The sequence below is a fragment of the Lutjanus erythropterus genome, chromosome 13 (assembly GCF_056507025.1).
Source record: "Lutjanus erythropterus isolate fLutEry1 chromosome 13, fLutEry1.hap2, whole genome shotgun sequence".
Taxonomy (NCBI): domain Eukaryota; kingdom Metazoa; phylum Chordata; class Actinopteri; order Lutjaniformes; family Lutjanidae; genus Lutjanus; species Lutjanus erythropterus.
The window spans coordinates 39,748,963-39,819,746 of record NC_139329.1 but is presented as its reverse complement, the minus strand read 5'-3'; the positions used below and the strand labels follow the sequence as shown (position 1 = coordinate 39,819,746).

The window sequence follows — 70,784 nt, the reverse complement described above, 5'->3', positions numbered from 1 at the left end:
TGCAGATAATCCTGGAGCTGAGGAAAGACGAGGATTACATCATCCCTTTCTGGATTATACTGGGAAGCTCACTGGGAGGCCTGCTGCTGCTGGCCTTACTGGTCCTGGCCCTGTGGAAGGTACGCACACTTCAACTACGAAAATTCATCCTGTCACAATCTTGTCAGTTAAAAAATAGGTCCAAATATGTGAAAACAGGTGGAGCGCATGAACGAACTCCACCTGTTTTCACATTTGAACCTGTTATTTAACCAGTGATCAATCTGGAAATAATTTTTCCACCAGTTAATTAGTTGTTTAGTCCATAAAAAGTGGTGAAAATGTGGAAAATTCTGCTGGGATTGACTCGGTTTTGGAGCCTCAAGTGGCCGTTTGAGGAACTGCAGTTTTTTGCACTTTGACTTTTTTCAGTTCAGGTTTAAAAACACCAGAATTGCTCTTTAAGTTTAATATTAATCAGTCAGTAAAATTTGATTTAAAATCACAGATGTGCATCTTTTTTTCCTGCTCAGCTCGGCTTCTTCAACAGACGGAGGAGACAGGAGGAGGAGGAGCAGCCTGTGGCCAATGGGAAGGCAGCGGAGGAGCTATAATGCGTGGACGCAGACGATGCTGCGTTCTCTCCTCATCAACTCAGACAGTCGTTAAATGAGTTTCCTGTGCGGTTTGATCATGACGAGATGTGAACCAGAGCAGATGACAGAAGTCAGACAGGAAATAGTGCAGAGCATTGTACATTTCTGACTTTATGAGTTGATGAGAATCACCTGAACGCATCACGAGCCTCCACCCATCACTCAGGGACCCTGATGCCCCGCCCCCTCAGCCAATCGCTCAACCAGTTACAGCCACGGTGAGCCAATCAGTCAGTCAGCCACGCCCTTAAACATGTGACCATGGCTGCGTTCAGCCCTGACAAAACCTTTATTTAAACAGAAACGGCGCTGCGTTCAACAAGCTGTCGTGTTCTTAAATGTTCTGCACTGCAGCATAAAGACATCGCTGCTGATTGGATAACTCTCATGACACGCCCACCAAACGAGAAAACATACTATGGCATGCTGTCGTGCAATGGTCCAGTGATGTGAAAATACTCCTTCTTCATACTAATACTACAAAGTTGTGCACTCAAAATCCCGCTTAAGTTACAGTACATGAGTATTTTCTGCTAAATGTACTCAAGTATCAAAAGTAAAAGTGCAGCAAAAATGCAGAAAATGGCCGTGACTGAACATTTTTATATGATAACTTCAGATTGAAGGTAGCTTGTTGTTTATTTACTTTAGATACAGTGGTTCCCAACCTAAGGGACGCCCCCTTTAAAAGGGTCACCAGATAAATCCAAGGGGCCGTGAGATAATTAATGAGGAAATAAGGAAAGAAGTACAGTCAGTCTCCTCCTCTAATGAACCACAGTGGTTCCTCTGCAGCCTCCTGTTAGCTGACCAACAAACAACAACCACAGCACCTCAAAAATCCCATGAAAGCCCTTCTGCCAAAGTGAAACCAGAGTTGCCCAGTTGGCGTCTCATTTTTGCCTCCACTCCCACTCCAGGAAGTCCTCCAGCTGCCTCCAACCCCAGCGTCTGATTGGCTGGTAGTCAACTCATTGCCTCAGTTAGGTTGGCAATTTTTTTATGCGTATGAATTCAGGTTTGCCTTGAAATTTTGGCACAAAAAGTTTGAAAACTGAAAAACTGAAATCTGAAGTCAGACAAAGGCTCTGTTGGTAAAATGGAATTATATTTGAGTGTATTATGACTCAAAGTTTAGGACTTGGGACTCGAATGCAAAGACTTGAGACTTAGAAAACAACAGACCTCATGTAAGAACCAAAGACGTGTTCATATCAGTGATTTAGGACAGTGGTTCCCAGACTTTTCTGGCATGACTCCTTTTAACAACAGTATCCTTTTTATTGTCTTCTTAGCTGCTGTCAGGAGTTTTGGCCGTGTGTCTGCACATGCAGGTTTATGAAGTCTCTGTCCAGGAGAACGTCCTCATTTATTATGTCCTCTGTCTCCGTGATGAAAACTTCCCCTCGATCGTCCCTCGCTGTGGTGTTTCTCAGGTTGACAGTCCAACCTGCTGGTAACACGACAGTAACACCAGTCACTTTTCCTGCTCTTTCCTTGAACAGCTCCTTTAATTCCACTGCTGACGCTTTAAAATGACAGATTCTTCTTTATGGATCTCTGAAAGCAGAGCATCAAACTTATAAAGTTCTTCTTTTTACTCTTTGATACCATTTTCATGAACAAATACTTCCTGACACGTGGCAGGAAGTGCAGCCTTATATGGTTTTAATGGGACATTAATTATGCTAATTTACACGAACACACACAGGTGCTCATTTAGAAAAAAGAGTTACAGGTGTCTGTTGAATCTGACATGTTCGTATGAAAAAACATGCAGGAAGTTTCAGATAAGAAAATGAAAATGTTCTGAGGCCCGATGACGTGACACCACACAACATGTCTGTTAGAATCGTGTTCTGCAGAGGAGAACCGTGTGTTAGAATCACGTTCTGCAGAGGAGAACCGTGTGTTAGCACTGTGTTCTGCAGAGGAGAACCGTGTGTTAGCACTGTGTTCTGCAGAGAAGAACCGTGTGTTAGAATCGTGTTCTGCAGAGGAGAACCGTGTGTTTAAAGTTCTTTAGAAGTGGTTTTAATCGTGTGGGGAACGTGTCTGTGAAGTTCAGCTGCTGAACAGAGAACCTGACTGCAGAGACCAAAACAAAATAAGACCCATCTTAAAACAGAAAATCAAAAATAAAATCAATGATTCAGTTATTTAAATACTGAGAGCAGAAACTACCTAAGATGGCTGATTTTATTTTATTTTCTTTTTTTATACTAATGGACTTTGTAAATGCATCTTATGAACACGTATTATATTTTATATTTCAAAGTTAATATCTGATGCACTTTTGTTGTACGACGTCAAACTTGAACTTTTTGTAAATACACTTGTGTCTGAATGAAAAAGGATAGAGGCATTAATGTTGATGTTGTTTCTGATGTGTGATGTCGCTCCGCCGCCTCTCACACACATCTGATATCTTCACTGTGTGTGTGTGTGCGTGTGCATGTGTGTGTGTGTGTGTTAATAATGCAATAAAGACCAGAAATGTAAACGCTGTGTGTTATGTTGTGCTATTATTTGATTTTTTTTGTGATTGAATGTTATCGTTGACTTTTTTTAGGGAACTTTTCTTTCATCCGTTTCATTTATTTCTGCTTTATTTTCCTTTTTTTTTTTTGATAAATGAGTTGAAATCACAGACGGAGATTCTGGTTTTATTAAAAACAGACTCTGGTAAAAGTAGAGGAACTGATTCAACTTGTCCTCTGAAGGACATTTCTACTGACTGTCTCTGTCCAGAGACAAGTGAAGCTCAGTGTCCCTCTGTCTTTATTGTCTTGTGATTCTGAAGTTGTTTTTCATCTTTTTTGTGATGTTACACCAGTTTTAGTCTTATTACATCTTTTTCATCTCGTTAAGTCTTTATGTTGTTCTTTGTGTCTGTTGTTCTGTTCACTGAGTTTGAAATGTGTCACAAGATTAAAACTCCCTTGATACCAAAAACTATGAGACGACAGAACTCAGTCGTTTTCTGCAGAAGTCGGCTGATAATGTCTTTTTCATGGATTGAGAAAAAGTTTTCATTTTGAACATAAATCTGTTCTTTGTGAACCCAGAATGTCAGAAAATGTCCTAACAGAGGAGAATTGAACCTGAAAGATTGAAACTGAGTTGATCCACTGAGAGAAACTGAGCAGTGAACTTTATATAAGGTGTGATCACCTGCACAGGTGTTTCCTGTTTCGTGTGTGATTAGAATGAGCTCAGGTGGAGGAAATCTGGAGCTGCACGAGGACAAAAACTCACTCAGAGAAAAATAACAGGTGGACGTGGCTTCATTTCCTTTTCTTTTTGTTGGGTTTTAATATTCATCTGTTCTGCTGCTGCACGAGTTTGATGATATGAACTTTAACCTAACTGGGTCAGTTCTGATTTAATTAGGAGGCAGAAACAGTTTTTGGTTTGGGATGATGTTTGTCCACTGATGTGCAGTTTGTCTGTAATCTATTAACTCCACCCTCCTCTCCTCACCACTGTAAACATAAATAACCGATCAATACTTTGTTTATGGGATTAACCAGCTGAACTTGTTACATGTAAAATGAATAAAACATAAAAAGAAAACAACAAAAGAAAATCTGATAAAACCTAAACACTAAACCTGCTTCTCAGGAGCATTTCTGTAAAATCTGCTCAGCTGAGTGAAGAAACAACAGGAGAACGCTGGTGGATGCAGAGAGGAGACTTTTATTTTGACAGCATTCATTCTGCAGGAAGTACACCACAGCTGACATCTTTGAAAGTTCCCCAGTTCTTCACATGAAGAGAATCTTTGGCTTCACTTCAGCCAGCGACCTGCAGAGAACCGGTCAAAGTGTCCACAAACTCCCAAACACACTCCTGCACCGTTAAATAAAAACTCTGAGGAGTTAAAAAATAAAATTAGCACTCTGAATGGCACATCATCTTCATCATCTTCATCATCATCACATCAAACCCTTAGAAACCTGCAGGCAGAAATCCCCTCTGACCACATGGTCCATAAAAAAAAACAGAACAAAACTAAACACTGAGGTCTGGAGGACAGACGCTGCGTTTGCATGATATCAGAAAAGTCAATCAGTTTCAGTGTTGTGTTCAAATGCCACGTTTGTTAGGAAAATCAAACCCTTAAAACAAATGCTGCATCTTTTGTTATTTCATTCAGACTTTTCCTCCAAACACAAAACCTGCTGCAGCAAAACTGAGGTGAGAAAAAACCCGACATCATCGTTCACTTTGTATCTCCAGCAAACAGATTAAAAATGTGTTTTTAAAGAAAACTGAACTCAATTCTGACTTTGCAAGACTCAAACATCCTGCAGCTTAAAAAATACAAATCCCCTCTGAGGATCTGACTGACTGGGACAAAACACACAACTTTACTCTGTAAAAAGGTTCATTCTGAGCTTCAACCTACTGCTAACGGCCCAAAGTCCATCAATATTTCATTTACAATCATATAGAGTGGAGAGAAGTGGCAAAACATCACAATTTTTAATAATCAATTCAGCATTAAGTAATTTATCAGGCAAAAAATGTCAAACATTCTATGGTTTCGGTTCCTAACGTGAGCTTTTCATCAGCTTTTCTCTGTTTAAGTCACTTTACATTGAGGTTTTTTTTTTAACTGTTGGTCGAATGAAACAAGTAATATGAAGAGGAAACTGACGGATATTTTTCTCCTGACAGAACAAACCGTTAATTTCAGGATTAATCAAACAAACCAGATGGAACCTGTTAATCAGTGAGCTTCAGATCTACTGGTTGATTTGATTATCTTTGGACCAATCACAGATCAGCTAACGTTTAGCTTCTGGAGGCCGCGGTCAGTGTTTTTGGGTCCTCTGGAGCAGCCGGCAGATATCTGGACCAACAGTTACTCTGGTTGTTGTTTACAGTCAGATTTGCAACTTGAGATGTGAGACATTTTTAAAAAGCCTCTTCACCTGCATGCAAACAAAACCTGCTCAAACATGATTGGTCATTTCTGATTCCAGAATCTTGTTGCTTACCCTGAAATCTGTTTACTTCATGTGAAGCTGAGTATCTGTGTGGTATCGATCAGGGCCCCGTTTCCCAGGGCCTTCGTAGCGCTACGTGTGTCCTAAGTTGTTTTTTAAGGTCTCCCTTAAAATACAACTTAGGACACACGTAGCGAAGGCTCTGGGAAACGGGGCCCTGGTCATGTGACTTTCTGACAGACAGCCTATCGCTTCAATCAATTATCAACAGTGCAGCTTATGTTTTTCCTGACAATGATTAATTGATTAATTGATTAATTGACTAATCCTTTCAGGCTCGTGGCCGCTGGAGGACAGCAGCACTCCAGGTTTTCTTTTTTTTCTTCTTGTCTGGTTGGACAAGTGGGTCAGAAATCTACTCACATGAAGAAAATATTTACTTCCTCCTGGTTTATTAGCTGAAGTTAAATTACAACAAAGACTAAAGTTAATTATCATGTTTAATCGAGGGCTGCAGTGGAAAGAAAAGATGGAAATCTTCATATTTGAGAGGATTTTGCAGGAAAAATTACATTTAAAAATTATGATTAATCAATTATCAAAATAGTTCTTCTTGTTTTCAGACCTGCGAGGTCAGGAAAGTGAGTTGCCAGACTTATTTGTAATAATAATATATATCAATCAATCATCAATAAACTCTTGATATCTGGTAGGTTTTTCACACTTCACACTTCAAACATCAGTTTGTCTTGTGTTCCTGTTCATTTCCTTCACACAGAACTGCATAAAAATATATTTTGTCTGTTGCACCACAGACAAGATTTAGAGCACATTATGATAAGAGATGTTCCAACACAACATTTTCCTTCCTGAACTTTGCATCTCAGCTGATACTGATCACTGATCTGATCCCAGTGTGATAGAGCAGCTGTGTGGATGTGACAGGATTGTTACTGTTAGAACCGAGTCAGGTTTAATGTTTCAGGCCCAAAGAATTAGAAGACATCAGATCATGTTCACTGTATGAAAATATCATATTTAACCTGCGCTTGGCTCTTTTCTAAAGTTATTAAAGGTCATCACAGGTCCAAAGTTGTGGACGTGATCAGAAACAGACCCATGAAAAACCTACCAGAACCCAAAGAGACGATAAGACCTGATCCAAGAGAGAAAACCAGAAGCATAACGCACCAACAAAATCAATAAATAATCAATGTCAACTCACAACACAGACTCAAATAAAGACAAAAGTAGATGTGTAAGATCTGTGTACATGGACACATTTTTCTGTTTTCTCAGGTGAAGATGTAACGTCTGGTTAGACTTTCAAAATAAAGGTCTTCACTGTGTTTAGGCACCAAAACTACTTGGTTAGATTTAGGACATCGTCTCAAGACAGGAACCAAATCCTGGTCTCCTGTTGGCTCTTTTCCACCAAACTATCTCTGGTTCTTGAACCGGTTTCATTCAAGATTCTTGGGACCTCGGTGTTATTGAAAAAAAAAAAAAAAAACAGCCCGTGTCTCCACCAGTCTTGAACAGAACCACTGTAACCAAGGATCATTATCAACAACCTGAACTAACCTGAAACACCAGATTGAAAGGAAGGTCCAGCTTCAATAACGACCTGCAGAACAGGACATGCTGATCTTGGTCCTGGGAACCAACTTTTCATGTTCCGAGACAATTTATTCTCAGTGAAAATGCTCCCAACAGTAGAAAACTGGGCCTGTTCTGGTTCAAGCACCTAGTTTTGAACCATTATGAGCATCAAAAATAAAATAAAAAATTACCAATATAATAAAAATAAAAACCAGAAACTGAAAAGTTGGTTCCCAGCTGGAACCAAAACAGCAAGTTTTCCTTGGGAACCAAAGTTGGCGTGTCATATTCTGCAGATCATTGTGCAGCATCCAGTGAAGACTGGGTCACTCAATGACACCAAGGTTCTACAACAGGGTTCTGCAAACTTTAGGATAAAAAGAGCCATTTTTGCCCTCATCTTCAGTGGAGATAATTTACTTTTCTTCTTTAGATTTAAACTTAAATCTTTCAAAAGTAGTTCAAAACTTGGTCTCAGCGAGCTGTGAACCTGATTTGTCATCGATTTGGTGCCTGAAATCTTTTTCTCAAAGATTTAAATTTATCCACAGAACTAAATCATCTCAACAAACGATCAGTAGTTGGTAAAACCCAAACGTTCTACAACATAACTGCCTCAAGATCCAGAGCTAATTTGGTAGAAAAGGGTCCTGTTTGACCCGTCTGTCCACCCCGACCTCCTCCCGACTTGGACTTCGCTCAAAGTCATGCTGACTGTCGTGAAAAATATTGACAATTTGTGTCCACGTACACCAGCTGAAGTCAGAGAAAACAATTCCAAAAGTAAACTTTTCTTTATGCTTCAAAGACTAATTTAGAGAAAAGACTGTCCCGACAAACCCGACGAGATCAGAGCCGATAAAGAGTCCGATATTAGACAAAGTGACTCACTGACTCCAGACTCACTGTGGACCAGTAAAGACTGCAGCTCTACCTGTGACATCATCAATACTGAACATTAAAAACTCTTCATATTTTCCCTCTGACATAATGACCAAAGCTAAAGCTGCTGCACTGTGGGACAAATGTAAACCAGGGGACATCGTCCTCGACGCCCAAGACTTCACTGTTTATTAAAAACAAAACAAAACAAAACAAAAAACAGGGATCTCTCTGTGGGAGAACATTCATAGTTCCTGTGCTCATGTCCTCAGATACATTTCAAAATAAAAGCATCTACAGAATCAGGATGATGGTACATAGTCAGGGAATATTTGGTTTAGATTTTTAACCACTTAAAAAAAACAGACACTACATGGCCAAAAGTATGTGGACACCCACACCGTACACACGGATGTGTCATTGAACAGTGACACCGCAGACATCAAAGTTTTTGGCTTTGTGACATTTTTCAGGTTATCCAAAGAGAAGCAAAAGAAAGGGAGAATTTGGTTAAACCATAAAGGAAATTTGTGCGTTTTAATGTTGACATTACATTAATCTTGCAGTTTATTCTCTTACCATTCCCTTTTTCTTGTGAAACATTAGATAGTTTTACCATTTCTGGCCTCTAAAAATAGTCAAATTAAAAAGTTTGAGTGGAAAAAAGTCACTTTTTTATTGCCCAGTCTTAAATCACAGACATATTAAACCTGTGACGAGGAGTCACACAGATATTGCATCGTTTTACCCCTACAATCAGAAACACATTTTTCCTCTTACCTCTAGTGCTGCATTTACAGAAATCTCTTTCTACGAGAAAGAAAGTAGTGCCTACATGCAACTACTCACAGCAAGGTCTGTGGATTATCTTGAGCAACCAGGTTATGATTTCTGGAAAAGTATTTTTAGATGCTTTGATCACCACAAGTTGAATAATATCTAGATCCATATGTCACCTCTCTGGCTGTTATCTCCAAAACTCTACATGGATAAACAGAACTACAGGTGAGAGGGAAAATGTGCATTTGTGATGTTGGGGTCAAATGTCCCTTTAAAGGAACACAAACCAAAACAGGCAAAATATCACTGGATAGTGTCCAACAGAACTAGGAGGCTAAAAAGAAATCATCCTCAGGTAAAACGTATGTGGACGGCGGGTGTCTGCATACTTTGGGGCTTATAGTGTAGTTTCAGTGATAAAAATATTTTCACAAATAATTATTACAAGCAAAACCTTTAAAATAAACTTATTTTCAAATATAATGAACTAAAAACCTGATCGTTAGTATAAAGTCTGTCCAGCAGTCAGATCGTGTGTCCTCATTCTGTCTCTGTCTCTCACCGGTCCATCGTTACAGTAAAACTAAACCCAGTGAAAACTACGGTTCATAATTAAAAATAATCTGAGTGTGTGACGGCTGATCTGTGGGCTGGATGCATCAAGCAGGTGAGCTCAGTCGTCTGCAGACACTCACTCATTCACACTCACTCACTCACACATGACGACCCCACGGCGTGGAGATAAGGCAAAACAAGTAGCAGCGCCGTGATGTCACTACTGTCCTCTCCGCTGTCATGGCACAAACCTGCTGCAGTCGGCTCGCGGTTTCCTCTGACGTGTCACAGCTGCAGCGACAATCAGCCCCAGAGACACAGAGAGACAGACAGACAGACAGACGGATGGACGGACAGACAGACAGACAGACAGACGGATGGACAGACGGACTGCGGCTGCTGGTACTTTGCAATTAATACTTTAAAATAGAAAAAAAGCAACACACTTTTTTTTTTTTATAAAAATGCTCAAAAACTTTTAGTTCTGAACCGTCGTCCTCAGCACCGTTTGGATTTGTTAGAAAATTATAAGAAATTCTTTAAAAAGAACAAAGAGTCGTCCCTCGCTTCAGGTCCGTTTCAGTGGAACTCCACAAACTCCTCCAGAGTTTTGGGGATCTGGTTGCGGTAGGTGATCTGGTGCTGACGGACGGCGCGCGCTGCCAGGCACTTGAGGCTCATCTTCATCTGCGTCTTCAGCAGAATCTCCGACACGCCGGTGGTGCTCTTGTCGAGTGGCGTCTTCTTCTGCTTGTTGGTCATGTCCGTGTGTGCGCCGGCCTCCACCAGGTTGATGATGATGGCATGCAGCGTCAGGAAGTCGCTGATGGGTCGGTTGTACTGGACGATGACGTGCAGCGGCGTGTTGCCTTCGTGGTCGACGGCGTTGACCTGCGCACCGCAGTCCAGCAGCAGCTTGGTGACCTGCGCGTTGGGGAAGCTGCAGACGTCGTTGGTGTGGAAGTCGTCGACCGGCGTGCTGGAGCTGATGGCCAAGTGGAGCAGAGAGGAGCCCTCGCGTGACCGCGGGTCCAACTGGATCAGGTTGTAGATGTGCTTGTTGATGCGTGCGCGTTCCTCGTCGCTGCAGGTGGTCTTGGTTGAGATGCAGGCGAGGTACAGGAAAGTAAAAACATTTGACTCGTAATTGTCCATGGCCTGAGGCAGCTCGGATTCAGCTGCCGAGTCCACTCGAGCCATGCTTCGCTGGATCTCCACCACGCTGCAGCTCAGCACCTGCTCCACAGCCGAGGCCAGCACCTGCTCCTTCAGGTGAACCATCTGGGAGAACACCTGGGCGAAGCGCAGCAGGTCCTTGTGCGTGTTGCGGTTTCCTTTCTGCCGCAGACGAAGCGCGTGAAGCCACAGTTTGATGCACTGTTCAAACTCCATGTTATCGGCGTAGACGGCGCCGCGGTAGATGATGGGGTGCGACACATCGATATTGTCCGAGCCCAGGATGCGCTCCCGGATCATCAGCCCCTCCATGTGCAGCGCGTCTCGGTCCACACGGATCGCCTCCAGGTCTTGGGGCGTCCGGCACTCACAACGCCCCCCATAGGCCTCGATGGGTGGCAGCAGTTCCTTGGTGATGATGTCCTCTGGGTCGCGGTAGCGCTCCATCATGGCCATGTGCAGGTACTGGTACGTCCTCTGGATGTCATAGTTCTCTCTGTCATTGGCGAACGAAGCGCCCAGCAGCTCCAGCGCCTCAATGCGGCTGTGCGGGTCACAGTCGGCGTGTGCCAGCAGCAGCTCCACCACATCTGCTTTGCAGCTCTCTGCTGCGACCTTTAGCGGCGTCATGCCGTGCCCGTTCACCACCATGGCTGCTTGACAGCGCACCAGCTCTTTCACGATCTCCAGGTGACCCGCCTCAGCTGCAAAGTGCAGGGCGGTGGCCCCGCAGTGGGCCTTAGCGTTGGGGTCTGCCCCCTTTTCCAGCAGGAACTTGACCACATCTGTGTGGCCTTTATAGGCGGCGATCATCAGGCAGGTGTTGTTGTACTTGTTGGTGATGCTAATGTCGGCGTTGTGCTCCACCAGATAGTGGACGATGTCCAGACGCCCGTCGAAGCAGGCGGCCCGCAGGGGGGTGGAGTTGGTGATGGTGGTGTGGTTAACGTTAGCATGGTGACTCACCAGCAGGCGCACCACCTCAAAGTGACCCGCTCCGGCTGCACACCACAACGCTGTGGCCCCGTCGATGACGTAGCTGCAGGACAGACAGGAGACAGACAGGAGACAGACAGGAGACAGACAGAGCAGCAGGTCAGGACATGCTCAGTGTGATCAGCTTCATTGTAAATATTTAGGGTTTTTTTTCAGAGTGTTTTGACCTCATTCTGTTCTTGAGTAGTTTGCAAATAAATAAAATAAGCTAAAGATGGATAAATAAATATAATGCAGGGACACTCAACTTGCTTTGCTCGGGGGTCACTTTTGCAAAAGAGGAGGCCAAGGCCCAATTAATAAATGAACATTAATAATTCAGGCTGCATGATTTGGTAAAAAAAAGTCCTATTGTGATTATTCTGACTGAAATTGTGATATGATTAGTAGGAATGATAATTTTTGCATTACATTCTATTGAAAAAAACCTTGTGATGATGTGACATTTGTTGTTTGTACCAAACAAACATGTTTTTCCTTCATCCACATTATAATCCTGTTTATTAATTTTTTTCCTTTTTCAAAAAAAACCCTGTGATTTGGTTCTGGTTTTGAGATTTGAATTCTGCACTTTGGCCATATTGTGATTTCGATGTGATTGTGATTAATTGTGCAGAAGAGAAGTGTGAGAGAGGAGCGAGTTGATCAGGTAGAAATATACAGATGTTGAGCTTGTAAATATGTGGAGCAGATGGGGGTTACGTTCTGTCTTCTGCTCTGTCTTTGAATTATGTTTTATTTTGAAAATTGTACAGCCCTAATAATAATGTTATTTATCAGACAAAATGAACATGAACAGGCCCATTACTCATCTCATCTTCCTTTGACATTTATTTTCAACTTAACTAACTTACTAACTAATTTAACTGGTGAAAGAATTGAGAAATAAATCTGATTTTCCTGCATTAATAACTGCAACTGCGTGTGAGTTGTAAACACTTCGGTAACATTTGAAAGAGTTGATACAACATTAAATGTTTAGACATGAAAAATCTCAATAAGATTACTTAAACTTTGAAAAACTTTAGGTTAAATTTGCATCATTACTACACCAGGAGGATATTTCAGGTGAAAACTGGGTCAAAACATCTGCTGTGACATCACAGAGTGGGCCACGCCCACTCACCTGGACAAACCAGCTGACAGTTTCAGTTCAACAGCAGCTTTCGGTGATGAGTCTCATGTCTTTGTTTCCAATACTGAAGACATGAGTATCGATACTAAAAATCACTTTGTGTGAAAACTGACTCTGAGAGCTCTCAATGTTTTCTTACCTCTTTTTTGTATTTGGAAAAAGAAACCAAATATTCTGAATCAAACACAAGCAGAACAGAAACTTTGCCTCAATAAGATTCAGTCTAAAACTGGTTAAATTGTGTCATATCACAATATAACAATGTCCAAACTCTAAGACAATATCTAAGGTTGTAAATATACATAAATATTATGTGGATTCTTTAGAAAACAATATGATATTTGCTGATGTCACAAAGTCTGTCATGATACAGACTTGATTCAATTCAGGGACCTGGATTGATATCAGACGATATCTTCATCCATTTTACACATTCAGTTACATTTACATCACATACATCCACAGGAGCAACGGCGTATATTAAAAGACCGATTTGGGGATTTTATGAATCGATATCAGACCATGCAAAGGAAAATCAATTTTAATCAATTAACTGATTTTTAAACCCAGCCCTAGCCTTTACCCACTTAGTCATTATATCCACATGACAGATGATTATTGATCAAAAATCTCATTTTGTTCATATTTTGTGAAAGTACCAGTAGTCATTCCTACAGTATTGTGGCAATATTTGTTCAAAAATATTGTGATATTTGATTTTGTCCATGTCGCCCATTGATAATAAAACACATATTCTATCACCTGAGCTGGTTCACTCTGTGTAGTACACAACATGTCAGTCAGAAACTACATGATCAGTAATTATTGATCAACCGATTGAAACATCATTATTGTGACAGGCTTTTCAGCTACAGGTCTAATTTGATCACACATTGATCACTGAATCACTGAATCAATATGTCCATCCAGATCTAAATTCTCTAACATACACCGGTACTGAAGCTGGACAGGCCAAAATCAGCTGATAACTTAGCAGTAAATATTTTCTGCTCTTCATAATCCACTATGAAGATAATCGTCCTGCCTTTAATTAAGACTCTGCAGACGTGAAGTGAACATGGCGTGTCTTACCCGTCAAAGCGGACCGTGCCGGTCTGTTCCGTGTCCACTCTGTAGTGGTCCAGCAGCAGCCGGACCACCTTGTCGTGTCCGTTCCGGGCCGCGATGATCAGGGGGGTGGACCTCTGGCCGGCCAGCTGGGTCACGTAGCTCAGCAGGTACTGGGTCTCCGCCTCGGAGTGGTTGAGCAGCAGAGCGGCCAGGGTCAGGACTCGACCCTCGCTGGCCGCCTTGTACACGTAACCGGCCAGAGACTCCATCTGAGCCCGACAGGTAGCCAGGACCTCCGCTTCCCTCGCAGCTGGCGCCCGCAGTGTCCACTCCTCCAACGGCAGCCGCCTCCCATTAAACTGTCGGCAGCGGCGCCAGAGCACACATGAAACCTGGAGCTGCTCCGTTCTGAAACAAGAGAAACGGTACTGATCCCTCCTGCTGGAGCTTCACCGATGAACTGTCCGATACTGAGCGTCCGTCTGTCGGCTTCTGTCTGCGGACGCTGAGCTTCTGCCTCCCGGTTAGCTGCTGAGCTAACACTGCTAACGTTAGCGAGCTGCTCTACAAACAAACGGACACTTTTTAAACTCTGACTTTGACTGAATTAAAGCGTTTCGTTCTCATTCGGTGTTAATTCTCGTCTCCTATCGGAGGTTTTGTCCAAAAAACATCAAAAAACGCCAAAGACTTCAAAAACAAACAGCAGCTCTGCTTTTCACCTTTCCTACCCAGCCGAGCCGGAAGTTGCGGTTCAACGTGAAAATAGCTCCGACTGGAACTTTGTCTCGCTGATATGTGTTCCGTTCCACTACTCTGTCTTCGTCCCTCTCTCTTTTTTTAAAAAAACAACTTTATTGCACTGTTTAAATGAATACAAAAGGCGTGGAGGAAGACAAAGACCTAGATAAAAGATATACAATAGCGGATATGAAAATAAATAAAGGTGAATAGTTTAAAACAACACAGCAATTTAGTGAAAAACAGTAAATAAAGAATAAATAAATTCAGTGCTACGGTTTTAGCATAAAGTTGAGCTCTTCTTATTTCTATACTACAAAACACCACAGGCAAGATGAAAGAAATATCGCAAACAGAAAAAAAGAACTCAGGCAGCATTTTTCCATGGAAAAGATGTTTAAAGCACAACTATCATCACACATTGGGTCCAAAGTGACATTTGGACAACTTTTTGAGGATGTTGATTCAAGGTTCACATTTAAACAATATGTCACCTGGATTTGCAGCAGTGACATTTTCCATCCTGCACATGCTTACAGCCACTGGCAGCGTCTGTGGGCACCTACATCCCACGAGACTTGAACTTTGCTCTGTGGCACCGACTCGTGTTGTTCTCTCCTGACTGGATCACAGCTTGAGTTTTATCAGCTGTCAGATATATATGTCACTTTGGATAAAAGCATTGGATAAATGGAACTGTAAATTGTAAAATGCATTAAAAATGAAGCAATCAGTATAATATTTTATTTTAAAAAGTTTGATGTTATTTACTATTTTTGTATTGCAGCATATTGCCTGTTATAATAAAAAATCTAATTTTACTTTATTAGAATATAAATATTAGTATCTTCAAATCCTCAGAAACATCCTAAAACCACTGATTTAATTTTATTTTAAAAGTTACTTGGAGCTTGATTTCACATAATTATCAGACTGAGGATTTGATCATATTTGTCATTATTCTGCTTTTTAAAACTAAAGTGATCAGATAAAATGGAGGTTTCTGCCTTTGGTATGACCCAATATATTTTGGTTTGCTCTGCAAAGGCACAATACAGGAACTTCCTAATAAGGTCAAAGATCAAATCAGAGGTCAGGATTAATATGTAGAAACAACAAAACACAGGTTTTTTTTCCCATCATGAGTTTTATTTAAATAATTCTGGTGACACATTAATTATTTGAAACATTAACTCATGAAGCACAAACAATTTAAACAAAGAGAATAATAAAACAATAAGACTCTCGCTCCAAACAGCTGCTCTTGTCCTCCTGTCCTTATTCAACAAATGTCTCAAAACAACATCAAACTTACATTATCGGTTAATAAAACTGTTACATTCTTCATGGTCATCAATTGATTAATGATCACTAACATCCCTAAATTAGACACAATAAAACTTTATTTTGCATTTGTTTGTTTATAGAGAAAAGAAGAAAAAGTAAATTACTTTTGTCTCCTTCATGAACTGCTCTTTTTTTAACTGGCACCAGTCTGCAACACTTCTTATATTTACAATGATCAGACAATAAAAAGTTTTGAATTTGGCACCCAGACATTTAAGGAGTTTGCAAATGTTTCTTATGTATCGGTGTATTTCTTTCAGTGATTTAAAAGTCTTGAAGGCAGGTAATGCAGCTCAATAAATTAGATTACATTAGATAATAACAACCAGTGCAGTAAAACTATAGTAGAAGTATTTTAACACCAAAGAAAAACATTTACAAAGACAAGAGAAAAAAAATACTTTAATCAGGATCTCAAAAATATATACACCATCCATGATTAATAAATATACATTTGTTACATTAAATCATGGTGAATCTTTCTGTAGAAAATCAAACTGGTTATTTTATTCACTGTGATTGACAGGAGAGATGATCAGAGGGGCAGCGTTTTTACCTTTATTGTTAAGATCAGGACTGAAATATGGGTAGAGTTTCTCAGTGAAGCAGCAGCCAGTAAAGGAGTAGATAAGAGCTGCAGCATCAACGTCATAAAAGGAGACCAGACCCTCTTCATAATCCACAAACACCCCCACCTTCTTAGGCTTCGACTTCAGAGAGAGACGGATTGAAGGGCTAGCAAGAGCTTTGTACTCATTTTCATTCCTCAGCCATATTGTCCAGTAACCATTCTCAGGAGCCAATGGGACCTTTCCCTTCCTGTTGATCGACTCTCTGGCCACTCCTAAATCCCAGTCAGTCTTCCCTTTAACCTGAACCTCATAGTAAAATCTTCCTGAAGAGAAGTTCTGTTTTGCTAGGACATTAACACAGTAATCAAATCTCTTTGGATTGTATGGGAGATTCTTCTTTACATCACCATGTTTAACTCGTTTTCCATCATCAGACAGGATGAGTTTGGGATGTGCTGTATCAGGATCAAGTTTCACATCCACTGCAAACTGCTGAACCCTCTTCAGCTGAGCCTCAAAAAGCTTCTTCGTCTGTTTACAGAGTGTCTCCTCCAGCTGATTCACAGCTCTCACCACTGTCCCCTCATGTGAAGGTGGACGGACACTGACTTCTGTCCAGTCCTTGGTGTGTGGAGCAGCTTTCAGGGATGGGACCCTTTGGAGAAGGTGGAGGTGGTCTTCAGAGTGTGAGAGCTGCTCCAGCTCAGTGCTTCTCTTTTCCAGATCAGAGATTTCCTGTTCCAGCTCTTTGATGAAGTCTTCAGCCTATTTCTCTGTCTTTGTCTGCTTCTCTTTGATCGTGTCGATGAGCTCAGCCTGGAGTTTCTCAACAGACTCCTTCAGAGCGGTGAAGACCTGAACTCCATCTGCTATCTCTCTGTCTGCATCTTCCTTACTGAGCTCCACTGAGTGTTGGATCTCCTGAATCTTCAGTCGTCTCTTCTGGATCATCCTCTGAATTTCAGTCTCTGTCTTCCTCAGGTTAGGGTTCTTTCCTTTATATTGTTCTTTCAGAGGAACAACATCATGTGTCTTGTGGTCTAAAACAGTGCAGAACATGCAGACATACATCTGGTCGGTCTTACAGAACAGCTCCAGCAGTTTATCGTGCTTCATACACATCCTGCCTTCCAGGTTCTCCACAGGGTCGATCAGCTGATGTATTTTCAGACATGAGGTTGTCAGATGAGGCTCCAGGTGAGTCTCACAGTAGGAGGCCAGACACACCAGGCAGGACTTCAGGGCCTTCAGTTTGGTTCCACTGCAGACGTCACAGGGAACTTCTCCTGGTTTGGAAACTTGTTGCTCTGATCTGCTGCTGCTGGCTTTCTGTTGAGCCGACTGTCTGAACTGAGCAGCCATGTTAGAGATGAAAGTGTTGACCTGCAGCTCAGGTCTTGTGTAAAAAACCTTTTTACAGTTGGGACACTGACACTGGACATTAATATTCCAGTGTTTAGTGATGCAGGTTTTACAGAAGTTGTGTCCACATGGTGTGGTGACTGGATCAGTGAAGACATCCAGACAGATGGAGCACAGAAACTGATCTTCAGTCAGCAGACAGCTGGCAGCAGACATGTCTACCCTCTGAGGACAACACGTGAAAATAACATAACTGTAATTACATATCTTACAAGTATTTGTTTCATTACGTCAAACTTTATTTAAGAGGAATTTAAGAAGACCCAAAGAAATGGTGCATTGAAAATATATGCTGTGGTTGTCAATGAATTTGCTGCAACAATCAATACATGCATGTATTCAGCATCTGATTTACTAAGACAGTTTATTACACAGTCAGGTCCTGGACTTTGCTGCATGTGAATGAGCAGTTAAGCCGAGGTCTGTGGAAATTTCTGTCTCGGTGGAGCTACAATTTTGAGTAAATACCAGTTGTTGAAACAGAAAATATTACCAGCTGTATAGGCTTACTAAAGCAGATTGTAACTACAGAAACAGTGAAGTTGAGAAAAAAAGATCTGAGGTATTAATGCTACTTACCAGAGTTTGTAACAGTTAAATAAGTTGTATAACAAAAGTTTTATGGCTTTACAGGCAATAAAACAAATTGTCACATGAAATCAGGTACAGTCTGTACTTTGGACAATCCAGAGAGCATGTAAACTAGGCTACTTAACTTTCAGCAGGACTAATTTACCTGGTATGTTTATTTTTTGTCATTGGATTTAGCCACCCCCTTAAATATGTGTGTGGTATAACAAATTTTAACAAGCTTTATAGGGCCGTGTACTCACCTGTGTTGGACAGAGATTCTCCTGTTTTGCTGGAAAAAATCCTGATGTTGAATTTTTCTTCAGAGAGAAACAGACAGATGTGTCTCGACTGCAGCTGTGCTGACACTGAGACAAACGGTTAGTTTCATGATAAGAAATGGACCAAGTGTCGCTCCGCCTCTCTCTGTAGCTCTGTAAGTGAGGATTTATTCCCTCATTGGGAAAGAACTTGAAATAGATTAACCACTGTTTTATTTGCTCTTTTAACTGGGTGTTTTTCTAATGCAGGATCAGGCTGTTTAGGAGAGAGTGAAGGCTTCACCTTGCACTTATCCTGTCAGATTTTTCAGTTTATATCTTAAATAATAATCTAAAAGACAATTTTCATTTAGTTTTCTTCACATAAATGAATATGAAACCTTTTTTAAAAGGTTTTGTGACCCATGTCTGTGGAAAGTGCTATATAAATAAGCTTCTTCTTTTTACTCTTAAAATCAAATGGTTACACAACCCTGGAGACTCTTGTTTTTTTCTTTCTCTAACCTATTAATGGACCTTTGAATTGAGGTATTTTGTCACAGAACAGCTGTACAGGTGTTTTAAAGTGTTGAAATGTGAGCTGGTGTTAGAGAGGACACTGTTGGTGTCACACACTGGTCAAACTCCAGATCCAACCATGATGCTCTCTGTCCTGAGGGACGCCTGTCAGGACGCCACCTGTGGAGGAAAACAGGACACAGTAGTGAAACATGACTGGAACACATCTGTCCAGGAGGTTTTACTTGAGTTAAAAAGTTTGAGAAATACAATAAATCAAGCAGCAGCATGAAAGTGAGCCTCAGGTCCGTCCGTCAGACGCAGGACATCACAGAAACATGATGCTGAATTCAGGATGGAACTTCATCATCGACTTCAGTCTCAGTGCTGCTGTTGGATCAGCAACACTCATCCTTTGTACCACAACTGAGAGACCGCTGACTGAAATAAAACACTTCACACTCTGTTTCTATTTCCTTTTACTAAGTTTATATCAGAGACCATCCACACAACAACTGACACAAGAAAACGAAGAAAACAAAGAACACAGCTTTGAAGTGTTTGATCAGGATATATTGGAGGCTGTGAATCACATCATGCTGGCTGGTATGTAGCTCATATATTAGTCAGTTCTAGAACAAATATGTTAATTGATCTATGTATGTAGATGAACTTTCAAATCTCCACCAGTTGCATCTGGTGGTTGTGGTGGCATTGCAGTAGGTGCTTCACCATCTTGACTGAGTGACCTCTTCCAGTCTGATTACTGCATACAGTAAAAAAAAAAAAAAATCAGGACTAATTAAGGATAACTGTGCTGTAATCTTATTTTTACCATAACTCATGTATGTCAGACTAGTTTTGTCCCTTTCACCTCCACTTTTCTTTCATTCATATTAAAACATGTTTTGCAGGTATTTATGATCTCTGCAGTAAACCACAGCTGCAGCATAAGCTTCTAACTGTGTTCATATGAAACCAGATTAATGCTGTCTAATAAAACACTGGGAGGAGGTTTATACAGATTACAGGCTTATCTGCTGGCAGATCAAGCTGCAGTTTAACTCCCGACCTGCACACAGGCTAACGTACTTCATCATGAAATCATTCACTTTTTGTTTCAGTCCAACTGCAACAGTGAGGAGCCGCGTTCAGTTTCAGAGGAAACAACGAGGAAGGAACAGTCAGGAAAACGTCACCGAGGAGGATTTACATGTGAAAGCTTTGGGATTCTCACTACAGGCATCCTGATTGGCTCTCACTGACACTCAGACACGCTGTCTTTTATCAGACCTGTGACTTGTAGAAGTTTAAACACTATTTTAACAGACAGAATCTCAGTGTTACAGACGGGAAAAAAAGAGATGCAGCCGTTCATCCGGAAGAAACAGAACTCTGCTCTGCATGCAGCAACGTTCATGTGCAGGTTTGTATAAGTTAGACCTTTTAATCTACTATTCCATCCATCTCTAACTGGTAACTTCCAACAGACACGGCATGTCTGTGCCACAGTTCTGATCCATCCTCCTCACAGCTGCAGCGTTTCTGCCTGGTGGAAACTGCAGGTGATTCTGCCATGTTCACAGATTTACAGCCCTGCAGTCTAATGCCCTTATAAGGTCATCTGTGGGGCATCTTGCAGAATTTGATAATTAATTATTTCCATGATTTACTGCTTAGTCACTAAAATGTCCAACACTTGTAAAAAATGCTTCTGACAATTTTCCTGAGCTCAAATGAGTGTCTTCAAATGTCTTCTTTTGTCCAGTCAACAGTCCACAAACCCAAAACTCTTCATTTACTGTCAGAAACGACAAAGAAAAGCAGCAGATTCTCACATTTAAGAAGCTGGTTTGACATCTTTGCCTTCAAATCATTAATTGCTTATCAAAGTAATGGACAATTAATTTTCTTTTGATCAATACAAGAGAAAAAGGCACCAAAGTCTGTGAGTTAATCCTTTATTTAGTTCATGTTGATTTGCTGCTGATCTCAGACAAATCCCATCATGCATTACAGGATTTAAGCCCTCCCTCGCTGCAGAATACATCTGGAGGCGCTGATTGCTTGATTAGCTGCTGCTTCAGTGAATCAGATTCCAGATCAGTGGAATAAACAATCTTTACACACGTGTCTCTGTTTCCTGCAGCCGATTGGCCGGTTCTGCCGAGACGGAGGTGGTTCTGTCAAAGCCTCGGTTCCACCTGGACCTCTGGCTCTGGTTCACCGTCCAGAACTGGATCCTGGATGTGGGGCAGCCTGTTGTCATGGTAACGGAATGACAAGCAGTGTTTAATGAAGTTCTTGTTTTTTTTTTAAGAACTAAACTTTATTTGAAGACAAATTCAGCAGGAAAGATAGTTAATAACTGTCAGGGTGCCACGCTGATCAAGACGTTTTGAAAATAAAAATAAAAAACAAAAATGGACATGGAGAAATTATTATGTTGTTGTCTGTAAAGCAGTTTTCCAGATATGGCCCCACATTAAATTAATACATTTGATTAATTACTATTTTTTTATGGAGGACAGAAATAAATAAATAAAGAAGTTAATGACCTAATAACTAAATCAATATACAATGAAATACATGAAAAAATTCATTAATAATAAAAATTGACCTTAATTAACTTAACCTTCTAATTTAAACTTACTTCAGTATTGATTTACTTTCCCATTTAATTCTATTCTATTTATTATTTTTTTTATTTTTAATTTCTTTTTGTTTTTCATTTATTCATTTTTATATTTGTATTTTATTATTATTATTATTAATTTGAAGAGAGAAACCATATGTTTGTTTCCTGCTGCCTGACTGGTCTTTCTGCAGCTCGTCCTCCGGGCAGACTGGTTTCCTCTGAACCGTCCCGGTGCAGCAGAATATCTCCACATCCTGTACAACATCAGCACGCCGCTCGTCCTGCTCAGAGTAACTCACACTCAAACACAAACTCATAAAAACACAGTTTAATGTCGTCACTCAGGTCACTCAGATCCGTCTGTCCTTGCAGATGCTTGAACGCAGCCCCAGGACGCTGCCCCGCACCGCCGTTTGGCTTGGCATCATCGCTGTTGTCATGGGAACCAGCCTCCACCTGGTGGCCGATTCTGTCACCCGACGGCTCCTGCTGATTGGCTACCAGCTGCACCTGTCAGTCAGAGAGAATCCAGTCATGAAGAACCTCAGACCCTCCTCGCTGGTAGGTGCTGCAGCAGAAAAAAACTTCTTTTGTTCTGGAAAAAATCACAACATCCACTTAAAGGTCCAATTCCTGCATCAAACTAATGTGAGGATGATACGTTATTTACATTTTTTAAATGGTCTAGTTTTTGTCAACAAATGCAAAACTCAAACGGTTCAGAAATTATTAATGCAGCAACACAAAATGGTTGGTTTTAGAAATGAAAAAGTGATTTAGGAGAAAATCCTGCACCAGTAAAAGCTGTAAAGTGTGTGGTGAGGAAATAGGAACCTGAATATGTTATATTTAGACTGATAATGGCAGCAGGGATGCTGTCATGTTAAATATATATTTCTCATTTATTAGTGATGGTGGTCCTTGGGCATATTTGAACAATCAGAGGTGGGCCTTCAGTTAGAAAAGAGAACCACAGGGGTTCTCCCATAGCTCAGTTGGTAGAGTTCACCCCACGTACTGAGGCTGTTGGTCCTCTGCAGCGGTCACTGGTTTGATTCCCGCCTGTGGCCCATTTGCTGCATGTCATTCCCCCCCCCTCTGTCATATCTTCAGCTGTCCCTATCAAAATAAAGGCAAAAGCCCAAAAAATAATCTTGAAAGAAAAGAGAACCACGTACATGAACGTCACATAAGACAGAGGCTGTTAAATAACTGAATAATGCAGCATTTCTCACTTTGTCCAGGTTTGTTAGCAAACATGCTGCTGGTTCATCGGTCACCAAAGCAGAAAAGTTTTCTTTCTTTTAAACCAATGACATGACACACACAATGATGTGCTTCTGTGATTGGTCTGAATGTTGTTCACAGTAAAGATGATCTGGTGTTCACACCAACCCAAACAGACAAAAACAGGAGGGAGAACCCTTCACAGAACCGGACTAAACAAGGCTGGTGTGACCCCGCCCTAAACCTCTCAGTGAAGAAGCATCACTCTGTTATTAATTTAAATCCATCCAGCACCTGATATCATTTCAACGTTATCTTTTGAGTTAAATCTGGTCAGTCCTTCATTATTTAGTTCATCAACAACAACAACTTTTCTCCTTTCACTTTCAACTAAAACCAGACGTAGATGGACGTCATGAAAAACACGTCATCTTTTCATTTGTCACATTCAACCAAAATCAAAAGTTTCTCTGACGACTACAGATTTGTTTTTGATGCAACCATGTGGGAAATTAACAACTGAATTTGAATTTGTAGAAAATACAAAGTGACCTTCCTGTATGAATAAACAATACAAACTGATGTGTCTAACAAAACAGACAGAATACAGGCAGACAACAGCTGCACTGAATCTATCAATATCTTTGATCAGGACTCAATTAAAGAACATTGTTTTCTTGTGCAGATCGATGCCTTCGAGCTTCTGTTTTACTACGACGACACTCTCGGTCATCTGATGTGGTAAGACCCCAAAGAGTTTCTTACTATAAAATAATACAAATCAAATCTCTGTTAAAAAAAAGTGCCTGAAGATTCTCATATCAGAAAAAAAAAAGGTTTATGGATATTTTCCAACAATATGAGGACAATCCAGGAACAATCTGACACTGAATCAGTTTTACAGTGGTTTAGACAAAAAAGGATGCTGTGTCCCCATTTATGCACATTAATATTTATTATATATTCATTGTTTTTTGAGGGGATATAAGGATATTTTTATGTTTAGTATCAGACAGCGTGTCTGAGTGTCAATGAGAGCCAATCAGGATGCCTGTAGTGAGAATCCCAAAGCTTTCACATGTAAATCCTCCTCGGTGACGTTTTCCTGACTGTTCCTTCCTCGTTGTTTCCTCTGAAACTGAACGTGGCTCCTCACTGTTGCAGTTGGACTGAAACAAAAAGTGACTGATTTCATGATGAAGTACGGCAGCCTGTGTGCAGGTCGGGAGTTAAACTGCACTATGTTTAGTATTGTTTTATTCCTTAACAAATTTCTTCCTAACATTTAAGACAAACATTTTAAAATGCAGCACCTGATTTGGCTGATGTTTCTTGATGAAGCCCCGGTGTTTCACATTTCTCATCATTTTCTGCAGGTTCAAACTGCAGCATTCAACACCAATTGGTTCATTTAAATGTGACATGTATGCCTGCTTACTAGGGCTGCACAATTAATTAACATTTTATTGAAATCACACAATAGCTTTTAGCAAATTTCAATCTGCAGGAGCTGCAATATTTGTTAAAGGCAAAATGAGTGTCAGAAAACGTCTCTGCAGACTTAAAAAAAAAATCTTCATGAGGTTCAGATTCCTGCAAAAAAACAGTCACACCAGAATCATTTTAACATGTTTTTCAATCAAAATTGAGATAATGATGTAAAAATGATCATTATCTGTAATATTGCAAATCATATCACAATTGGAATATCAGTCAAAATAATCACAATTACATATTTTTTCAGAATCATTGAACCTTACCTCTGACATCTCAGGGAGTTTGGAGTCTTTCCACCATAGTTTCACAAAATAGGGGCCCCAAACAACATTTTGCACAGGGCCCCAAAACAGCTGGAAACAGCCCTGATGATGTTTCAGAAGTCTGCAAGAACAGACAGTAAGACGCTGACTGACTGCTGAGGCCTGGTGTCCTTCTGAGCTATCAGCTGTGATTCTTTCTCCTCCAGGTACGTTCCTCTCTTCCTCGTCCTCTTCCTCTTCTTCAGTGGTTGTTTCAGTCACAGGAAACAGGCGGAGAAGACGCCGCCGGCAGCCTGGATGCTGTTTGTCCCCAACGCTGCCTACTACTGGTCAGACTGCTTTACTACAGAGGGTCTGTGTGTCGTGTATCTGAGCGGTTACAGGTTCAGTCCCTGGTCACTGTTTATTAGGATCCACAGGAAAATGAGTAAAATGTTCTGTGTGTTGTGTGTCAGTGAGTACAGGAAGTTTACAGAAACTACGAATCCTGTCTTTATTTTTATTTTACAGTCACAGTGGTGACGTCTGACTTTTGTCCCTCCAGAAAACACCTGAACTGAAACTGTAACTAGTGTCTGATGAACAGAACACCAGCACCTGAGGCTCTGTGTGTGTGTGTGTGTGTGTGTGTGTGTGTGTGTGTGTGTGTGTGTGTGTGTGTGTGTGTGTGTGTGTGTGTGCCTCCAGGTGTCAGTAATAATTGATCAGGTGGTTCTCAGGTGTTGCGGACTAATTACTTTACTCAGTGAAGACGGCACTTCGGGATGAAAGCAGAATTCAAGAACCATATCAGCAGTTTTACGTGTTTCTGCTCTTTAAATACCCATAATTCAGTGTTTCTCAAACTTTTTTAGCCCTCACTAATTATCCAGCTCTACACCTCTCCTGTTCAGCACAGCTGCTGTGGACACTTCACTGTTAACTCAGCCGCTCAAAAGTCTCCTCCTGTCCCACGTTTCTTTTTCATTCAGCAGTTTTTTATTTTCAGTCTCTTTATTTTACCTCTTTCTATCTTGCCATCACAGTATAGCTCTGATTGATTGATTGATTGATTGATTAATTGATTAAAGTAAAGTAATCAGACTCCAGACAGAACAGAGCTGCATGCTGGGTTTTAGTCCTTCATAAGTTTGCTCTTATTTTGTGCGTTCAGGCAGATCTGGGTTGGATTCTTGGTTTAAAAACGTGAAAATGTGAAATGATCAGACTGTAGAATCGTTTGGAGTAAACTGCATAATTCTCTGTGGGTTAAAGAGATTCGTGATATTTTTGAGGAAGCTGAGTTACACTTTATGTATCGTAATAATTTAACATGCAGCATTAACAGAATTAGAAGAAAGTTTTGTTTTTCTGCCACGATCTTGCTCAGATTGGAACAATTCAAGCCTCAGAACACACATACAAGTTTTATAAACCAGTTTGGTAACTGCAAGTCCAACTTGATCAATATTTCTAGACTTATCTAAGGTAATCATGGATGATGTATAAGTGCTACATGAATGATTGTGACCATGTAATCTGCTCATATTTAAACAAAAATACAGGAAAGACAAACTTATTTTCAATTACATTTCATTGATCTCATATTTTATGTATTTTCCTAAATAATTTGATAATATTATGTTTAGTATTCATTTCAAAAAATGTGTCTGACAATCCTCCGTGCATCACTAGAAGCATCTGTTTGAGAATATCGGAAACAGTGTATAACAGATTCCATAATAAACCATCTTTAGGACTTTTAGTTTCCATGCAGCCATTGGCTATATTATTATTATTATTATTATTATTATTATTATTATTATTATTATTATTATTAGATGTGTGAGTTGAGAATTATCTAAAGTATTCCATTATTATTCAAGTTTTCATCCAAATTTAGAGCAAACTTTATTTGTCACCAAAACCCACATCTCAGTTCACTCCTCCAACTTTGAAAATCATTTGAATACGAAGTCAGCGGAGGATTAATGAAGACACTTCATTAATGTGTCTTGTGTTTTACTGAGTGCTCAGATTACGTGTTGTTTAAATGACAAAGTGGAGTTGAACACACAGTAAATGTATGTTCATGATGCACTTCACACCATCAGCTATAGATCATCTAAACGGAACCCAGAGTTCTTATTGTTACTGTGGATTGAAAACACAGTGGGGATTGAACCTGTGAACAGAACCACTGACCCTCCCTGTTTCTCCTGTCAGGTACCTGATCACTGAGGGACAGACCTTCATCCTCTTCATCTTCACTTTCTTCGCCATGACCGCCATGGTGATGCACCAGGGGAGGCGGGGCATGGTTCCCGACGGCAACGGCCTCTTCATGCTCTACAGGTAGACGCATGAACACTGGCTGCACTGATGACATCATACACCAAACATAAATATTCACATTTAAAGCCGCACAGTGTCGACTTTGTTCAACAGCAGCTGTGAAAGGCAGTTAAAGCTAAAGTTGGACTACATTACCCAGAAATCTTGTAAGCTGATGTTTCTCAAAAAGACTTGAAACGACTTTTGAAGAACAAAGAACAAAGAACACAAAGTTAATATTAACAAAGCTGGTGAGCTAATGCTAAGCTAACCTTCGTTTAAGTGTAACTTTGTAAATCAACAAAGCTGAAACTTATTGTTACATTTTGAATTATTTAGGACTCGAAACCCAAAGTGTAGGACTTGAGACTAGAGTGCAAAGACTATTCTGAGGGGAAAAAGTCATAAATTTACATTTTACTCTGGTTAAAGTGGTTGTAGTTTTATGTGTTCTTATTATTTCTTCTTATTATTATTTTTGTATTCTGTAAATTGTAGCTCCCATGATGCATGAAAAAACTGTTTTCTTTTTTAAGTTTTTCTTGTAAATTTTGTGTTATTTGCAGAAATGTATGACTTTATCATTTCAGTTTTTTACTCAGAAATGTGTGATTTTTTTGTCTCATAAATTTACATCTTAAATCTCAGAGAAAAAAGAGTTTTTTCTTGGAATATTCCCATCAGTAATAACACCCACACCTCTGTATTGTTTTCTTTAACCTACAGTTGCTCTAATACTCTGTTTTACTTTACAAATGAATGAAAGTGTGTTTGCAGATTCTTTAAGGTTCTCTCTGTGTGCCAGTTTCTCTGCAGCTCTGTTCCTGGTGGCGGTCTGGGTGGCCTGTCTGTGGAACGACGCCGTCCTGAGGAGGAAGCACCCAGGCCTGATCTACGTCCCGCAGCCTCGTACCGTCTACACGCTCCACCTCCAGGAGAACAGCCAGATGTAACAGAACAAGAATGATCCAACAGAGTCGCTTTAATCTGAACAAACGTGGGCGGGACCAGACGCTCTCTGTGCTGCTCTGTCAGGGACAAAACTGACTGAAAATGATGTTTTCTTGAAATTGTTATTGGATTTTTCATCTTTATACATTACAACATTCTCATTTTTCAAGTATTCAGCAAAAATAGGTAACTTCGAGGGACTTTAAGTAAATTTCTTTAAATGTAAATTTCTGTACATTAAATGAAAAGACCACATGTGATGCTCAGTGGTGGTTCATTTCCTCTGACGGCCTCATCTCTGTTTTCCTGTTGATTTCTCGATGGTAAATGAAGTTGCTTTTTTTTTGGAGGAGGAGGAGGCGTGTGGCAAATCACAGCTGAGTCACAAACAAACAAACATCTTTTACATTAACATTAAGGTTTATCTGATTCAGCCGTCTGTACACTATTGTGCTCAACACACGTCATGAAATCCAGATTGAAAGATTTTTTTACCCACAGGAGCAGAAAATAGACCAGAATGCAGTAAGGAGGTGAGAGTTTGACTATTTTACAAACAAGAACTGTCTCACCTTCTGTCTCCGTCTCATTCATGTTCCAAACAGATTTCAGTGATTCTTCACATTCAGCTGTTCTGTCTTGAAGTTGGTAAATGACGCACAGTTGAAAGTTTACATCTCTTCTCTCTCAGCTGCATTCATGAAATGCATGAAAAGCTTTAATAGACATGAGAGAATCAGTTTATAAGTCAGGTTGAAAGGAGTTTAGTTTTTAGTTTGGACCCAAAACTGTGGAGACACGAGATGCAGGAGTGATTTAACAAGAAAGGCTGCTGAGTCCAACAAAGAAAAATCCAGAAGGTAACTCAGAAGAAGGCAGGACGACGAGGAGACACGCAGACGACGTGACAACTGAAAGAAGGAACAAAAAACAAAAAAACTCAAAAAAGGTGGGAAACCAGACAAAGACAGGAAGTTAAAAACTCCATGACAGAGACTAATGATGGACAGGTTTTTTAAACAAAAATCTTTTTTTCCCTCACATGTTCTTCTTTGTCAAAACCTTGTACCTACATTACCCACAATGCTCTGCTGTCTGACAGTGCTGCAGCCCCAACTAGTGGCGTTCTGGTGCCGACCGGTGACGTTTAATCGTACAGTCGAGTTATCGTGCACATCAAACAAACATTCAAAGGTCGACGTGATGTATGTGCCCACTGGACAATATAACAAACACACACAAAGAACCTCAGAGGTTTTCATTTTGATAATGCAAAAGTACTCTATTTTTCTCAGGAATGTAACAAGTTACTTTTAAAAGTAATGTTACTCAATGCATGCTGAGGTTGAACATTTGTTAATGCATGAAAAATACCAACTGGTCTGACACACTGAGCTCTGACAGCAGGTTGTGTCCTGCACCTGTCCTGCACCTGTCCTGCACCTGTCCTGCCCCTCGGTGCCTTCCCTCCACACACTGTCCCAGCAGCCAGGATCCTCCGTCCTCTTCCGTTACGTTCCTCGTCTTACAGCCGGCCTGGATCAGTTTCCTGAGCTGAGAGACAGAGTTCAGAGCTGCTGCTGCTGCTCACACACTCAGACACAATGGTGAGAGAATAACCGAGTCCTGTCTGAAGCAGATTCCACCTGCAGCCTACTTTCTGCCTCTTCTCTCACTCACGCTGTTTTTTTCTCCTTTCATCGCAGGCGAAGTTCCTCACGCAGGATCAGATTAACGGTAAGACTCTGGAACGCCACACGTTCCTGCTGGGAGGAGACAGAAATGAGTAATGACAAGAGCGTTTATGGGAATTATTGGAATACCAACAGACTCAGATACATTTCTTTTAGTGTTTTCTTTTTTTTTGGCAGCGTTGAGACATTTTTATGAGATGATTTGTGTTTTACAGGCAGCAGTGTTATTTCATATTTTAATCAGACAGCAGAGTTTTCCGTGTGCCTGCTTCCGTACAAAGCAGCACTTGTTCCTGAGCAGGTTCACACAGCGATCTGTTGGCCGACATCGTCGACCTGCTAATGTGATTAAACACAAAGGATCTCCATCTGAACAGTTTTTAGCCTAATGAGGAGACATTCATTCACATTATTGTCTCTGGCAGGAAGCACACAGGAGTCATTGTCAGTTTTATGGTTTTGTTTCTGTGATTTTATCAAGTTCAGCTTATCTCAGCTTTATTCATGCAGATTTTTTCATACACACATTCAGCTCAAAGTGTCTCACATGGCAAAGAAGAATAACTGATTAATTAACTGATTGATTAATTTTCATTTCAATGTATTTTCACACCTGCACACATATTGCTTCTTTTTCTTGTAGATATTTGACATGTTAGAACACAGGAAGTGAAGTTACTGTGGTTTCTCTACGATTCTTTCCTCTTACTTACCGATTTTCTCCAAAATAAAACACATCTGAGATCAGATAGTTTGTCCACGTGACAGAGGATGTCTTTAATGTCACAAAAAATGAAGTTTCTGCCTTTTTCCTTTGTTGGACAGAATAGCAGAAGGTTCTCGGTAGAACACCCACAGTGGGTTCTTGTTAGTACCATTAGAAGATGGAAAGGTTCTGGATCAAATCTGTGTCACAGATCTTCACGCTGAACTCAGACTGTAGAGAAATATTCAAAATGTTTAATCCTCTGAGAACCTTCATGACTTCATCATCCAGCATCTCATGTTGATACATGCTGAATCTTTTTTTTTATTTTATAATATTTTATTTTCAATTTTTTATTTCTACAAGAACAGTTCAACTCATTCCCACTAAAACTCTATGTTAAAACATATACAGTTAAGAATAAAAACAAAGAATAATGACATAAACTAAATGAATTAAATAGGAAATAATTTTAAATTTAAATAATAGTAAGAAAGTAAATAAATTATATATTTACTTTCTGTCCCTCATATATATATATATATATATATATATATATATATATATATATATATATATATATATATATATATATATATTATTTATTTATTTTTTTTTAAGTATCTCAACTATTGAACCTGAATGTTTAGTATCAGCCTACAATGGACCAGGTCAAAGGTCACAGTGAATCCACTGTTGATAAAGGAAACGTTTCTATATATTCAATAAAAGGCTGCCAGATTTTTAAAAAGGCATCATATCTGTTCTTCAGAACATATCTGATCTTCTCCAGGATCATAAAGTTCATCATTTCTCATCTTCATTTTGATATAGAGATGAAGAATCTGACTTCCAGGTTAATACCAGATATTTTACATGCTGAACCTTTGATCTTTATATATATGAGAAATATTAATTTTATATATGATAAATATTTATTGACAACAGTTTAACTGTGTGTGTGTGTGTGTGTGTGTGTGTGTGTGTGTGTGTGTGTGTGTGTGTGTGTGTTGCTGCAGAGTTTAAGGAGTGTTTCTCTCTACACGACCGTCAGCGTAAAGGGAAGATTGAAGCCCAGGAGTTGATCACGGTGATGCGATGCCTCGGCTCAAACCCCACCCCCTCTGAGGTCCAACGACACCTGCTGAGCCACAACATAGGTACCTGTCTCACCTGTCTGTCCCCCCGTCCTCTGCGGTGGAACACAATTTTTGTTGCATTTCTTTAAACGACTACTTCAAAGATTTTGCGGATAAAAACTATGAGGTCATTGACAAAAAAAGAAACAGAGGATGAAAAACGTTCAGGTCAAAAATGTTAGAAAAGATGCAACAACTTCCAGCTTTGATCAACATTTGAAGTTGCACAAAAAATGACAACTTTAGGCTAATATTAATATAGTTAACTAACATTAGCTTGACGGCAAAGTAAACTTTCCCAGAGACCAAGCTGACGTCTTCAAGATGCTTGTTTGTCAGATCCACAGTAAAAAAAAAGCTCAACAATATTCAACTTAAAATGATCTAAAAACTGAGAAAAGCAGAAACTCCCCACATCTGACAAACTAGAGGCATCACATTTTGCCTGATCAGCATCTTAAATGATTAATCAAATATCAAAATTATTGGGATAATTGATTTTTTTTTTATCATAAATCTGTAGATATGAACACACTGTGAGAAGAAGACAGCCTATTTATTCTGTGAAAGTGTTGCATTAAAATGCTGCCTGTGTGTCTGTATTGCAGCGTGTGTCATCACCTCTCATGACATTACATCAAGTGAAACAGAGGATTCCTGCAGGGTCACTGCAGGGCTGCACAACAAGGCAGAATTACAAATAAAGTGAATGATAATCAAACATAAGACAGCAGGACCTCCCTGAGGGAACACACACTGTGATGCTCACTTCTCAGAGCTTATTTCAGCTCGTTTCCATCATCGTGTCTCTGTGGGCGCCGTCGTCCTTCATCCTCATCGCAGGATCGCAGGAATATTCAGCAGGAGCTTCAATTTTAAATAATCCACAGTAAAATAATAGACAATCCAAGACTTTTGTCTTTAGCAGGCTGAAGGATGAAATGTGTTTTTGTGTATTTTTATGCACATTAGCAGCGGTTTTGCAAGTCCTAATCAAGTCCCAAGTCAACACAAGTCTTAATCAAGTCCCAAGTCAACACAAGTCTTAATCAAGTCCCAAGTCAACAGAAGTCCTAAACAAGTCAGGATGCGCTCCTAACTAAACGCAATGTCATTTTAACAACAGAAACTCGCCTTAGGCCTGGCTTTACCTGGTGAGACTTCGACACAACTTTAGTTTGTTGAAACTCAGGTGAAACTAAGCAGCGTTTGAGCTGCACAGTGTGAAACTTGTCCCAAAGTCTGAGCTCAGGATGACGGTGTAACAATAATGAAAAAATAACCAGGGACAAAGGAAGACGGTAAAACTGAGACAGATTGTTCAGACAAAGGCTCTTTTCATATTAAGTTTACTTCAAACTCAGGGAAGCAAACAGCAGTAAACTTAAAATACTACAGAGACCATGTGTCTTTGCCAGCCGGGGAGGTTAGCATTTCCCTAAATACATTTTTTAAATTGTTATAATGTAGGCATAAGTACATTCTGACATTTTCTGTGCAGCTGTCTTTGCTATTTGCTACAGAAGATGTGAGTCTTTTCTAACACTGAACAAATAGTTTCAGTTTTAGTTCACTGCAGGTTTGAGCAAACACACAGGAGTAAACTTGTTGTGGACTCTGACGGTGGACTGATGAGGAGGAGGAACTTTCTGAGAAGTTAATAAAGTTTTCCCTTGACTGCAGCAATATCATTTTATTTTCAATATGTTTTTAATATTTCTGTCTGTATACATGATGAGTGCTGATATTTGACTTTGTCTTGTCTTATCTCTCGGTGTGAAACATATTTCAGTGAGTCTGAAGGGAAATTCTGCTCCAGCTGTAATTAACAGCTCACAGTTTCATTTAACATGTTTAACCTGTCAGCAGCTCATCAACAGCGCCGCTCTTTACATTCTGTTTTACTGCCTTAATGTTTGAACAACTTATTTCATCTCCACTGTGTCATATCACTTTGAAACTTAACTTTTCCCTGTGCAGTGTCCTCATTTCTCCTGCAGAAGTCAATAAAATTTTGTCTTATCTAGTCATCTGCTCAGAATAGATGATCGTCCCGCTCCAGTAAAAGTAGATATTATCTTCCTGCAGACTGGGCCGGAGAGCTGGACTTCTCCACCCTGCTGAGCATCATGCACCGGCAGCTCCAGCAGGAGGCGCCGGAGCAGGAGATCCTGGAGGCCATGATGATGGCCGACAAGGAGCAGAAAGGCTTCATCCTCGCCTCGGAGCTGAGAGCCAAACTCACCGGGCTGGGAGAGAAGCTGACTGATGCAGAGGGTGAGAGAGGGAACAGAACTGCTGTTTTATCTTTTACTGTCTGATTTCAGTTAGAATAAGGTCATATGGGTTTTCATTTTTAATGTTCCCAGTTTTTTAATCCCCCAGTGTTTTTGTTTTGCTGTTGTTGTCGTTGTTTTATCGTTCTGCTATTTTTTTTCCCCCTGTTCCTTCATTTTAATCCTGTTATGTGTCTCCTCTTGAACATCCACAACATTAAAGAGACTCCAAGTCTGGTGGGGATTTTCTTTACTGCAGATCATTTGAAAAAGGAAAAGAAGCAAAGATAAGAGTCACATTTAATGAGATTATGTTACTTTTAACTGCAGTCTGGTCAAACTGGAGACAGTTGCACAAAAGTAAAATGCAGAAAACCTGTCAATTCTGTCTCCTGACAGAATAAAGCAGATTGTTGCACCAAAAAATGACAGAAACAACTTAACCTCACAGACATTCACATGTGTTTTCACTTATTCTGACTGATTAGAGCTCTGCTCAGCTGGATGTGTGAAATCACCAAAACTTCCCGACTCAGTGACAATGATAAGGGTGTAACTTTTGTACCCTACTGGTTCATTCTTAATTACAACTTGGATGATGATTAATGAATGCATATAAGGGCTGATGGACAGCTGTGTCCCTCTGTTTTCAGTGGACGAGCTGCTGAAGGAGGCGGGTGTCGGAGCTGATGGGCGGGTCCACTGTGAGCAGTTCGCCAAAGCGGTGACACGCTCCGCTGCAAAGCGCTGACGTCACAAACAACATCATCGCTGCTCAAGACTTTAGTTTTATTACATGAACTGAGAGAATTCAATAGCTGCATGTCTTATGTGTTTAATAATGTTTATATGTCAATAACAGGATCTCCAACAGACAGTCATGATGTCACTTCCTGTCACCAGCCTCTGTCATTCAGCATTTCTCTCCTCAGTAAACCTGATTAATTAAAGCGTGTTCTTGGGTTTTCCTTTCTACGTTCTACGTCAGACAAACCAGCTCCACTTCAGCAGTTATAAGAAACTGAAACCAACTTTTGCTTTTCTGTTTTTGATGTTTTTTTTAAAGGATAAATAAAGACAACTCCATACACAAGTCGAGAAACTGTGTTTATCTCAGATAAAGGAAGAGTGGCTTTCTCTCCTAATTATGCAAACATCAGCATGCTAGCTTAGCAGTCGTAACTTAGCATTACTTTCAAAGCTGAGATGTGTATCATTAGCTAACATTACATTATTTCATGTAGAAAAAGTCCCCATTCAGGACAGGAACGTTTCACAGCGTGTGTCAGCTGGTCCTATTTGAGTTGTGCGAAATCAGCCACCGTGTTTATTTGTCCTGTTATTTTAGATATCCAGTTAAACGCAGCGGTCCAACCTATCTGACAGTTCTGCTGTGATTATTCTATGTTGCTGCTATCCAGGTGAATTTCATCGACTAATAGATGATATTTTCCCAGTGGTCTCCTCGCTTGGTTTATTTCGAAGCTTCACTTGGTTAGCGTCCTTTTCTTTGACAGAGAGACAGAGGGGACAGCTGGTCAAAGAGACTGAATGGGACACACACAGCTACACAACCCTGTTCTAATCAGTGCAACATGTGATCTGATCTGATACAGTCGAACTGTATCTAGTCTGGTCTAAACGCGAGGCTGCTCTTGTGTTGGTGGTGCAGCAGCACCAGTGAGCAGTAAAGGTGATAATGTTTAGTTTTCACAGAAAGCACCACATAAACCAGTAACAAGAAAGCCACTGTGTGCCTCTGCTTGAATTATACAAGTCATTATTTAAAACATTTAAAACATTTTGAGTGGAATCTTCATTATTGTGCCATGCAGGGGGGGTCGGGGGGGAAAGGGTCAGTCAGCTGCTGTTTTGAAGCATAACTTCAGTATCGTATTGCAGCATGTTTGATATCAGTCATTCTTATAGGAGATAATTATTTCAACATTCTCAGGCTTGTTGTTGTTTCTGAGATGCAATATCCTGCACTGTTTCAGAAATCTGACACGTTGCACACAGTTTTCCTTTCTGCATGACGACATATTTACTCTGCACACACAGTTTGGAACATTTTATGAAGGGGAAGATTATGTCATGTCATTTCCTGTTAGCAGAGCTTCACGCGTGGAAAACCCATCAGCCGGGTTTTGACTCGGCTGTAGTGAGGACACAAAACACTGGAACCTTCCTCTGGTAATTCACACCGACACGTCGTATTGTTTTATGTAAACCCTCAAGGGCAGCATGGATTTATGAAGATATTTCTCTGTCAGAATTTTCTGTCCTGCTCCTCTGGAGCCGGTTTGGACCGGTTCATAAGGGACGTTCGGATGATGAAACTGATGTTTCTGTTCCTTCAGGAGCAGCTTCATTTTTATTCACAATAAATCGCATAGTTTTCAGGAGGAGGAATAACTCTTTGACCTCATTAATGCTGATTATCAAGGAGCTGAGTTCATCTCTCAGACTGAACGCTGTGTTTGTCTTTACAGTCCATCTGACTAAACTTGTCTCATACTGGAGTCACTGGAGGGCATCCTTTTGTAAAAAATATGTAAATTTACTCACAGAGTCAAATGCTTTTTGTGCAAGTGTTATATTTTCTGCTTTTGTAATACAGATTCTAAGTTAAAGTAATAATCTGCAACTTGTTCAAATAAATATCTGTTTTGCTGCTTTCAGTCTCTCAGTATAATAAATATTCTGATCTAAATTAGGACTGCAACAATTAATCCATTCTGAATCTATTATTTAATTAAGGCTGCAAGCAGAATTGTACAGGACAAGAGTCAAGGGATGGAAGACATGTAACCTGCTGGTGGAAATCGGCTGCAGGAGCTTTGTAGAGCAGTCGCTGAAGGTCCAGCCAGGAAGTGACTGATACCCATCACCAAGCAGGGAGGTGGCATCTCAGTGGACGTGGACAAACTTGGTGATGAGCAAACAACATCACAGAGTAGAGTGGTAGTGCCAGGATGCCATTCAACTCAGGCCCAGTTAGGAGGGAGGTGCCTTTAGAGAGAGAAAGAAGAAGAGTGATGCCATTGGCTCACAGATGGTGTTGGTGGTGCAGTACCTGTAGAGGTGAGCCAGTTGCAGTAACTTTAATTGTACTTTGTATGTTCACACACTTGGCTGTTATTCCAGTGAAGCAGAACGGCTGGAGGCTGGAAACTGGGCTGCAGGTCTGCAGGCCAGCGACTGGAGGCTGATGGCTGGAGTGCAGCGTGTGAAGCCAGTGACTGGTTGACCATCAGATGGGCCAATGGAGCAAAGGAAACAGGTGGTGGCTGCAGCTTAGCAGGAAGAAGTGCTGTCTGGACCAGTGTAGCTGAGGCACGACAACGGTGCGAGCTGCGCTTCCTTCTGGAATGCTTCCTACAAGGTGACTGCAGGGCAGAATCCAGCAGGGAACTCGCTGGTTCCATGTTAGTTGACTGGTCATGTGGATAGTGACTACCAGTATGGATCCTGTTCAGGCCTAGAGCTAGAGTCTAGCAGAAAGGAGATCAGGGAGCTGGACAGAAGGCAAGCTAAACGTTATCGGGAACATCACTTTCTTGTGGAGGCCATCTTAAAAGCTCGCCTGGTTCCTCAGAAAGGAGACTCCTGGGAACTGATTTTAAGATATAGCTCATTACTTACGAAGCTCTTAGTTATTTAGCTGAGCTTCTACTTCCCTATGTTCCTCCTCACTCCCTGAGATCCTCAGATGCGTCAGTGCTGGTTGTTCCAAGATTGAGATTTGTACATAAAGGAGATGGAGCCTTTGCAATTAGAGCTCCAAGGCTGTGTTTTATTGTTGCTATTTATCTATTTTGTAGTTTTACTTTCATTGTGTTGATAAGGTGTTGACTATTTTTTTTTGTCTTTTAGATGACTTTCTTAATGTTTTGTTTTAAATGTGTTTTGTCACTTTATGAACTGTGTTGAAGGAGGAATCAGGCAGGATGCTAGCTGATCCAAAATGATAACAGAATAAAGTTGGTTAAAAAAAAAAAAAGGTCCCACAAAAACTGGTGATCAAATCTGCTGTCTGATGTAAGAACAGTTAAAACAGACCAGCTGATTGTTAAATAAAAATAAGAATATGCAGTCTGACACAGTTGTTAATAATGTGAGTCAGAAATCAGATATTTTATCTACACATGATAAATATCTTCTGTCTGTCTGTCCATGACTTTAGTCCAGTGCAGAATATCACCCTCTCTGTGACGCCACCATCAGGCCAAAATCTCCATCATGTTTCTGATTATTTCTGGTTCATTTACTCAAGTCCTGCGTTTAAGCAACAGCCTGCTGCACAGAACCAGTCACTGCAAGCAATAAATCAGCACTTTGGACTGAAACCTTCCTCTGAGTCATGTGACAAAGCTCCGCCCCTCACCACTGCTGACAAAGCAGGCAAACTGGTTATTTCTAGTTCTTCCTGAAAGTGAGACGCACACTGAAAAAACAGACAACAAGATTCAGACTAAACAATCAGCTTCCTCTGAGTGAAATCAGCTGCAGGACAGACAAGTGGAAAACTACAGCCTGCTGACACTGAAGGTGAGTTTGACTAAACACTGAACTCAAAGTGAAAGTAAAGACTTCCAGTGAAGTCAGTGGAGGAGGGAGGGGAGCCATGACTGACTGTACTGTCTGTCTGCTGTGTTTTCAGCTTCACTCAGAGACAAAATGTCTTCCAGATCAGAGGAGGATCTCTGCTGTCCGGTCTGTCATGACATCTTCAGAGATCCTGTTCTTCTGTCCTGCAGCCACAGCTTCTGTAAAGACTGTCTGCAGAGCTGGTGGAGACAGAAACAAACACGCGAATGTCCAGTTTGTAAGAGACGATCTTCAAGGGACAACCCACCTTTAAACTTGGTGTTAAAGAACCTGTGTGAGTCCTTCTTACAGCAGAGAGATCAGAGATCTTCAGAGTCTCTCTGCAGTCTGCACTCTGAGAAACTCAGACTCTTCTGTCTGGACCATCAGCAGCCAGTGTGTCTCGTCTGCAGAGATTCAAAGAAACACACCGACCACAGATTCAGACCCATCGATGAAGCTGCACAGGAGCACAAAGAGGAGCTCCAGAAATCTCTGCAGCCTTTAAAGGAGAAGTTAAAGGTTTTTAAACAAGTTAAAGATCAGTTTGATCAAACAGCAGAACATGTGAAGGTCCAGGCCCGACGCTCAGAGACGCAGATTAAGGATCAGTTTAAGAAGCTTCACCAGTTTCTAGAAGAGGAAGAGGAGGCCAGGCTGGCTGCACTGAGGGAGGAAGAGGAGCAGAAGAGTCAGATGATGAAGGAGAAGATGGAGGCTCTGAGCAGAGACATAGCAGCTCTTTCACACACAGTCAGAGACACAGAGGACGAGCTGAGAGCTGAAGACGTCTCATTCCTGCACAACTACAAGGCTGCAGTGGAAAGAGTCCAGCAGCGCCTCCTGCTGGAGGCTCCACAGCTGCACTCAGGAGCTCTGATAGACCAGGCCAAACATCTGGGCAACCTGACCTTCAACATCTGGAACAAGATGAAGGACATGGTCTCCTACACTCCTGTCATTCTGGACCCAAACACTGCAGGTCTAAAACTGATCCTGTCTGAAGATCTGACCAGCGTGAGAGCAGGAGACAAACAGCAGCTTCCTGATAATCCAGAGAGGTTTGACTCTTACAGCCGAGTTCTGGGCTCCGAGAGCTTTAACTCAGGGACTCACAGCTGGGATGTCCATGTCGGAGACGGTACCCACTGGGTACTGGGAGTATTAGCAGAGTCTGCCCAGAGGAAGGTCGACCTCTACTCTGGGTTATGGAGAATAAAGTTTAATGAAGGTAAATATTTAGCAGGGTCTCTACCAGGTCCACTCAGTGTTCTCAGAGTGCAGCAGAAGCTCCAGAGGATCAGAGTGAATCTGGACTGGAACAGAGGAACGCTGCGGTTCTCTGATCTTGATACTAACACACACATACACACCTTCACACACACCTTCACTGAGAGGATGTTTCCGTACTTTTACACAAGGGATGAAATGAAGATTTTACCGGTGAAGGTGTGTGTTCCTGAGCCCATGTAGTATCCTTTAAACAATGATGAGGGTTTTTAATGCACTGCTGCCTCAGAGGTCAAAGGTCACAGACAGTCAGTGTTGGTTTTCAGAGATTTCTCTGGATAATGATATTATAGATTGTAGATGGTGAAATCTATAAATTCCTGCAGTTTTATGTTGACAAATGTTCTTAAACTGTTTTTCAAAGTGGTGAATCTCACCTCATCCACCTTTCCAGGACGCCCCTTTAAAACCCAGTCATCATCCTGTCACCTGTTACCAGTTCACCTGTTTACCTGTGGAACGTTCCACACAGGTGTTTTGGGAACATTACACAACTTTCACAGTGTTGTGTTTCTCCTGTTACAACTTTTTTGGAACGTGTTGCAGCATCAAGTTCAGAATGATTTCTTTGATTTATTATTTTTTAATCCTTTTTTTTTTTTTTATCTTCGTTTAATTCAGTTTGACAGTTTGCTTTTTGTTCCTCTTGTCAGCTTTTTTATGTGTAAAATGATTTTATAGTTGGTTTCTTTTTATAGACTCTGTGTCATTTTAAACCGTTCATTTGAAATAATTTTTGTGTTTGTGGAGCCACGTTATGGAAGCTAATTGATTAAGGAAAGAAAAAAAAATCAGTTAATCAATAGCTGCTCATTTGGATAAATAATCATTGCACAAATCCAATAAACTTTATTTTTTTTAAATACTAGTCCAGATTATAATGTTTCCAAACATTCAAATCAAATTATTTCATGTGGAAATGGCTCTAGATAAAAAAAATCAGATGATCATCAAATTTATTCTAATTCATCCTGAGTGTTTTATTGATATTAAACTGTAGGAAATTTGGGTACTTTGTATGTATTTTTACTGTATTTCATACTTATGTACTTTTATCATAAATGCAGGACTTTTATTTGTAACTAGAATTAAAACAATTAAAAATGTTTGAACCGACAGTGTTTGTTTCTCTGGTGCTCACAGGTTTTCTGACGAGTTGGTTTGGTGTCTTGTTCAGATAGAAACGGCAGGAACTGCATCCTGCTGCTTTGTTTAGAGGTTCAGCATTTAATTGATTCATTGATTATTACTTCCTGAATACCTGTGATCGGCTGAAACTGAATATTTTCTGGTTTCTTTCCTCGTCTCTGACAGTAAACTGAATATCTTTGAGTTGTGGACAAAAGACATTTGGGGACATCATCTTGGACTTTGATCAACATTCTTCACAATTTTCTGACATTTTCTGGCATCAACTACTAATCAAGAAAATAACTGACCACTTAATTGAATATGAAAATAATCGTTCTCGTTTTGTTCGGTGGAACAGAAGGACAAGAGCAGCCATGTTGTTTTTTATTCTGTTTGTTTACATGATTTGTGCTTCATGAATTAATGGTTCACATCAATAAAGTGCTGTTAGATTTCTTTAAATAAAAAGTAAACTGAGAAAGAGAAGTGTGTTTGGTATCTTACTCATCATTCATGATTAATCAATTATTGATTGTTAACATGTTCAACTATTAGTTAAAGAAAATGTAGAAAATTATTTATTAGCTCAGCTGACTTTCAACAGGGAGCCCTGTGGTATCAGTTTTACATCTGCAGCAATAATAAAAATGCAACGTCCAGGTAGGTTTTCATAATGATGAATTATTGATTATTGCTCATCAAGACTGATTTCAGCCTAAATGGACGTAAGAAAAACACACAGAAAAGACGATTGCTTGGTGTTTCTGTCACACAGGACAGATGTAACCAGACGGAGAGGGAGACCGGAGCACTGAGAAAAACTGAGGTTCAGTTAGATTTGTACAGAAAAAGATGGAAAAAATGTCCTTCAGAGGACTTTTATTTTTTATTTTTATACTTTGAGGATATTTCAGAGCCTGAAATATTTCACTACTGCTGCAGTAAAAAAAAAGTTGAATCAGTACTTCTACTTTTACCAGAGTATTTTTAACCAAGAATCTGTTCTTCTTCTTGAGTAAAGAACATGTGAATTTCTCTGGTTAAGTACCGTCACTGTTCGTCCGGTGTGATACAGAACTTTGTGATAGTTTAAGAATCGGAGTTGGTTGTTGGGGAAAACTGCCGCGTGATTCATGATCATCTGGACTAATTTCATTTTGGACCAGTCAGGACCTTTACTCTGCAGCCGTCTCAGGACAGACTTTACATTTTCAGCTGCAAAATCTAAAAATAACAAAAGTGCCTTCATGCTGTTTGTCCTGTTCACCATTTTTCTGAGGTGTAATGAACCTGTCGGCCTTCGGGGGTCACTGCTGAGACTTTCAGACCGTCAGGTTTGCTTGATAATGTCTCTGGAAGTATCACTTTTACTTTCTTCAAATTTCTAGGTTAATTATTTAAAACGTCAAAAAGCGTGTGCAAGTGCTGGTTGTAAATGCAAACATGACAGAAGTAAATGGACGGTAGCTCCATCTGTCCTCCACCTGTCTGTCTCTTCAAAGTAAAAGCTCCTGTTCAGAGTGTGTGTGTTCAATCTGAAACCATCACCGGCTGCCAGGGAAACACCACTGACCTCATTAAACCCACTAAACAGTCACGCTGTGTGTGTGTGTGTGTGTGTGTGTGTGTGTGTGTGTGTGTGTGTGTGTGTGTGTGTGTGTGTGGATGTGTTTTACTCATGTTTCGGGGACATACATCTGTTCACAACTGTTCACATTGAGGGGACTCACCTTCCTTATGGGGACAAAACCTAAATCATTACATTTTAGGGTGAAGACTTGAGTCGGGGGGGGGGGGGGGGGTTACACTGTAAAAAAAATTGTTGCGATGACTTAAAATTTCAAAGTAATGGATTATAAAACCGTTGATGTAACTGTTGATCTGTTTGAAGTTTTCAAATTAATCTGACTCAGAAGTAAGGCTTTGCCACATGCAGCTAACAAAAACAAATTCTCTCTGTTGTTTCCTGACAAGTATTTTTAGGGCAGAATAAAAAATTTTGGCCTGTAATTACAGCACCTGTATTTTTCTTGTGGGAAACCCTGTAGATGAAAATTTACAGGCAAGTATTTATTTCACTTAATTTGGAATTGTAAGTTTATTCAACAAGAATATCTGTTTGTCTGTTAAAGCCTCGACATGCCAAGTTGACTGACAGAAATGTCATTTACACCATTTTTCCCCCTGAATCTTCACTGTAGATCTTTAACTTGGAGCCACATTCACATGCACACTTTCTGAACTGTGTGTGTGTGTGTGTGTGTGTGTGTGTGTGTGTGTGTGTGTGTGTGTGTGTGGTGTGACAGTGTGCAAACGGCATGGTGGGACTTTAGGAGACTTGGATTACAGCAGACGAGGCATTTTATGTTTCTTTTCCAGTTGTTTTGTTTTGACAAAACTGGTCACCATTCACTTTCATTGTTTGAGAGATTTAAAACACTGTTTTAACAAAATAAACCCGACCATCAATCAGCATGAAGGTGAGTAGATGATGACTGAATTTTGCGTGAACTATACCTTTAAGTTTATCTAAAGAAGTAAAGTAAATGATCTCAACAAAAGCTCAGTAGTTGGTAAATCTTTTTTAAATCTTCAGAATTTGAGTTTTTCAAGTTTTTTAAAGTGTAAACAAGAAGTAGTTATGGGTCGGGTTTGGATAAATGATTGTAAGTCAGTGTAATGTTCTCTGAAGTGATGGAAACACGACTCTGTGTGTGTGTGTGTGTGTGTGTGTGTGTGTGTGTGTGTGTGTGTGTGTGTGATAATGGCCAGCCAGTTTCCTTGTTTTTCTGGGCCGTTTGCAGCTTTATGTGATGAAAGATTCACGGAGCCTCGTCTGCAGGTTCCTGCAGGAGGAGCAAAGTCCAGCTCAGAGTTTATAGGCTGGACTGTCTTTATGTGACGTGCGGTACGTGCTGCTCTGTCCTGGTTTCATTCATCCAGTCCTGGTTTGTCTTTTTTACGTGAAGCTGCTTTTAAAATAAATACTATGCAGCGTCCGTCTTTAGCTATAATCCAAACACTTGTCCTGCTTCTTTCTGATCGAGGTTAAATTGTACCAACACTCAGCCTCAGTTTCAGCCTCGAGTCAAACAGTCACATGAGTTATTTTATCTTCATTTCCATAAACAGATCTGGAGAAAATGACTCCCTGCAGCCTTTTATTACAGGCTCTTCTACCATTAGGCTTGATTTGATTGGAAACTTGTGCTTATTGCAAAGTCATGACCCCCTGTTAAGTAAAACTAATTCTCCAAATTAGTTTTACAGACATTTTACACCCACAAAAATGTCTCTCAGCATGTTGGTGCTGTTTAGATAACCGTAGTAACAAAATGAAAGATAACACCATTATCATACAGAGCAGATGTTAAAGAGCTAATTTTAATTCTGATTTTAGATATATTAAAAAAGAAAAATGTCATGCAAAGTCACCTGATTGTGAATTTTTAGAGAAATGCTTTTCACTCTGAACCCTGATTGTTTGACAGCAGCAGCTCCTCTGATTCAGTGTCTCTCAACCTTTTCAAGTTCTTTTTTTTTTTTTTTCCAAAAATAGGTTCCTTAAACATTTCAGACTAAATATTTCTCTTCTTCTTGTCAAATAAAACTCCTCCCTGTTGGGATCATCTTCACAGACAGAGCAGCCCTGAGGCCGCTGGCATGTAAACACTCGAGTTCTTTTTCTGCTAATAATTTGATTCCCAAACCGCTCAGAAGGAGACCCTGAACGCATCACAGCCTGCTGCCCTGTTAGCAGATCCAAACAGAATAGAACTTAAATAGAATTCAGCACAAATAATTTTATTCTCCGAACATTGTTTTAAGGTTGCATTGGCAGTTTTTTTTTTACATTCACTTACTCAAGCTCGAACATTTTACACATCAGCCACAAAAACGATTAAACTCCACAGAACGAAGCTGGACCCTCCCTGCAGCACGAAGTCTGCGCAGAGAGAACCGCACAGAGCGAAGCAGCATCGGATGACACACTGAGCCTCAACTCCACGCATAGTAAAGAAAAAATGAAGTGTCAGCTTTCCAAAATCCCCAAAACACCATCAGCATCACTTTGGTGTGACATCCAGGTCGGATTGGATGGTTTTACGCACCGCCGCTCCAGTTGCACACTTTACGCACGGCTCTTATTTTTCTCATTTTATATTTCACACCTTTAAAAGGTGATAAAGTGAATATAATCCATAAGATGCAAAGTCAAAAAACATCTGATACGCCACCTGTAGCTGTGATCGTCCGGTCCGTTAGATTTGGCACAGTGTGCGCAGCCTCTCCAAAATAACGAGCTCAAACATCATCTTTAAAAGTCGAGACAAACTCCAGCAGCATTTGTACAAAGAACAACTTTACTTGCTTGAAAAGCTGAGACTGATCACCAGGATTCACAGGAAGTTGCAGTCTGAGGCTGATCAGCTAAAGTATCGATCAATCAGAAGTTGTTGTCAGCAGCAGAATTCAACGATTTTCTGTTAAAATGCAGAAACGGTTCAGTTTAAACTCTGGTTCACCTCTGCAGCGCGTCCGTGTCGCAGTGCTCCGTCAGCACCGACAGTCTGCAGTTCTCCGTCTCCACGTTGTTCAGCGGGATGACGATCTGCGAGTCGTCCGGCTCCGCGCGCACCGTTCCGGAGAACGGTCGCAGCGGGCACGTGTTGGTCCCGGTGGGCGAGGAGATCCTCCAGAACAGATCCTTCATCTTCTTCCTGAACTCGCGGCGCATGAGGCAGTACAGCACCGGGTTCAGGCAGCTGTTGGTGTGCGCCAGGCACACGGTCACTGGGTGCACGTAGGTGTGCACCATGTAGTACGTCTTGTCCCAGTTGACCACGTTAAATTTGACCAGGACGCCCCAGAAGGTGATGGCGTGGTTGGGCATCCAGCAGATGAAGAAGGAGAGGACGACGATGGTGACGGAGCGCGTCACCCGGGACCTGCGCTTCACCTGGTTGTTGTTCATGCTGCGCAGGCGGACGAAGCGCAGCAGCAGGAGGTAGCACACGGTAACGATCAGCATGGGGAACACGAAGGCCACCAGGATCTTCTGGAGGTGGTACAGCGCCAGCCACGACTGGCCGTCCGGGAAGCCGAGCAGGCACAGCCGCTCCCCGGCCACGTTCCTCACCGTGGAGAACACCGCGGTGGGCAGAGAGGCCACAGTGGCGGACACCCACAGCCCGGCGATCACCCAGCGCACCGGGCACACGCGCCTCCGGGTGCGGTCCTTCAGCGCCGAGGCCACCGACCAGTAACGGGTGACGCTCATGGCGGTGAGGAAGAAGACGCTGGCGTACATGTTCATCACCGTCACGGACAGGATGATCTTACACATGGCGTTTCCAAACGGCCAGCTGAAGTCCAGCGCCGTGTCCACCGCCCAGAACGGCAGCGTCAGCACGAACTGGAAGTCTGTCACGGCCAGATTGAGGATGAACAGGTTGATGCTGGAGCGCTTCTTCCTGCCGCGGCGCACTTTCATCAAGAAGAAGACCAGCAGGTTCCCGACCAGCCCGGCGGCGCACACCACCGAGTACACGATGGAGATGAGAATGCGCAGCGATGGGGAGCCGTCCGCCGACACGTCGATGTCCTCCAGGCTGCTGAAGCGGTCCTGCCCGGCAGCGGACCGGTTCCAGGTGGAGGAGGTGTTGTGGTGCCACAGCTCCGCCATCCTGTGAGGTAACAGAGCCGAGCTCTGCAGGGCGCATCACCTCCTGCGCTCCTGGTGAGAAGAAGCTTCCAGCGCGGCACAGTCCGCACAGATCATGTTCCCCACTCGGAGTGTTCTCTGTCCTGGACTCTGTGCAACTGCCTCGGTTCACTACTGAGCCCTGTGCGCGCGCAGCTCACTTTATGAGCTGCTGGTGCATGAGGAGGCGCGTGCCCGACCCGGGATTTTTCCCGTTGTGTCAAGATGAAACGACAGAAGAGGACACGAGCCGAGAGACTGACGGTCAGATTTCAGGGCCTGAAGGGGACTTCATAGGTCCCCTCCACCCTCCACCCTCCACACACACCTGCTCCAAAACATAAACCTGCAGATCAAACTGTGTCTGAATGTTATGAGTGACTCAACCTGCATGATGAGTTCAGAATGACTTCAACAGAAGAAAACAACTGGAGCTCCTGTGTTTTTATGATATGAGAAGGATCCAAAAAATCATCAGAACTCAGATTTAATTATTTTACACAGCAGCTAAACATGTTTCATCTGTCATCTTAAACTGCACATGAGTGGACAAACAAGGAAAAACAGAAATAACAGATGTGTAAAAAAATCTAATGTTAAATTAGGGATTTATTTGTAAAATATATAAACCGCTCAAAGCATAAGCATAAGATATTCTTCCAAATAAAATCAACAAATTACTTGAAGAATGGGTGAGAGAGGAATTACAGATACATTGACAGATGATTATTTCATAGACTCATTTAAAATATTAGTAACTAAATTCATTATAGGCATGTTTAAATGTTTAGTAATTAAGGATAATTAAATAAGTGAGCTCTATTAAAATTCAGGGTTCTGGTTTTTGTAGCTGACTGTCTCATCACTTGATGAACACCTGGAAACTAACAGGCACCGAGATCCAACAGATGGAAACAATTATTCATAAGTTGAGAAATAGAGAAGAGGAATCTGAAATAAACAGGAGAAAATGTGTAAAAACAGTCAAACTGACTCTTTGTTCTTAATCTTTCCTTCATTTCTTTTGTCCTGTCTGTAAGAAAAATATATATGAATGTGGCAGAATTAACGAAACAAGTGACAAATCTGATAACTTGTGATTAAAAAATGTGCAATAAAGTGTAAAAAAAAAAAAAAAAGTGTTGGACAGAAAGTTCAGCAAAACTTCAAATTAAAACTAAATATAGCTGAGATTTCACTGACGATGTAAAACAGTGTCGTACATCAACAGCATTAACTCAGGAAGTGAATAAGTGAATTAGTTACCCGACGCAGGTTGAGTCGGTTCATGAATCTGCACAGAGTCCAGCAGCCAGATGGCCCGCGGCAGTATTTTTCCCATCATCCTCCTCTCTGATCCAGCTGTTTGTGTCAGCAGGGCTCCAGTGATCCTCGTCCACAGCTTGAGCTCTGCAGGGGAAACTGGCCCGTGAGCGTCTGAGCGTCAGGATCGACAGGCAGAAAGTCCAGTTTTTGAACTTGAATCCAAAATGTGTCAGTAACACAAACAGACAGGATGAACCAGTCATCAGGACGCTCCTCACTGGAAGACAAGTATCTTTATTCTTTATTACACTTATTCTTATTTTTGAATCATCTTTTCCTCCTTCATGAGGCAAAAACTAAACCTAAAATCTAATGCATCAGTAGAAGAGAATAAAAGAACAGCCTCCACCAAACTACATTTAAAAATGTCTCAGTTTATTCTCCATGTTTGTCTTAAAATTAAAGAGTCAAGGATCATGTTGACTTTAGTCTGCATGTCCAGTTTAAAGTTTGTTGGTATAAAATCCAGTCATATTTGACCTTTGACCCCAGCGGCATCGTGACAAAATGTGCAAACAGTTGAACAGAATGTTCTGTATATATGATGCTTTTTATTTATTTATTATTTCTGTGGTTTAAATTCTGCACAGTTTAAACTGAAGAGAGTAAAGTTGTTTCTGTTTGTTTATTTAAACTCTCATATGTCAGAATATTATTCTCATTTATTCTGCCTTTTTCAACAAACCTGAAAAAAAAGACACATCTTTATTCATATCTTCTTTTTATGCAAATCGACAGCTGTGTCAGCACGACACATTTCTTCATTATGTGGAGTTTTCTCCTCGTATCTGTTTGGTTTCCACTTGTTCTTGCTCATTCTACAAAAATGATCTAAACTGATCTAATAACCACCTAAATTAATTATATTTGATAAGTAAATACTGTTCTGCAAACTGTTGGTTAGTTTGTGTGTTTGCAGCTCAGAGCTGAGTGTGACCAGACAGGGACACACACACATTCTGAGTGTGTGTGTCCCTGTCAAAACAACACTGCTAAACTCTGAATAACATCAGCATGTCCAACACGTCTTATTCAGAAAACGGCACATTCAGAATAAAGTCATTTCTTATAATGTAAAAAGTGTGTCAAAGCACACGCCTCATGATGAACACATGACAAACACTCAGCGAAGGACAGACGTGTGCAGATAAAGGTCCTATGAACATTTTTTCTTGCGGCACAAAGGAGGGGAGGGTTTACACCCAGATCATGACACGGTGATATGAGAATAAATGTTCACGGGAGAATTATCTGCAGACTTTTTCCTCATTGTCATAAATGTGTGTTCTTTGATGCACTACAACACAAAAGATGTAATTGATAAGTTATCCTCACAAAAGTCAGATTTATCAGGGTTTACATTCTGTTATGTACGGTGAAATATCAAAAAGCACACCACACGTCATGTTTACACAGTTCAGTCTCTTAATGCCATTTAATCTGGTGCATTTTAATACTTCTGTTGTTGTTTGTTTCCCAGAGTAAGTTGAAGAGTTAAAGAACCAGAGTGAACCTGCTCTTCAACAAGCACCAGGAAGGAGAGATTCAAACTGAACGTTTCAGTTTTACAAGAGAAAACACTCATTTTCCAATTCATTTATTTTTCATTTTAAAATGACACACTGACTCTCCCTGAGTTATTTACATTTTCATAGACTCTGGATTCTTTTTTAATGAGGGAGGAGGAGACAACAACACACACACACACACACACACACAAACACACACACACACACACACACACACACACAGAGTGATGTCACACACTCCAACATGTGGACAGGAGGAGGTGAGGATCAAACTACCAGACCTGTGATCAGTGGACAACCTGAGCTGCAGACGGTGTGATTAGTGACTCGCGGCTCCACTTTAAGTCATTAACTGAGCAAACACACAAACTGCACAGAGACATAAAAAATACATTCATGTGAACATGAAAAAACATGAGTTGCTTGTTAAGGCAGCCTCAGGGCACACAAACATCTGAAGCTGCTCGTCTTTAATCGATCAGCTTCACACAGGAGGAGACGTGAGGCTCAAACCAGCAGTGGACTGTGATTTAAAGCTCCACTGTGTCACATTCAGGTTCATTTAAAGGCAGATTAAGGCAGAAAGTATTTTCTAGGGCTGCAACTAATGATTCTTTTCATTGTCCATGAATCTGTTGATTGTTTTCTCAATTAATCAATTAATTCATTTTGTCACAATCTTTCCAAGTCTTCCTTTTCCTTTTCAAGTCTTTCTGCATCTGGACTGTACCGGACTGTTCCAACCTTCACACACACACACTTATGAAAATATTCAACACCTTTAAAATCAGATGTTACAAAGTCGACAGGGTCATGTGATCAGATCAAAAACTGACGGAGGTGCAAAAATGATTACAGTGAAATTATTTTGTGGGTTTTTATTTCCCCAACAACAATAAATTAAGAAAACTGCTTTAATGGTGATTTTTTTTTTTTCTAATTAAATGCAGAAGAGAAAAATATTAGTCTCTCCCTCTCTCTCTCTCTCTCTCTCTCTCTCTCTCTCTCTCTCTCTCTCTCTCTCTCTCTCTCTCTCTCTCTCTCTCTCCTTTGTTTTTCTTGCACTTTTCTTCACTTAATATCAACTTTCCACTTCAATCTGAGAGTCTGAAAGTTTTTTCGATTCACACTTTTTCGTGGCTTGTTTTGACCCAAATGGGGGGCGTGGCCATTGTGAGGACAGGAAGGTGACGTCCGCCTGCTCTCATGTATTTGAAGAGGACTTGATTACAGTGATGAGATGCAGATGGTGGTTCTGCCCAGAGCACCTGCAAACAATCACACGCAGCGACACACAGGCAGATGGAACAAGGAGTTGATTTATTGGAGAATTTACAGGGAAAATGGTTTATGAAGGAATTAAGTTAGTGTTTGAAAAGAACATTAATCCCACAGTAAGTCTGCACAACATTCTTAGATAATATTTTGATTCAACTTGAATCCGACATGTTAAAACTTCTTGACTTCTGTTTGAAGATGAGTTTGAGTTCAACTCTTTGAAGCTAAACTTTTTAACTTTAGTATCATTTGCGCACAGTGGCGTCTTATCAGCGTCGTATCTGACAGCAGTTTATTTGATTTCCAGTGATGTGTTTTTCTCTCTTTTTTTTTTTCATCAGTAAATGGCTGCAGAGTTTGTCTCTCTGCCCGGAGGCGTCTTTACATCTCAGTCAGCTGTGAGCTGCAGACTGGTCAGAGGAAATGACTTCACAGTGGGAGCTGTCAGGTGTCTCTGCTTCAGATGATAGAACATTTTCTTTCTTTCCTGATATGTTGCCTGCAATTCGGAGCCAGATGATTACACCAAATGATAGAAATTTAAAAAAAGTCATCACACACAAACTGTCTCAAGATCAGACAACTTTATTATCTGTCACAAAACAACAGACACAAAGAACTGAACTAAAACTGGTAAAACTACAAGAGACAAGAACTTTGACAGCAGGACAGACAGCAGGGTGACACTGCAGAGGGAATAAAAGATTTTTTGTCCAGTAGGACTTTGTAGAGTTGACCTGAGGCAGTAACCAGGTGGATTGGTGGAGGAGGTGAGAGGGGTCCTGTCTGATCAGAGATCAGATCCTGATTACCCAGTTCAGACCACCAACCAGTTATTTTGGTGGCCTGATGTTCTACAGGTTCCAACCTGTTCTCCCCCATAGGGAGCTTTGATTGACAGAGTTCTGATTGTGTGATGGATCCTGTCTGGAGCCATTTATTTCTCACATGAACAGACAAAAACTGATGAAACTTTTAGTATTTTAAACCAGTGTTTGTCAGTCCTGGTCCTCAGGGTCCACTGTCCTGCATGTTTCCCTGCTCCAACACACCTGATTCAAATGATAGGATGCCTTCACACTTCCTGATGAAAACCTGGTGAAGGAGCCGGTGAGAGGTCATGCCCTTTTTGCTGCATCTTTCTGGTTGGTTGTGGTTCACAGAAGTGACTTGTGTGTATGGGAGCACTGGTAGCAGGCCTGCTGGGATTAGAGTTTTGTGTTTTCCATGCTCACAGAAGTCTGTTCACTCCACTGCTGCCTTCACAGTGTTTGCTTTTTCCGGCTCATCTTCTGAGACGTCTTTATAAGGCAGTGTTTCTAAGTTCCTGTCCTCAGAGCTCACTGCCCTGCATGTTTTAGATGTTTCTCTGCTCCAACACACCTGATTCAAATGATCAGCTCATCATCAAGCCTCTGCAGAAGCCTGAAAACAACCTGATCATTTGAATCAGGTGTGTTGGAGCAGAGAAACATCTGAAACATGCAGGGCAGTGAGCTCTGAGGACAGGAACTGAGAAACACTGTTATAAGGTGACTTGGATCAAATAATAAAGTGATAAAACAATAAAGCAGCAGCTTGTCACCTGATCTACTAGCATAAAGAAGTGACTGGGTCAGGTGTCATAAAAAGAGTGGAGGAGAAGTTAAAGGGCTCTGTTTAGATCATCATGGTGCATTTAGAGCACGGCCAGGATCACTTCACTATTTAAAGTAAGACACAAGGAGGTTGGATTTTGTGTCTTAATTAATCAAAGGTGTGTTTTGGCCATAAAATTAATGAAATCAATCAGAGTATCATCTCCCATCCCTTCCATGGTGCATTTTTAAATGATGGATTCAGTGAGTCAGAGAATTGAACAGATGCTGAAACGGTCCACTTATAGTGATGCAGACGTGATGGTTAATCCACTGGGACATAAACATCAACATGATTAATAGTTGATGGGTTACAGGTGAAACAGTCTGAAGTGTGACCCGGTGTGTTTGTGATATGACTGCACACATGGAAATGAAAGAAGCGTCTCTGATCATCACAGAAAACAGACATGAATACAACACACACCTGGAATCACCTGGAAAACTCCCGCTGCTCGATGTCATTTATAAGATGGTATAATGCTTTCAGTTTTTGTGTGCAGTAACGTCACTGCAGCAAAAATTAACATTTAAGCAGCATATTATTATTAATAATAATATATGCCAATGGATGAATGTGTTGTTGATAAGTTCTAAGTGTGTCTGGTTCTGTTGATGGAGACGAGTCTGCTTGTTTTGATTTGTAACAAAGAACCGATTCTTGTGTCTGGCATTTTTTCAGTGTTGTTTATTTGCACTGGGAGTTTCAGATGAAGACGTCTGACGTGTGCTGAGGTCGACTGCTTGAACCCTCTTTATTGTAAATCATAAATGAATCTCTCAGGAGACGTGTTATTGTGCAGCGGTGCAGACAGGAGCTGCCACTGATTCCTCAGGGATGATAAAACGCTCCGGCAGGCAGTAATAAGCAGCGGGCGTGATTCAGAGAAGCCGTTCGACCCTGAGGAAACACATTAGTGAGCACTGCAGTGACCGATGGCGGCCTTTAACAGTCAGACTCAAGTGGCTGCAGCGCTAAGTGCTTCCCTCTGCAGAGTCTGAAAGCAGCGAGTGGCAGAGGGCGGACGCTGGGTGTTTTCTACCTCAGACAGACACTTAACCTGCGACGGCAGAGGCCGCCTCCTTATTACAAATACAACCTGTCAAGGACTTTCAATGCTACAGGAAGAATTAAGGCTCCATTACAGTTTTTTTCTGAAAAAAACCTTCAGTGAAGATAATGCACACTGATTTCTGTCACCTTTTCATAAAGACACTTATTTTCATAGACACGCTTTTATGTCCCCACCTTGCTTATATATATATATATATTTAAGTGCTTCACTTTAAAACCCCACACAGCTTTTTCATTATTCATCAAACTAAACGACTTTGAGAGAAATAAAGTGAGTGAACTGTCCTCACTGCCTGTAAGCTGCCAGAACATGCTGGCTAAATGTGAGAGAGTGAACATGTTATGTTTGACTCATCCATCCCTCCACACCGACATCTTCACTCAAACATCTCTGCAGAACTCACTGCACACTGACATGGTGTGAACAGCAAAACAAACATTCATCTCCTGTGGAACCAAGATTTAAAGAGAAATGATCTTAATTTATGATGGAGTGATTGATTGAATTGAATTCAAGGATTTAACAGTGAGTGAAAATTTAATCCAATATAAAGTACTGAACTTACTGCACAAGAGATGAGCTACATAAATATGATGGAAATAAATCAATAACCTGCGTTAAACATGGAAGAACAGATTCAATGATTCACACGCAAATTCACAAGGTTTGGTTTGATTATCATTGATTGATTATCGGAGATGTTTGGCGTAGAATTTAATTTGAATGTTACAGGACACTGAGGTTTCCATGGAGCTGGATCATTCTTATTTCTTCCATTATATTAAAGAAACTTTTACTTAGTGATTGGAAATCCACACATCCTCCTACACTGATAGACTGGAAAAAGAAATGTGGATGGAACAACAGTGGAAAAGAAATATTAACTCAGTTTGAAATCACATGAGGAGAATATTACAATATTACTGAGCGAATAAAGAAAAGAAGAAAAAGGAGTGAACACAAACCTGGGTTCAGGTTTTCTTTAGTTTTATTTTATCTGTTTATCTTTTTCATTTTTGTTGCTGTTGTTACACTGAAGGACAATAAAGTCATTTAGGACACGAGTATTTGTCTCAATCTGTAGGATCATTTCATCAGGGAAGAGTTTATGAAGTGAGTCAGGTGATCAGATAGAAACATACAGATGTTGTATGTGGAGCAGATGTTTGTGGTTGAAATCTTGTTTTGTTTTGATGATAAGATTGTGTGTCTTCGTTTTCTTATTGTGGAAAGTATTATTGTTTATAATGACAAATGTAAAAATCCTTAAATAAGAAAAAGATTTTTGCTGCAGTGTTCAAATACCATTTTCTGAGACCAGGCTGTCTGAACTGAACCTGTGACAGAAATAATCATTCTGGCTGTTTTTAGATGATTTTTGTAATTTAAAAATTCTCTCAGATTAATGCATTATATTGATATAGAAAAAGTCTGGAGCACACAAACATCTTAAGAAAGTAAAACTTCTCAGGGCACCTTTCTGACATCCAGCAGTTTGTGTATTTATACACTAAAATCCTCTTGTTACTCTAATTATTATGTCATCCACAGTTTCTGGATTCTTCTGCTGATAAGCGATGAGAGCTTTAAGCCGCAGTCTGGCAGAGATAAGACGAGTTTTCACGGACATTTCCTGCATCTCAAAGTAACATAAGTTAAAACTGAGAAGTGGTTTTGGCAAAGACAGTGAAAGTAATGTTGGCAGTGATACTGAGAAGGAATAAAAACTTATACTGCACATGATAATGAAGGTAATATTGCACAATATAAAGCATAATGTTGCACATGATACATGATAAAGAATATAGAATGAGTCACTCTTTTATCTATAAAATCAACCTGCCTCGTGTGGAGCAGCTCCATATTTGAACTTTCCTGCCGTGTTCACAGATATTGACTCCAGCTGTCCTCTTAATGATATTCTCAGCAAAAGACTCTGAATCTGAAATGGCAGAGACGTCCCGTAGAGTCTCTGAGCTCCAGAGTCAGGAGTAAATAATAAGTATATTTCTGTGGTTGGGAGATATTTGGATTCTTACAGCCAACAAACCCCAGAGGGAGCAGATATGAATATGAGCAGCCAGTTCTGTCCAAAGATGAATGCTTTTAATAAGACTCCTGAGATACAGAGAGCCTCAGGAGGAAAACAGGGAGGACACTGACAGAAAGAACAAATCACAGACACGCAGAAAGCCATGATCTCTCACTTATCTCCAAATCTTTCCTCAGATTTAACATGACACTTCTTATCTGACCTGTTTCTAACAGCCATGCTGCGAGCAGAGCGACAACAACCTGAATTCTCTGTTGTTTCATCACAATTCAGTTAAAGAACATATAGAAGAATCTGTGGCGTCCATCCATACTTTGTCTGGGGCAGTCGTTTCCAAACACTGGGTCGTGACCCACAGGTGGGTCACAGGAGCTTTTATTTGGCTCTCAAAAAAAAAAAAAAAAAGAAAAGAAAAGAAAAAGATTATTGAAGAAATTCTAATTAGTTTGAGCAGCTGCTCCTTCCCTCATTTTTCACTCGAGGCCATGATAATGAACTGGCAGCTGTAGTAGGATATTGTTCTTTATTTTAAGGGTCGGAGTGACGTGTTCCCAGGACTGTTTGTGTCTCTTGCAGCTGAACTCTGGACACACTAAAGTTTATTTAAAGTGTAGGATTTAGTGGCATCTGGCAGTGAGCTTTGATGTGTGTGTTGATACAGAAGGTGGAGTCCAGCCTTGGATTTGTCCTGGTTAAGCTTGAGACAGTTGCAGTGCATCCAGGCCTTGATATCATTGAAGCAGTTGATCAGATTGGATGGTGGTGATAAGTTGAATGTGACCCACAAAGAGGTGAAAATTCAGGCCATACTGATGAATTATTTGTCCAACGGGGAGAATGTAAACGATGAACAGTAATGGTCCAAGAACTGAGCCCTGAGGGACACCGTGGGAAAAGGATGGGACGTGAAGATGGAGTCCTGAGGTTGGTGTTGTCGAGCTGAGGAGTACCAGAGACAACAACTATTGTTTGTGATCGGTTAAGATGAAGATACTGACAGGTTGCATCAAAGCAGCAGTGAGATGTAACAGGATGTTGAGGTGACCAGAATCAGCAGCTTCAGCAGCTCATTTCTAGTGGAAGCTCCTCCCACATGTTGGTGTTCAACAGGTGAACCTGCAGCTCACTGGACACACTTTGCTCGAGCAGTTTGTCAAGAAAAGGCAGATTAGAGATCAGGCTGTAGTCCTTAAAGTCGTCCAGGTCAGAATAGATGCATTATTGATGGGATACGTGTGAGCAGGGGGACACGTGATTTAATCAGAGGAGTGGACATGTGGTCGTCCTGGTTCAGTTACAACCTGATCGTCAGCTATGAGGATGTCTTGAAGCTGTATGTATTATAACATATTCCTCCATGATTGAACTTTCTTCTGAACTGAAAACAGGGACGTGTTCTCTGTTTCTGCTTTGTTGAACTGCAGCAGGACTGTATCAGTGCATTTGGCCCTGGAGGGATCTGAACATCTAACCTGGTGCAGTCAGAGTCTTTGTTTAAGACTGACCTCAGCTCATTAAGCAGCTTCTGCTTCTCTCTGGAGACCAATCGACCTCTGCTCTTTACTGCCCCATGAGGAGGAAGTTTCTTTAAATTTAGCAACAAGACAGTCAACATCCACATTTAACCCACCATGAACTTGTTGCCTCTTCTTATGTCTCATATTGTTGTTGGCTCTTTTTTTTTTGCAGTCTTTGAGGGTTTAGTAGACTTTTTTCACAGCAGCCATTTTGACATGAAATCGTGGTGTAAACACCAGGCCTTCACCCTGACAGCTGAACAGCTGAATCATTAGTTTTTGCAGTTTCTGCAGCCAACTGAGATTCTACCAGTCCAGTTTTTTTCTTTGTCAGTTAGTGTGCATTACTGTTACTGAATGAAACAGATAGAAGCAAACAAACACAAAATGTACAGAACATTTCAACGAGGAGTTAAAGAGAATCATTAATATATTTTTATATTAGCTGGTTCACTTATTAATTCACAGCGTAAAGCAGCGTGGAGTGTGAAGTGCAGGTGATTCTGAACAGTGGCTGCAGGACATTTTATAACTGGCTGATGCACACTTTCACTTTCTCTGTGAGAAAATCTGATATTTCATTTCACATTACAGCTGACAAAGAAAGGCATTAAAATGAAAGTCATGTAACATACTCATGTAGGCTCACAGAGGAATTAGCATGGTGCACTGCACTGTAAAAAAAAAAAAAAGGCCAAACATTTGTGATGGTCAAATCTGATTGGACTAAAGAAAATCTCAGTTGGGGCAGCCTTATAATCACAGGTGTTACCAGTGATGATAATGGTTCCATTCCATTCAGGTCAAACAGTGCTGTTATTGTGCATGTTGGCTCACTGGAAATGTTCTGCTACACAAAATGGAACAGGACCTTGAGTGGTATCATTGGTAACACCTGATTACGCAGCACATCTTAACAAGTTGATTGCAAGTTACTTCAAAAACGACGTGTCTTTTTCCGTGTCTTTTTCCTGGAGACCCACTTTGAAAACATGAAAGCAAACTGAGACATTGGTTTGACCAAAACACTGACAAATCTGTCCATATTTCCATTTAAACCATCTTCCACCACTTTCTTTCTCCAGTCTGAGCTGAGCTCCGGGCTACAAGCCGACAGACAATCCGACTGAAATGTGTCCATGTGTGTTGGAAGCTCACACGTTTTCTTTTTCAGCCTTCCAGCTGTGAAAACTGCCTCTTTTCTACTTGATCTACTTAAAATATGCATCTCAGAAAACCTACTTTGTCTTCCAAGTTTCATCTGTTGTTAAGAAAAAGTACAAAGTGAGAAGTTCATGGATTATTGTGGCAGTACATTTTGTAGAATAAATGCAGTGTTCATTTTTATCTTCATCAGCTGAACAGAGAACTCATTCCCCCCCAAAAAAACTCCTATTAGCCTGTTTTTCACACGCTGTGTCAGTCATTTATTAAACCTTTTGTAGAAAACTCCTCACTGCTCTTTTCACTAACAGGGGCTGAAGACTTTGCTCATTCAGGAAGCTCAACGATCTGTGCAATAAAGTCACAACCTGAACTCAATTTACATCCAGTTCTCCAGGTGTAATCACTCACCTGTCAGCCTCTCAGGATCAATCGAACAGGGCCACATCGGGGTGCGTTCAACGCTCCGCCCCTGTTTGTCAGTGAACAATGACACACTGCTCTCAGCGCTGCAGCAGCCTTCAGTATGATCGCTCTCACTGACGTCAGAGACGGAGGTGAAGAACGACAGATCAGACAAGATCAGCGGTGATGTGTACAGATGTTGTCAGCTGTTCAGCAGTTCACTAAGGAGCGTTGTGTCGTGAACAACAACTAATACCAGGAGTTCGTGGGCTGTTTTTGGGATCACTGCAGCCTAAAATCCCTCATTTCACAACAGCTTTTCTAAATAGTTCAAATGCTTTTTGCAATAAAACCGCAAGAGACAGTGAAAATTGCAAAAGAAAGTTGTGATTTGTTTTGAATAATTCATTAAAAATCAAAAGCAGTTTGTTCCAGGGAGAACAAAACACTGTTCTGAGTGTTGTAAAGAACCTCGCCAAAACGGTTCAGGTTCAGTTATTTGTAGATGAGGAAGTGCAGCTGCTATTCCACAAACAAACAAAATCTTTTTAAACTCAAATTCAAAGTGACACAAAATGAAATAAAAGTGCACAGATCTTTGATAAACAGCGACAGACCTTCTGTTCTCTTCAGTCCCCGTCACAACGTTTCACTGGGATTACTTGAATTTATGTTCATTCTTGCGATTGCAACACTGCGACTTGCTGGAATAGAAAACACACAACGACACTATAATTTATTATGAAGCCTGTAGTGGGAGTCAGCAGCAGGACTTGTTAGGGCTCCCTTTAAAATATCAAAGTTTTTCCCAAAAGTTCACAGACGTTTTTTAAATCTTTAGCTCAACTGTGACTTTTGGTTTCACACCTCCAGCGAGCATCATGAAGTATATATTTTGCATATTTATTGTATAAAGCTTAATACTTTTACATTTCTTTTTAAAAATATTTTCATTTCTGAAACACATGTGATTACCAGCTCAACATTAAAGTGCTCAGTGAAAAACTAGTTTAGTTCAGGACTTTTTTCTCCCACTTTGATTTGTAGACAACATTTCCTGCTATTTCCTGTGAACACTGAACAAAGACACCAGAATAATCACCAGCGTTTGATTAAAGGACTAAAGTGCAACGTGTGCAGGTGATTACATTAAATAAAGTTCTCCTGTCCTCTGAGGTTTCAGTGTTAGGTGGAAACACTGACCACACACTGTTAGAAATACACACTAAACACATTTCTAACAAACAAACACACGTGTGCAGATACTGTGTTTATACAGATAGTGAAGAAGCTGCTGCAGCAGCACATTCTGACATGTCACAGCAGCAGAAGTACAGGTAGAACTAATAACATTAATGATGGCTCAGTTCCATTCATGTGTCACGGTGAGCTGAACCAACAAAGCGACGTTCACACCACGTCTCTGCAGCTGACACACACACACACACAAACAGGCTGCAGCCGTGTTAATGTGATTGGTTCCACCTGTGCTGTTCCTCCTGTGACACGTCCAAGTGTCTCCTGCAGGAAACGCTGAAGTCGTCTTTCATCACACCAACAGCATCCAGCATGTCTGACACGTTCAAACTGTTTCTGCATGTAACTGATCCCTGATTCACCACCATCCACAACGTATTTTAATGTGCTGAATGTGTGTGGAGCTCCTCCATTTCTGTTGTGTATTAGTCTGTCTATCTCTGTTGCTTATTGAACAATTGACCCTTGGCTAAGCTCCGCCCACCTTAGTCACTGTTGCTACACCTGCCAAGCTTTCCATTCTCACACTGCATTCATGCAGTTTATGGTGATAACAGTGGAGTTCACACTGAAACATGAGGTCTGTGATTGACTAAAGACGTTCAGGTTTTAATGAATCTAAACTGATGACATCTAGTTTAATGTCATGTTTATGTCAGCAGGTGGACAATAAAAGTGCAAATTCAAAAAGGCTGAGACAGATGGGATCAAAAATGGCCGCAGATGTCGAAGCGTTTGAGTGAATCGGATCCTCTTGTGTTTCTGTGGCTCTGTGGACGACAAAGAGTTTCAGACGGGTGGTTTATCAGAGTCCCTCAGGAAATGATGTGTTTGTCTGGATGGCCGACTGAAATAACCAGCGTGCAGGAGAGAAATCACCTGACTGAGCTCTCCTGCCGACAGAGAAGGATTTACTCACATTTCTGTCTGCTGAGGCCTTCTGACCCTCAGCCGCAGACACAGGACTCCTTCAGTGCGGTTCCTCGGGTTCTGACTGACAGGTCATCGGGTTTTTGTGTTGTTTGTGTTGTTGGTCGATTCAGGCTCCTTCAGTGAGGTGAAAGCTGCCACAGTGTGAAGATCGATCTGAACACACAGTGTGTTAATGAGGCCTGACAGGTCACATCTGGTGCTGACAGTGAAGGCGTCCTGCATGACGGCGAGGCGTTCAGGACCACATGTCAACCTAATAGTTCCTGATTCCCTGAACACAGCCTGAACTTTTGATTAAAGGCCACAATTTGATTAGATCTTTTGATTTGAATATTTTTTGTTATTTTGCGATGATCTATCCCACTATTAGACAATCAAGCTTTAATTTGTCCAGATCAACAGATCTTTGATTTTATGTCCTGAAAACTACCAAACTGTCATTTACATTTAAAAAGATCATCTGTATGATATCAGGTGTGATAAAAGCTACACTGTGTTGTCTTTGGACAGGCCGGGGTGGAGAGAAACACAATACTTTTTGATTTTTAATATAAAATTGTGACCCCACTAATATATATGCAGTGTCTGAATTGGTGCCAGAACCTGAATTCAGTTTGAAGGTAACATTATACACACCCTCTTTATTTCATCTCTGTGTTTGAATTTGCATCATTTTGATTTCAAAACATTAAATAAACACAAGCAAAATGTGTCATACAATACAAAAGTACAATAAGATTATATTTTTACACTGTAATTCTGCTCAGTGTTTGAGTTTCCTTCCTTCACCTCCTCTCTTTCCTTTTCTCTCAGTCTCCTCATCTCATCCTTTACCTCTTCCTTTTCCAAAGCTGAGTTTTGACTGACAAAGTCTTTTTTATCTCCGTCTGTCTCTCGATGAAGAAAGTGAACCAGGATCAGGTGATATTTAGATGGAAATGTTTCTGGATGGAAAATCCTGCACAATTTAGTTTTATTATTCAGTATTTTTTTGCATTTATATATTTTTTACTTTGTCATGGGTCCTGAAAAGAACCAGCTTTTCCTTCCCGGTTACATTTATTAATGCTGTATGCACTTTTATCATTTTGTGCTGTTTAGACAGAGTTTGAATTCAGAATACAGTTTTTCTCTCCCTGGAACAAATTGCCTTTGATTTTACTTAGTTATAAAATAAAAAACTCACAACTTTCAAAAAAAAAAAAAAAAGCCTAAAAGCATCACAACATGCAGTGTAAGTTTTTAGAAAAGCTGCTGTGAAATTGGACATTTTAGGCCCATTTTAATCCCAAAAACAGCCTGAAAATCCCCTGTCTGTGTCTCAGTGTGTCTGTGTTGTGGACATGGCACCACCCACCCTTCAGTCTCCTGTGGTTCCTGATTATGGTTCATTCAACTCACCTGCTCTCTGCTGCTCACCTGAGGACCATCCAGTAATCATTCCTGCAGTATAAACCTTGCTGTGTCAGTCACGCTTCATTCAGGCCATCTTGAATTGTGTATCCAAGCAGAACTTTTTGCTCTTGTGTGTTTTTTTTGAGGATACTTCTCTTTCATGCCTTTTGATCATAAAGGTTTCAGACCTAGAACAGGTTAGATTTAAGATTCAACAGGTCATTGAGTTTACATTAACACATAAATATCTGCAGAAACTACTGGGCTGATGGGTCTAATATTATTGTGAGATTATCTGCAGAGACGCTCCCACACACAGTCCTCTGACAGTCTCACATGATAAAATATTAATATTAAAATATTTGGTCATTATCACTAAATCAGCCCCACAGCAAGTGAAGCTACACTGTAGTCTGGCAAAGCCACTGATGAATGTGCTTGATGCCGCCTCAAGTTGGCAACACAGCCGACGGCTGAAAATTCAGTCCTCCACTCAAACAAAAAGTGATTTAAGGGTCTCTGTCTTTGAGTCCTGGGCTGAGATGTTGGTCCCAGACTGATCCGGCTCAGGACTGACAGCTGAACATCACTCCAAACTGTGTGTTTTATCGTCCATCTCCTCTGACTTACTTTGTGTTTCCTTCCTCCTTCCTCTTTTCTTTGGTCTCCACCCGTTACAGGTGGACTCAGGCTGTCTGAGGGACAGGGGTGGAAAAGATAAAAAAAGGCACCACCTGTCTGTGACGGGGCACCAGAGCAATGAAAAATGTAATAATAAAATGTAAAGGGAACAATAGAGGCCAATTAATGTTAGTATAGTATGTAAGGTAGCTTGTGGCTCTGTGTTCTGTTTGCTCCACCAGAAGGACACAGTACAAAGAACTATACCACATTTTACTCACTAGAAAAGCATCCCAGAGGGTAATTTACCATGTTTTGCTGACATGAAAGGCTCCCCAGAGGGCATTTCATTTTGTACACTGGAAGGGCACTCTAGAGGTCCACGAGAAAGGAACTTTGAAGGACGCTTCATCACGATTTGCATCCAAGACGGCACTTTTGTCCACCAGTGTTGTCTTGATACATATACAAATGGTCAGGAACTCAGATGTCAATGATTAAAATAGTTGAGAATCCACATATCGAGTCTTAACTGGCTGACAGACTCGTCACTTTAACTGTGACTGAGAATTCAAACAAGTTGCGTTTTCGGACTCTCTTCTTTTTTTCCTATATTTCCAGGTGCAGGAGATAAAACAAAGCTGCAGCAGTGAAGAGTTTCAGTTCACAGCTTCAACCATCTACTGAGCACTTTATATACTGAGTGTCTTCCAGCCATGAAGTCCCCGTGCACTTCCTGCAGCGCAGCGTCCTTGCAGGCTGTGTTCATTAATAAGCGCTTGGTAATTGGTGCTGTGAGGCTGACAAACCACCGAGCTGCTGTCTGCTGTGGAGTCTTTTCCTCTGAAACAGCAGCCGGCCACAGGAGGATGGATGGAAGTAAAGCTCTTTCTGTTTGGATGCTTCGAGGACGCCGCCAGCTTTAGCAGCAGAGTCTCACTCTGATGAGTTTTTACTTTAATTACTGCTCTGCTGTTATTCTGCTCTGCCTTCATCTTTTTCCTCTGTTTACATTCCAGTTTCAGCAAATCTTCAAAGATGAAACTGTTCATGAGAGTCAGCCAAAACTGCCCAGAATACAGTTTGAAAAATGACTCGAGAGAGCTTTTTTCTGACTGATCACATTAATGACTTTTAATTTTCTCTTGATCCCACAATTTCATTGCAACAAATGTCTAAAAGCATTGCAACATCACAAATTTTTAGAAAGGGGCCACAACAATCCCAAACAAGGCCCATGAAATCCTGCAGGGACTGAAAATAAGTGGAGCAATATTTATGACAAAAATATCCCGAAGGTTACAAAAAGTATAAAAATATGTATATTAATATTGTATTGATTTTTTTTTTTAAACCAGCTTCAGTTCTGATCATAGCTACTAAATATGTATTCATTTTTAACCTTTAAACATAGTGTATCTATATAACACCACTGTTATGAAAAAAGCAGAAAATTAATTATTTTCCTCGCATACTGAATGCACAGGTTTTTTTGTTTTTTTTTTTCTTTTGAAAACTGTCAAAAACTGTAACTAAAACTTCTGCCAAACATGGTAAAATGATGCCATGTGGTGGAGGAATTTTGAAGTTGGGACTGCAGGTGAACTGTTCTCCCAGATGGTTTGTTACACAGAACCATTTGGGAAGCCGTCCATTGAAACTGTTTGGAAAAGGGAGAGAACTTTCAAGAAAACCCCTGGCAGGTGATTGGATGAACCATCTGTCACGTCTAACACAAGCTAACTTCAACCAATCAGATCAACTCACCGACTGGACGTCAAAACCACCCAGAAGACGAGTGGAAACATCTTTCTTGGTCGATAAAAGTTTTCAGTGTCGTTCTTTGTTCTTCTTTCATTGAAGAAAAACTCTCCAGTTCTGATAGAACTGATGCTGTCACACTATCTACTCTAACCTCTTCAGGAGCTGCCATGTTTGTTCAGGACGAGTCGTTTCCATGGACGCTTCTCGCTGTCAGCGAGTCTGCACAAACCGTAGCTGCCAGTCGTCCTTCTGAGGACACTGATTGGCTGCACCACCTCTGGTGTCTGGCACGATCACCGCAAGGTAAGACTGAAGGATGAAAAGGAAAGAAAACTTTCTTTCATGCTCTAATAGCAGCAGGATAAAGAAAAATGTACTTTTGCCGGGAGTCAATGGGACAAAAATGTCCTCTGGTTGTAAACTGGAGAGTATTTTCATCAGCGAATTATTGGAGGTGAGACTGAAATTCCAAAATTAATCTTAAGAAACACAGCCTGGCTTAAATGTACGCCAAACGCATTAACAAGCCAAAAAGATTTTAAAAAATCCAAATCCAAAAGGGCAAAAATGTCCCCGGGTGTGATTGAGGGTTAGAAAAATAATTTTCATGGTTTAAAAAAAGAGGCAGAAAAACAGCCAGCAGCCCACCGACCCCCTCCACGGATTAACAGCTGAGTCATTAAACACACCAGTTCTGCATTCAAAGTCTTATTAAAGGTATAATATGTAACATTTCTAGACGCACATCATATTTTGTTGTTTGTGTTTATTATCCTTAATGTTTCCAACATCGTTCAAACAGAGAAATGTGTGAAATTATTCAAAGTAACGGGGCGTTTAGCTGGTCGCTTTAACTGAAGATGAAAACACTCCAAGAACCTCAAAATTACCCTACAGCAGTGTGTGTTGAAGATGATGTCACAGCAGTTTCACCCAGTGTTGCCATGACGACCAGCTGAGATACGAGCTGCAGCAGAAAGAACCAAAAGCACACAGCATCGGGTCAAACTGAAGCACAGCAGTTCTGTTGACTTGAGTTCAGAGAATTTATGTTTCTTCTTTAGATAAAGTTGCATTTTTAAGTTTGTGTGTCATGATTTTAATTGAAAACCTTAAAATTTTAACCATCAGTCACTTCCACTTAAATGAATTTTTTTTAAATACATTTTTTTTATTTCAGTTTATCAAAAGAGGAAAATTATCAATAAAAAGATCAACAGTTGGTAAAACTTTAAAATCTGAGTCGGGCTCAAAACTCAAATCTGTTGATGTACCTTCCCTTGGAATTTTGAGTTTTCTCAACTTTTTCATTTTTACAGTGTAGACCTGTGATTAATGAAAATGAAAATCTTTATTAGCCACACGAGGAGCTGAAGACTCCTGAAGAAAACACGACATGATGAAAACTCAGTTGTGGATTTTGTGGAATGTTTTCAGATTTTCTTTTGAAAAGAAGTCGAGCTTCCTGCTGCTTTTGATTTGTCAGCTGCAGAAACACTGTGGGACAGAAACGGTCCTGGATTTAGTTCTGAGTCATTTTGTCCTCAGTTAACCCAGAGACAGCCTTTCACTGTATTCTGAATGAAGCAAGACACACAAGAGCAGAAGAAAAGCTGAACATACAGACTTCTTCAAATAAAAAAACATTGAGACTCATCAGAGAGTCTGAAGAAGAAGAAGCTGCTGATGAGACACTGGAGCTTCAGTCTGAGGCACAACAGGCTCCGACGCTGACGCTTTTTATTAAAGAGCTGCACGGTTCATCACAATCACAAGAGGGGCAACATTTGTTAAAGGCAAAATATGTGTCAAAAAATGTCTGAGTGAATGAATGAATGAATGTGGTGAAGCAATTATTTATTCAAAATTGTTCAGCCCTATTTTTACCCAGATTCCTTTCTGACAGAGCTGAATGGCTGCCGCCATTTTAATTATTTAAACTCCATTAACACATAAAAATTAAAGGAGAAATCTGTGAGATATATTAAATAGGATTTTAATCTCTAATGGTCTGTGGCTCTATCTGGACTGCAGTGCCGATTTTTGCAGTTACTACATATTACTCCTTTAAATGAAAACTGTGAGCTGGACGTCCTCCCTCTTTACAAACACCATGAAGGCAGAAGACCTCCTGACCTTTAGAGACAACACCATTTAACTTGAGATGAAATAAATGTCCCTCTGGCTGCAGGACTCTGCAGCCTGAAGGTTACCACTAATGGTCTTCAGTGTGAGACAGATGAGAGGGAGAATAATTTATATGTGACATTCACGAGGACTGATGAGATTCTCCGAGTGTGTACTTGAACTGTCTGTGGAGCAAAACATCTCCTCCATGAAGTCGTTTGGTTTTTCCTCTTGAACTGAAAATCTCTTCAAGCAGAAAATATCAGTTCCAGCGAACACGCCTGTGTGTCGGGGATTCAGTGCTGACACTGGTGTTGTTATGGTGCATTAGGTTTGTGGATGATGATTTGAAATGGATGTTTCAGCACAGGAGGGAAATAATGACGCGGCGGTTTGAATGGTGATTACAGGGGTTAAAGGTCAGGAGACGACCTGGATGAACCTCAGCGATGTTCCAGCTCAACACCAAAAACAGATCAAAATATCTGCAGGTCTTACAGAAAAGATCACAGACGTGTGTGTGTGTGTGTGTGTGTGTGTGTGTGTGTGTGTGTGTGTGTGTGTGTGTGTGTGTGTGTGTGTGTGTGTGTGTGTGTGTGTGTGTCTCCAGGCCTGTGGTTCCATCTAGACCAGAGGTCTGCAAGTTTTACTATCAAAAGAGATATTTTTGGAGCCACATCTATTAAATGAAATCATTATTAAAATCTCTCTTTTTCCTGAAGACTTTTCTGTTATCTGCAGTTTGCTGACGATGATGAGAAAAACTAGAGGAAAAGGTAACGAGCCACAGATGTAAGCTATGACACATTTAAGCTTCTGAAGTATTTAAACTTTTTAAATTCACGGTACAGGCTACATATTTTCACTTTACACTGTAAAAATAATATAATAAATAATAATAGTTTATTTCAAAATTCTTTAGATTTGAAATAAGGAATGTAAATTATCTCAAATTTTCTACTTTGTTAAAACGATTCTTTGGATAAACTTGAAAAAAAAAAAATGTATTAAATGGTTTTAATTAAAAATATTGAAATCTTAACCATCATTAACTTTCACTTCAAAGAATTTTTAATTTTGATTTGAGTTTTAAGTTTTCTCAACTTCTTGTTTCATCAGCACTGCTATGTTGCTATGGTTACATCTTATTGTTACAACAAATAGAATAAAATACAATGAATAAAATTATTTATTGCCTAAATATTACATTGAAAACTTAAGTTTAATGTTAAATTCCCCCAAAACTGTGAGGTTATTCCATCGTTTCTAACAGGGAAAGTGAAAGGAGAGCTGATCTTTGTGTTTCCCGTCTTCATGTCAGCCTTTCTTGCACGATTTGAACCTCTGGTCAGATAATTCCAGGTTTTATTGCACTGAAATGATCAGCTTGTTGTTTTCTGGATCGGCCATGTTTTCTCCTTCTGTGAGGGAGAGACATCATATCCAGTTGTTTTGTTACGGAGGGCAGTAAAAAATTAAAATATTTTAACTTTAGACGCCAACAGCATCGTCTGTTACTGAGGACGGTGTTCTTTGTAGCTGCACATAATTTTACTGTCCACTTCCATGTGAATGAAACACAAACAGCTTGTGGTGGTTAAAGCTTCAAAAATACATTTACATTAATCCAGCAGCGTGATGTGAGCAGTTTCACGTCTCTGTCTAAGAAATAAAGTAGTTCCTACAGTAACACAAACAGTCAGTTTGTGTTACTGTTTCTGCTGCTACAAGAGGCTTCTGGGAAAATGTTCTTATGGTCTCATGACACACAGACAGTGTGACAAAATGAGAACGGGTTGGATTTCTTGACCTGGCTTTGTCTCTGCAATTTAGGGCTGAAAAAGGTGAAGTCTGTTGTTCTAGTTAAAAATATTAATTTAGATTCAATATTGTCCTGAAAAGATGCTCAAAGTGAGTCTGAATGTAGAAAGTTGTGTCTGGATCTCGTCTGGTGAGCAGAACAAAGCAGATCGCCCTCAACTCAGGTATCTGATCAGTTTACTGCAGATTATTCAAAATAATCACGATACTAACAGGAAGAAGGAAACTGTTCCTGCCTTCTTCTGTGTTTTTTTTTTTTTTTTTGGTTTTCTTTTCAGTGCAACCAAAAGATGCATTCAGGTACAGAGTTTATTAAAAGGTGGATGTGTTTTAATTTTATCCCAGATGTCACCACCTTACAACAGCAACTTTCTCAACCACGTCTTCTTCACACAAGAGAACCGAGTCTTACCCTTTAATATTACAAGAGTTTTCAGCTGTTTTTTTACACATTATTACTGACGACACTGTTCACAGGGTGTAAAGGTTTTAACCACATTTGGATTTGTAGGAAATGAAAGTAATTAAAATGTTTCCACACCAGAGAGCCAGGCAGACAGGGAATTCTGGGTATTCAGAATAATAATGGTGGAGCTTGTTGAACAGTGAAAGTGCTCTGTGATCTTTTTGTGATACTTTTTCACAGCTGTAATCTGGAATCACATGTCGAGTGTCAGTGTGAGAACATGTGGAGAACGTCACCAAATATTTGATCAAAGATCTTTTATTCATGTGGGACAGCTTTGATGTGAGAAACGATCTGCCCAGCAGCACAATATGAGCACATGAACATGAAATACTTTTTACTTCTGCTGTGTAATTCCTCCGGTCCTCTGGGATTCATCCTGTCTGCCAAAAATACACAAACACAGATATAAGAGGCATCATCATGTAAAAACGTTGATGTGTTTGATAACCAGGAGGAACCCGTTCAGTTAACTGAGGACAGAGATTAAAAGAATCCAAACAGATTAAATGATGAACTTCTATTTCAGACGATGTGAGATTTTATTTTCATTTGACGACCTGGTTTCTCCGCCCTGACATCAGGCCTTTGAACAAGGTTTCATCTCCTCACAGATTCTCTCTGCAAAATAACAGCAGACAGCCTTTAATTTTCTACATCGCCAACTTCAGCTAAATGAACGCCTCTGATGTTCTGCAGCGTTCTGCAGGTACCGCTCACGTTAATAGATACTGGTGCCTGGAATTTTGTAAAAATGTTATTTCTGTTGAAAAACAGAAAATAAAAACTCCCTCCTTCTCCCCTCTGAACATCCATACATACAACCTGCAGCCTGTCAGTCAGTCAGCAGGGCGGCGCTGCTGTTTGTGTCACAGAGAAACACGTTTCCTTCCTGTTACGTTGTTGTCGTCAGTAGGTTTATTTGAGATGAACCTGGTCTGTACAGAATCGATCACTGGTGATTTAGTCAATATGTAGGAAGCTGCCTGCACACGTTAAAATAAATCTGAATGATCTTTTTCATCTCCTCGTCACTAACATCTTCTCTGCACTCTCTCACCTGGATGAGCTGCAAGGTTAGTTTCAGTTAGTTAGTTTCATTTAACGTAAATCAGTTCTCAGTTGTACGAAGGTAATCCTGCCGGTAGTGAACCCTGCAGCTAAATCTAATTCAAACTCTTCTGAACATTAAATTATGATAAATTAGCTCACAGTTTCTATTTGCACTATTGGATGCAAAGACAACTTACTGAATTACTTTAATGCTTCTAATGAGTCTAAAACTTGATGATTGTTGTTGTGTCACATTAATATCAAAACAAAAACCCGGATGATTCTTAGGAAGTTCTGCAAGTAGAAGAAGCATCTTTTTTAAAATATTGATTTCTGGGTGATGTCTTACAGAAGTACTATCACTGATGCTAACTGTGTCAACCAATGACTTTTAAAGCACATTGTATATAGTGTGTGTGTGTGTGTGTGTGTGTGTGTGTGTGTGTGCTGTCTGGGTTGATAAGCAGCCAAATCAGCATTCAAACTATAATAAGTAACTTGTTTTTACGACGTGTAAACACACCTGCTTCTTTCCCTTCACCTTTACCTCTTTAACTCTGGTTCAGTCCAAATGCAGACTTTTACTTGCTTACTTCCTTTTTAACAACAAATATAAAGGCATTTTTAATCTTTAAGTAAAACTTTTTTAGTAAATTACATGTTTTTGAACTGTTGTTCTCGGCGCTCTGCTCCTTGTTATCAGCTGTTTGTCACTTTCTCCTCTG

The 70,784-nt window shown here is 40.6% G+C and overlaps 6 protein-coding genes and 1 pseudogene across 10 annotated transcripts in view; 4 read left to right on the top strand and 3 right to left on the bottom strand.

The window, feature by feature from the left end:
- The window catches only part of itga11b (integrin, alpha 11b), a 47,569-nt gene extending 46,585 nt beyond the window's left edge, over positions 1-984 (top strand). For all 3 annotated transcript variants that reach the window (XM_084734612.1, XM_084734611.1, XM_084734613.1), the window contains 2 exons: positions 6-119; positions 513-984. In XM_084734612.1, the coding sequence (XP_084590738.1) occupies positions 6-119; positions 513-593 (195 nt within the window). In that variant the 3' untranslated portion in view covers positions 594-984. The remainder of the gene's footprint in view (positions 1-5; positions 120-512) is intronic.
- Positions 985-8,240: 7,256 nt separating this feature from the next.
- On the bottom strand, positions 8,241-14,222 carry fem1b (fem-1 homolog b). The gene is made up of 2 exons (XM_084734988.1): positions 13,809-14,222; positions 8,241-11,624 (listed from the first exon to the last, which is right to left on the bottom strand). The coding sequence occupies exons 1-2, from the start codon at positions 14,054-14,056 to the stop codon at positions 9,989-9,991; spliced, it is 1,884 nt and encodes a 627-aa protein (XP_084591114.1). The 5' UTR covers positions 14,057-14,222; the 3' UTR covers positions 8,241-9,988.
- A 1,620-nt stretch (positions 14,223-15,842) lies between these two features.
- LOC146317161 (E3 ubiquitin-protein ligase TRIM21-like) lies at positions 15,843-18,820 on the bottom strand (annotated as a pseudogene). The gene is made up of 2 exons (XR_014771799.1): positions 18,703-18,820; positions 15,843-18,034 (listed from the first exon to the last, which is right to left on the bottom strand). The product of XR_014771799.1 is annotated as an E3 ubiquitin-protein ligase TRIM21-like (transcript).
- Positions 18,821-19,357: 537 nt separating this feature from the next.
- On the top strand, positions 19,358-28,381 carry cln6b (CLN6 transmembrane ER protein b). Its single transcript, XM_084735027.1, has 8 exons — positions 19,358-19,420; positions 21,321-21,488; positions 22,048-22,146; positions 22,229-22,417; positions 23,769-23,824; positions 25,050-25,172; positions 27,049-27,177; positions 27,962-28,381. Exons 1-8 carry the CDS (start codon positions 19,358-19,360, stop codon positions 28,107-28,109), a joined length of 975 nt encoding a protein of 324 aa, XP_084591153.1. The 3' UTR covers positions 28,110-28,381.
- A 1,018-nt stretch (positions 28,382-29,399) lies between these two features.
- calml4b (calmodulin-like 4b) lies at positions 29,400-34,863 on the top strand. The gene is made up of 5 exons (XM_084733963.1): positions 29,400-29,714; positions 29,814-29,844; positions 31,527-31,667; positions 33,735-33,923; positions 34,576-34,863. Exons 1-5 carry the CDS (start codon positions 29,712-29,714, stop codon positions 34,671-34,673), a joined length of 462 nt encoding a protein of 153 aa, XP_084590089.1. The 5' UTR covers positions 29,400-29,711; the 3' UTR covers positions 34,674-34,863.
- A 3,528-nt stretch (positions 34,864-38,391) lies between these two features.
- Positions 38,392-41,005, top strand: LOC146317158 (E3 ubiquitin-protein ligase TRIM35-like). 2 transcript variants are annotated; one of them, XM_084733384.1, is made up of 3 exons: positions 38,392-38,473; positions 38,586-39,743; positions 40,946-41,005. In XM_084733384.1, exons 2-3 carry the CDS (start codon positions 38,603-38,605, stop codon positions 40,981-40,983), a joined length of 1,179 nt encoding a protein of 392 aa, XP_084589510.1. In that variant the 5' UTR covers positions 38,392-38,473; positions 38,586-38,602; the 3' UTR covers positions 40,984-41,005. The 2 variants fall into 2 exon arrangements, with proteins under 2 accessions (XP_084589510.1, XP_084589509.1); XM_084733383.1 differs by lacking the exon at positions 40,946-41,005 and having other exon boundaries at positions 38,586-40,186.
- Positions 41,006-45,253: 4,248 nt separating this feature from the next.
- Positions 45,254-46,831, bottom strand: rxfp3.3b (relaxin family peptide receptor 3.3b). Its single transcript, XM_084733385.1, has one exon. It carries the CDS (start codon positions 46,617-46,619, stop codon positions 45,456-45,458), a length of 1,164 nt encoding a protein of 387 aa, XP_084589511.1. The 5' UTR covers positions 46,620-46,831; the 3' UTR covers positions 45,254-45,455.
- Positions 46,832-70,784: the final 23,953 nt, after the last annotated feature.

Bases quoted from the DNA above. Each gene is read 5' to 3' on its own strand.
- fem1b (XM_084734988.1), bottom strand. From the start codon at position 14,056: ATGGAGTCTCTGGCCGGTTACGTGTACAAGGCGGCCAGCGAGGGTCGA. The intron at 11,625-13,808 runs GTAAGACACGCC...TCTGTCCTGCAG, and splicing joins GGCACGGTCCGCTTTGACGG to CTACGTCATCGACGGGGCCA.
- cln6b (XM_084735027.1), top strand. From the start codon at position 19,358: ATGATGCTCTCTGTCCTGAGGGACGCCTGTCAGGACGCCACCTGTGGA. The intron at 21,489-22,047 runs GTAACGGAATGA...GTCTTTCTGCAG, and splicing joins TGGGGCAGCCTGTTGTCATG to CTCGTCCTCCGGGCAGACTG. The intron at 25,173-27,048 runs GTCAGACTGCTT...TTCTCCTGTCAG, and splicing joins CCCAACGCTGCCTACTACTG to GTACCTGATCACTGAGGGAC.
- calml4b (XM_084733963.1), top strand. The intron at 29,845-31,526 runs GTAAGACTCTGG...GTGTTGCTGCAG, and splicing joins CACGCAGGATCAGATTAACG to AGTTTAAGGAGTGTTTCTCT. The intron at 31,668-33,734 runs GTACCTGTCTCA...ATCTTCCTGCAG, and splicing joins CCTGCTGAGCCACAACATAG to ACTGGGCCGGAGAGCTGGAC.
- LOC146317158 (XM_084733383.1), top strand. From the start codon at position 38,603: ATGTCTTCCAGATCAGAGGAGGATCTCTGCTGTCCGGTCTGTCATGAC.
- rxfp3.3b (XM_084733385.1), bottom strand. From the start codon at position 46,619: ATGGCGGAGCTGTGGCACCACAACACCTCCTCCACCTGGAACCGGTCC.